Source organism: Engystomops pustulosus, chromosome 2 (genome assembly GCF_040894005.1).
Source record: "Engystomops pustulosus chromosome 2, aEngPut4.maternal, whole genome shotgun sequence".
Classification (NCBI taxonomy): domain Eukaryota; kingdom Metazoa; phylum Chordata; class Amphibia; order Anura; family Leptodactylidae; genus Engystomops; species Engystomops pustulosus.
In genome coordinates this window covers 132665721-132737143 of record NC_092412.1, presented here as the reverse complement: position 1 = coordinate 132737143, position 71423 = coordinate 132665721, and the positions used below count along the sequence as shown (strand labels likewise).

The window sequence follows — 71423 nt, the reverse complement described above, 5'->3', positions numbered from 1 at the left end:
CAAATTTGTAAGCTACGCAGCCTGTCCGGAAGATTCAGGAGCCTCCTGGAGTATCGGAGGTGCTGGAGGGGTGGGAAATTCATCATATGCCGGTAGTCGTGCTATCTTCATACATGTCCCCCAAGTGTTTAGCATTATTTCAATGCCAAACATGTGAAGATACATTTATCAACCTTTTTTCTTTTTTTATCTTTCTTTTTTTGCAACTGTTTAAACATTCATGTGACTTTTTAAACTTTTATGTAACACTTTCATGCCCCCATTGTTCTAGTGATGCACTTGTAAATGAACCGCTAGCGGTACGTATTACCGCATCCAAAAAAGAAAAAAAAAAAACATGAAAAAAAAGTGAGCATGAGTTTAGTAACAAGTACAAAGACATACACTCACCGGCCACTTTATTGGGTACACCTGTCCAACACTTAATTTCTAATCAGCCAATCACATGGCGGCAACTCAGTGCATTTAGGTATGTAGACATGGTCAAGACAATCACCTGCAGTTCAAACCGAGCATCAGTATGGGGAAGAAAGGTGATTTGAGTGCCTTTGAACGTGGCATGGTTGTTGGTGCCAGAAGGGCTGGTCTGAGTATTTCAGAAACTGCTGATCTACTGGGATTTTCACGCACAACCATCTCTAGGGTTTACAGAGAATGGTCCGAAAAAGAAAAAACATCCAGTGAGCGGCAGTTCTGTGGGCGGAAATGCCTTATTGATGCCAGAGGTCAGAGGAGAATGGGCAGACTGGTTCGAGCTGATAGAAAGGCAACAGTGACTCAAATCGCCACCCGTTACAACCAAGGTAGGCAGAAGAGCATCTCTGAACGCACAGTACGTCGAACTTTGAGGCAGATGGGCTACAGCAGCAGAAGACCACACCAGGTGCCACTCCTTTCAGCTAAGAACAGGAAACTGAGGCTACAATTTGCACAAGCTCATCGAAATTGGACAGTAGAAGATTGGAAAAACGTTGCCTGGTCTCGATTTCTGCTGCGACATTCGGATGGTAGGGTCAGAATTTGGCATCAACAACATGAAAGCATGGATCCATCCTGCCTTGTATCAACGGTTCAGGCTGGTGGTGGTGGTGGTGTCATGGTGTGGGGAATATTTTCTTGGCACTCTTTGGGCCCCTTGGTACCAATTGAGCATTGTTGCAACGCCACAGCCTACCTGAGTATTGTTGCTGACCATGTCCATCCCTTTATGACCACAATGTACCCAACATCTGATGGCTACTTTCAGCAGGATAATGCGCCATGTCATAAAGCTGGAATCATCTCAGACTGGTTTCTTGAACATGACAATGAGTTCACTGTACTCAAATGGCCTCCACAGTCACCAGATCTCAATCCAATAGAGCATCTTTGGGATGTGGTGGAACGGGAGATTCGCATCATGGATGTAAAGCCGACAAATCTGCGGCAACTGTGTGATGCCATCATGTCAATATGGACCAAAATCTCTGAGGAATGCTTCCAGCACCTTGTTGAATCTATGCCACAAAGAATTGCAGCCGTTCTGAAGGCAAAAGGGGGTCCAACCCTTTACTAGCATGGTGTACCTAATAAAGTGGCCTGTGAGTGTATATACTGATGGCGTTCACTGATATTATGTAGTCAGTGTGTACAGAGGCCATTTGGTCATTAGTATCACAAAGGTCTTTAGCAGGAAGAAGCCATCATGAACCAGGTGTGAGAATCTCTTTCTGTACACACTGGGGTCTAGGGGTGGAGTTATGGGGGTGGGAAAGGGCTACCCACAGGGATATTTAGGCTTTTGAAACCAGAATTCTTGCTCTCTGCTTCCTCAGCCTCTTGGAGAAGCACTTGCCCCAAGGAACCAGGTTATATTGTATGTGCTGACTGTATGTATATAACTTTGTAAGAGTAGTTATAATATAGTAGACTTTATAATTGTACCTATAGGTGTTATATGTTTTACCATATATACATAACTAAGTGTCTGCAGTATGTGTTTGTGTGTAACTTCATGTACAACCTGTAGCCATATTCCATTCACACGTGGATCTGTGTACTGCATGTGTATTGGAGGAGTAGATATATAGATACTAATGTGCATGAGTCTCTATATGCACATGTATATGGTCAGGTACTGGATGTGACTCCTGCTTCAGGATATATTAAGGAGTTACTGTATTGTTAGGATATATCGTATATACATACATATTACTGGGGATCCAGTATTTGTATTTTATGTAGTTACTGTCACAGGTGTTCCCAGGACCCAGGTCATGGGCACACCCGTGCCTTTCTCCGGTCCCCAGCTCCCTTCCCTGCTGCCTTAGCTATATGCGCTCTGGCTCCAGCAGCCTGGCTCATGCATCCTGGCCTGTTTGAAGATTTAAAGGGTTAGCACACCGCTGATTGGTGCTGGCCATTCCCAGGAAATTGGATAAGAACCGGTCTCTTCCAGCATTCTCTGCCGGAACTTTGTGCCTATTGCCTCTAAGAAAGCTGTTTCATGTGATTTGCTGATTTTCTGTTGTGACCCCGGTTCCGTTCCTAACATTGACTCCGTGCTGCCTGTCCTGACCACCTACTTTGTTCCTGAAGTTGATCCTGTGCTGCCTGTCTTGACCTCCTGCCTATCCCCGACCACTATTCTGCCTCATGGCTTGGCCACCACCACGGGCAATGTGGCGCCTGTGCAGTGACCTGGTGGTACCTTGCCGCAGCTAGTCCATCCTGCTTTGCAGCGGGCTCTGGTGCCACTTAGACTCTGCTCCCAGGTGTTGGCTTACGCCATCGCTCGCAGTGGTACAGGGGATCCACTATCTCAGATCCTGACCATAAGATCCGGCCATGGATACCGCCATGGTTCCGCTACCTGATCTGGCTGACCTTACCAACATCGTGGCTCAGCAGACCCAGCAAATTGCTGTGAAAGGTCAGCTCTGTGACCCAGTCCAGTATTGCTCCAAACCACTATGTCTGCAAGTTGGTGCCTTTCATAAAGAGAGATTGTCTTTCTATGTACTTCCATGTTCCACATTCTCCATTTTATTGGGACTTCTGTAATTACAGCAATACGCATCTGTCCTCGACTGGCAGACTGGGGAGGTTCTTTGCTGGAGTCTTGAATGCCAGGCTGCCAGAATGTCTCACTGCCTCATGGCTCTCTGTCCAGTGTCTGCCATGCCTTCTTTTGAATCTTCCTAGCCGCTGGTGGGTCTTCCCGCTGTTTATATGGACTTTGCTGATGTCTCCGCTTGTTGCTCTGAGAAGACGCTGCCGCCGCACATACCCTACAACTGTCCTAGAGAGCTGCTACCAGGCACATCTCCTCCACAAGGTCGGGTATACATACTCTCTGTACCCGAGGCAGCAGCAATGTCAGCCTATATCAAGGAGAATCTGCAGAAGGGGTTCGTCCACAAATCATCTTCTCCTTCTGGTGCTGGATTCTTCTTCGTGGCCGATAAGGTTGGCTCCCTCCGTTCGTGCATTAATTACCATGGCCTCAATAAAGTCACTGTGAAAAACTGCTACCCTCTGCCTCTGATCATAAAACTTTTTGACCGCCTGCGGGATATCTCATTTTGAGTATCTTGTCATGCCTTTTGGACTCTGCAATACTCCAGCAGTGTTCCAGGAATTTGTCAATGATATTTTCAGAGACTTGCTACACTTGTGTCGTTGTCTAGCTAGACGATATCCTGGTGTTCTCTACCAACCTGGAGTCTCATCGGGTCCAGGTACGTCAAGTCCTCAGACGCCTAAGGGCCAATCGCTTATATGCCAAACTCTAGAAATGCCAGTTCCATCAGAAGAGCCTTCAGTTTCTCAGATATATCATCTCCTACAGGGGCCTACAGATGGATCCAGCCAAGTTGTCTGCGGGCATTGCGTCCATTGTGGCATTGACCAAAAATTATGCTAATCTGAGGCTTTAGCCTCTGGTGGCCTTCTCCAAGCTAAAGTCTGCCTTTGCCTTTTTCCTCTGCTTCTGTCCTCTTCCGAACTGATACGGAGAAGCCGTTCCACTTGGAGGTCAATGCCTCCTCAGTATGTGCCGGAGCTGTTCTTCCCCAGAAAGGGCCCAAAGGCCGAACTCTCACTTTTTTCACAAAAATCTTTTCTGCTGCTGATCGGAATCATGAACTTCTGGGTATTAAACTTGCCCTGGAAGAGTGGTGCTCTGGAGATCAGAGGTAGCTCATCATCCGCTTTGCGTATATACAGACCACAGGAACCTCCTGCACCTCCAAACTGTTCAGCGCCTCAACCCACGACAGATTTGCTGGTCACTCTTTTTTTTTCATGTTTTAATTTCCACTTCCGTTCTGCTGAAAGAATGTCAAGGCTGATGCATTCTATTGTGCCTCCATTGTTATTGGGGAAGAACCAGCTCCACGGCATGTCATTCCTCCTAAAAGACTGGTTCCTGTTGCTCCCATGGATCTGCGACAGCTTCCTCCTGGCAAGACTTTTATGTCAGACTTGCCCTTTGGAAAAAGATACTTCCTAGGGGATATTGCTTCAGCCCTCATTTCCCGTTTCTATTGGTGGCCAGACCTGGTCAAAGATGTATGGGATTTTGTGGGTTCCTGCACCTCCTGTGCTCATAATAAGCCATCTCACCTCAAACCTGCTGGTCTCCTATTGCTGTTACCGATAAACAGCTACCCGTGTCCATGTAGCCATGGACTTTATCACAGATTTTCCATCTTCCTCTGGGAATACCGTCATCTGGGTGGTAACTGACTGGTTCTCCAAGATGTCCCATTTTGTCCCGCTGCCAGGTGTGCCGTCAGCTCCTCGCCTTGCCAGCCTGTTCTTTACCCACATCTTTCGGCTTCATGGACTTCCGCTGCAAATTGTCTCAGACCAAGGGGTCCAGTTTGTCTCCCACTTCTGGCAATCTCTATGTAATCAACTTCAAGTGAATTTGGACTTCTCCTCTGCGTACCATCCACAGTCAAGTGGACAGGTAGAGAAAGTTAACCAAACTCTGGGCTGTTACCTTCATCATTGTGTCTCTGCCCGTCAGTACAACTGGTCCTGTCTGTTACCGTGGGCAGAGTTTTCTTACAACTCTCTGGGTTCTGAGTTGGCTGGCTCTGCCCCTTTCTTTGTCTATGGACGAATTCCATGCCCACCTCTTCCGCTGTCCGTTACCTTGGATGCGGTAGAAGAGTTGGTGCAGGACCTCAAATCAGACACATCAGTCACTGCTTGGCCCGCGCCAAGGCCCAAGCTGATAAGTGCAGGTCTCCTCCAGTCTTCTTTCCAGGTGACAAGATGTGGTCCAGATACGTCCGGAGCTTCCCAGCTACAAGCTTGTTCCACGTTTTCTGGGGCCATTCGAGGTGGTACCATAAATCCTGTGACCTATTAACTCCATCTTCCTCCCACTATGAGCATCCCGAACTCCTTCCATGTCTGTCTCCTGAAGCCTGTCATCTTGAACCACTTCTCTTGGCAATCTCCTCCTCCTGCTCCTGAGGCTTACTCCACTAATGTCTTCATGGTAAAGAAGGTTTTGGACATGAAGACAGGGAGAGGTAAGTGGTTCGTTCTTGTTGACTTGAAGGGGTTCGGGCCTAAAGAGAGATCTTGGGAGCCCGAGGTCAACATCTTAAACCATGGTGTCCTGCAAAGGTTCTTCCAAACCAAGTAAGGGGGGGGGGGGAATACTGTCATGGGTGCTCCTGCGACCCATATCATGTACTGTATGTGACTCCTGCTTCAGGATATACCCAAGAGCTTCTGTAGTGTTGGGATACATCGTAAAAACTTCACATTACCGGGGAACCAGGAGGGGACAGGAAGGGAGGCCTCTCCGTGTAGTTGTGTTCTCTATGTATTTTGTATTGTATTTTACATAGTTACTGTCACAGGTGCTCCCGTGACCCACATCCTGGGTCACGGGCACACCCATGCCTCTCTTCGGTCCCCAGCTCCCCTCCCTGCTGCCTTACCTATCTGCGTTCCTGCTCCAGCAGCCCAACACACGCGTCCCCGCCTCCTAGGGCGTGCGAAGATTTAAAGTTCAGCGTACCGCTGATAGGCGCTGGCCATTCCCAGGAAATTGGATAAAAGCTGGCCTCTACCAGCATTTCCCACCGGATTTTTGTGCCTAGTGCCTCTGAGAAAGCGGTTTCCTGCGATTTGCTGTACTTCTGATTTTCTGTTGTGACCCCAGTTCCGTTCCTGACATTGACTATGTGCTGTCTGTCGTGACCTCCTGCTTTTGTTCCTGACCTTGATCCTGTGTTACCTGTCTCGACCTCCTGCCTGTCCTTGACCACGATTCTGCCTCAATTTAGTACCACGCCTTGGCCACCACTGTGGGCAAAGTCGCGCCTGTGGAGCCACCTAGTGGTACCTAGCAGTTGCTAGTCCATCCCGCTTTGCGGCGGGCTCTGGTGAAAACCGGGTGTCACTTAGACTCTGCTCCCAGGTGTTGACTTACGCTATTGCTCGCGGTGGTATAGAGGATCCACTACCTCAGTCACTTTGTCACATGTACAGTACGTTAGTAGTAAAGTATTTTTGTATCTGCGAGGGTTGTATGTAACTCCTGTGATGTATAAAGGACTGGAGTGGGTGCTTATGATAAATAGCACAGACTAAGGGGTTGGATTAGAACTAAGGGAACCCCTAGGAACTGAGGAAAGAAAACCCAATCAATGTATCTGAGTTAATGAAGTCCATCCAGTAATTGTTTGTTTAAAAAAAAAAAAATCTTTTTAAACTTGTCTGCTTCTTGTCCCTACAGGAGTCAAAGGGGCAACTTCCAGGGGGGCGTTGCGGGGGACGCATGGAAAACAAAAGAATAACTAAAGGATGCTTCAGAACTTCAAAGGAACACTTATCATCTTTAACACCACTACACAGCATGCTGAGAGTATGAAATATGAATTCTAGCATACCCACTCAAAAACATGGGGAGGGGAGATTTATAATGCTCTCATTTTCCCACTTTTGCCATCCTTATGACAAATTTTTGAGAAGTGGGAGTGCTAGTTTAGCTTTCATTTGGGTGCAGAGAGTAATTCCAGTGTGTCATGCTCCAGCGCAAGGAATATTAGGACTCCTTCATGATAAGCCAAGTCCTAATACATTCCCCATGGGATGTATCATTGTAGTTACATGTATCAAAATGTCACAAAATCTGCCTATGTGAAACAAATTTTTATAGAATTCAGCCAACCCACACCATTTTTTCATTTCAGGCAATTTTACTTCATAAATGTTTGTACTGCATCTGGATTCATATACGGTAATAAATCTGAAGAGTGTTTTTTCAAAAAGTGTCCTTTTTAACTAGGTTAAATATGAGCTTCACATCTTCTATCTTCTGCTGCTTCCATGATGACAGTTCAGTAGTCCTCCTACCGATCTGTATTTATTAGGCTATTGCTGTATAAACATAAAAGCTAATCACTGGCAACATCAGTGATATCTGTATGAATGGCATTTCACTGCTGTAGCTGGTGACTAGGTCATGTCATGTGTAGACCACCAAGTGTCACTGTGACCAAATTAAAATAACTAAAAAGATTATTATATTTTGATAGAATGGACATTTTGGGACGTGGCGATACATAACATGTTTTTTTTTACTGTTTATTTATATCATTTCTAGGGAAAATGGGGTGATTTCAATATATTTTTTTAAAATTCTTTTTATTATTTACTATTTTTCAGACCCCACTAAGGTACTTTAACCCTAGGATGTCTGATCCTATCATATACTGCCGTACTACAGTATGGCAGTATATGGGGATTTTGCACATCATCTATTACACTGTGGAAATCGCACAATGTAATAGCCTAAAACATAACAGCCTTGAGTCTTTGTGTGGCCCAAGGCTGTCATGGCAACAGATTGCTGCTCCCTGATGATGTCAAGGGGAGTGGCGATCCAAGCCAAGGCGGCTCATGATTGCCGTCGGCAGCTTTGCTGGTGCGATCGAAGGGTAAGGGGCGGTACAGGAGGTACAGGAATGTCCAAATGCGGTAAGGGGTTAAGTATATTTTTTTTAGTTTTTTAAACAGGACACAAATGGAGGAAAAATACAGGCAATGGATCCGTAAGATATGGACTGTGGTGTCACCACTGCTAAATTGGCTACAGTGGTGGCACAAGCAATATATTAGATACCGTTGGGGCACTGTGACTATATTAGCTATTGTTGGGGCACTGTTGCTATATTGGATACTGTGGGAGCAAAAGTACTATATTAGCTGCTGTCAGGACACGGTGACTATGTTGGCTATTGTATGGGCATAATAGCCATCTCTATGGATGGAAGCAGCAGAACAGTATTAAGCTTGTGTTTAAGAAGGTGGTAATTTATTTGCTGCTAAATCTACATATGGATTGTAGCTGGAAGAGGCTCACATTGCGGGCAGAAGAAAAGTAGTCCTCTGATCAACAGACCCTGTCACGAGATTTACAGTACAGTGTCACCAGATGTAGAAGTCTCTCTAATGGGGGAGGGTCTACATCATATTCCTCTTCAGTATCAGACACTTATAACTCTGGTTCAGTATGAGACGGTCTATCTCTCTGCTTGTTTCTGGTTCTGTGTCTATGTAGTAAGATTGGTACAGGCACAGTTTTTATGTAGTAGATAAGTTCCTAAAACCCAGGTTACTAAATACATGAACCAAACCTATGTAGTTATCTTTGTTCTTGTACTGTGTATCTATGTAGTAAATTCACTTCTGGTAATATATCTGCGTAGAAATCTTGGCTCTGGTATGATATTTACATCCCCATCTTGGTTCTGGACTCTTAGTAATCAGGGTTCTGTGAATATGTTTATACGGTAATCTTGGTTCCGGTAATGTTTTTATGTTGTAAGCTTGGTTCCTCTTCTTTATCTATGTAGTAAGATTGGTTTTGGTTCTGTCTCCATCTAATATGTTTAGTAATTGTTAGGATCAGAGGTAGTGAATCCTCTATACCACTGCGGACGATGACGTAAGCTGACACCTGGGACCGGAGTCCAAGTACTACATGGTTTTCACCAGAGCCCGCCACAAAGCAGGTTGGACTTGTTGTGCCGTGGTATCACCAGGTCATTCCACAGGCGCGACTTTGCCTTACGATTCTGCAATACGCCTTGGCCGCCCCCCGTGGACAAAGTCATGGTCAGGACAGGCAGCACAGGATCAGAGTCGGGAATAGAATCAAGGTCACAACGGGAAATCTGGATAATTGCAGAGGGCTTAGAATATAGCGTTCTTTTAGGCATGGAAGCACAAAGATCCGGCAGGGGTCACAAGAAAAGGTAGGATATTTTTTGGAGTCAGATGGCCAGTGCACCACCGGGTGCGCTTCCTAGGAGCCGGGGACGCGCGCACTGAAGCACAGACTACAATATAACAAGTCTCTGAAAACGTCGTTGCCAAATTCTTGAAAGAAAGCAGGCGTACTGCAGAGTCCAAAGGGCATGACCAGATCCGCGAAATGTGCCCATCTTGAGTGTTGAAGGCAGTCTTCCATTCATCCCCTTATGCAGATGGGATTATATGCCCCCCAAAGGTACAACTTTGTGAAGACCTTAGCTCCACGGAGGTGGTCAAAGAGTTCCGTGATCAAGGGTAGTGGGTAGCGGTTCTTCACAATTAACTTTTATTAAGCCCACGATAGTCTATGCAAGGACGGAGAGAGAAACATTTTTCTTGGCCACAAAAAAGAATCCAGCACCGCCAGGAGACGAAGACTTGTGGATGAACCCTTTCTGCAGATTCTCTTTAATATAGGCTGACATAGCCGCGGTCTTGGGTATGGACAGTGGGTATAGCCTACCACGTGGCGGAGACATGCCTGGCAGCAATTCTATAGGGCAATCATAAGGATGGTGTGAGGGGAGAGTGTCTGCTTGCTTCTCCGAGAAAACATTGGCAAAGTCTGTATAAACGGCAGGAAGACCCACCAGGGGCTTGGAGGATACCAAAGCAGACATGGTGGACACCAGGCGAAGAATCTCCCCGTCTGCTAGTAGAGCACTGGAGCATGTTGCTGTAACCACGGAAGACCCAACAGAATGGCAAAGGTAGATCGTGGAAGCACATAAAACGTCAGTCTCTCCTTGTGGATAGCCCCAATTTGCAGAGACAGAAGCTTGGTGAGGTAATATACTGGATCGCTGAGCACCTGTCTACTGACTGAGGAGATGGCCAGTGGCTTCTCTAGGTGGGAAGGTGATACTGGGAGACCAAGGCAGAATCTACAAAATTTCCCACAGAACCAGAATCCAAGAAGGATGTGGCCTGAAACGGAGTACCAGTTTCGGAGCTGAGTGAAACAGGCAAGTTAAGTCGTGGTGAAGCTTTGCTCTCAGCTCCTAGGGGCGCTCCTCCCAAGAACCCTAGCTATGTGCGTTTCCTGGACACTTGAGGAGGGACTGGACAAGACTCAAGAAAATGTTCCTGGCTGACACAATAGAGGCAAAGATTCTTTTGTCTTCGTCAAGAGCGTTCTTGTGGCGTCAGACAAGCTTTATCCACCTGCAAGGGTTCCTCAGCATCAGGACCGGAGGGCGGCAGAGGCGGACTTTAAAAGACCGGAGCCAAGCGAGGCAGACGACGGAGCTTGGGTTGCAGTTGTTCAAGACGGATGTCGATCTGAGTGGCCAGAGAGATGAGATTACTCGGATTACACAGCGGTCATGTGCGTCTTTAAGAAGGGGCTTTCAGGACAAATTAAAGGTTGCAACCAAGGTGGCTTCATTCCAAGCTAGCTCAGAAGCCAGGGTACAGGGTTTTTCCTGTCACAGAGGGGGGTAGCCCATGCCAGGGCCTTCCCAGAGAGAAGACTGATAATGAAAGCTACTTTAGACCATTCTGTGATGAACTGCGTATGCGTGAGTTGAATGTGCAGGGAGCACTGAGTGACGAAGCCCCTGCACAACTTAGTATCCCCATCATATTTAGATGGCATGGAGAGTCTCAGCTTGGGTTCTGCGCAGAGCGGGCAGACCTGAGTAGCAGAAGAAACCACAGGAACTTAACACTGATGCCGAGTAGCCATCAATTGCTGCAGCATGGCGGCGAGTTGTTCGAGTTGCTGACCTTGCCCAGCAATCTGCCAGGACTGCTGGGCCACTTCGTTGGTAAGATCAGCCAGAACAGATGGCGGAACCTCGGCGGGATCCATGGCTGGATCTCACTGTCAGGATCAGAGGTAGTAGATCTTCTGTACCACTGCGGACGATGACGTAAGCCGGTACCTGGGACCGGAGTGTAAGTGTTACCCGGTTTTTTACCAGAGCCTGCCGCAAAGCAGGTTGGAATTGATGTGGCGTGGTACCAACAGGTCGTTCCACAGGCGCAACTTTGTCTGTGGTGGCGGACAAGGCGTAGTGCAGAATCATAAGGCAAACTCCTGGTCAGGAACGGGCAGGAGGTCAAAACAGGCAGCACGGGATCAGAGTCGGGGACGTAGCAATAGGTCAGGATAGGCAGCAGGAGATTGGAATCAGGAAGGGAATCGAGGTCACAACGGGAAATCTGGATAATTGCAGAGGGCTTAGAATATAGCGTTCTCTCAGGCATGGAAGCACAAAGATCCAGCATTGGTCACAGGAATTTTATAGGAGTCAGATGGCCAGCGCCCAATTAGAGGTGCGCTGGCCCTTTAAATCTCAGGCGAACACCGGGCACACGCCCTAGAAGCCAGGGACATGCACACTGAAGCGAACAGATCGTCGCTGGAGCTCGGGAAGGCGAGCAAGACTGCCGGCGCGGGGGAGAGGGGGCAAACAGGTGCGCCTACGACCCATGAAAGTAATGTTATAATCTCTGAAACAAGTTGTGCTATGTTACCGTTTTGATAAACTATAGCTCACAATAAAAACTCTACACCATTGGGTGGTCACAATCCACAGGAACAGTCTTAAACTTGTACTAACACTACACCACGTCTTAAACATCAGATAGGAAACTAATTTGCCTGGGGAAGGGGGGACCCACAAAATTTGTCAGTCAAGGGCCCAGAAATTCCTAGTGGTGGCCCTGTATGCAGCCTTCGAAGGAGACTATGCCAGTTTTAGAATACATGTGCCCCAAAGAGTCCTAATTTTAAGATGTATCCTGCACAGTGTGAATGCATCTGTAGCACAGTCAGAATTGTAGTGAAATGTCAGCAGAAATTCTGATCTTCGGGAGCAGATTTTTAACCCCTTAAGGACGCAGGGTTTTTCGGCTGATTTCTCGCTCTCCAACTTCAAAAATCCATAACTTTTTCATTTTTACGTGTACAGACCTGTGTGAGGGCTTATTTTGTGCGTAACAAATTTTACTTTCCCGTGATGTTATTTATTTTAACATGCCGTGTACTGCGAAGCTGAAAAAAAATTCCAAATGTGGAAAAATTGAAAAAAAACCGCATGTGCGTCACGTTCTTGTGGGCTCAGTTTTTACAACTTTCACTCTTCGCTCCAAATAACATGCCTACTTTATTCTTTGGTTCGGTGCGATCGCGGTGATACCAAATTTATATAGGTTTTATTGTGTTTTAATACATTTTCAAAAATTAAACGAATGTGTACAAAAAAGAAAAAAAATTTTTTGCCATCTTCTGACGCTAATAACTTTTTCATACTTTGGCGCACGGAGATGTGTGAGGGGTCATTTTTTGCGAAATGAGGCGACGTTTTCATTGCTACCATTTTGAGGTCTGTGCGACATTTTGATCATTTTTTATTTCATTTTTTATGTTATGTAAAAAGGTGTAAAAGTCGCATTTCGGACATTTGGGCGCCATTTCCCGCCTCGGAGGTCACCGCCGGCCGTAACCGTTTTTATATTTTGATAGATCGGGCATTTTGGGACGCGGCGATACCTAATATGTCTGTGATTTTTACTGTTTGTTATGTTTTATATCCGTTCTAGGGAAAGGGGGGTGATTTGAACTTTTAATATTTTATTAATTTTTTTTCTTTTTTAAACTTTTTTTTTTCTTTTTTTTTTCACTATTTTTTAGACCATCTAGGGTACATTAACCCTAGATGGTCAGATCGCCCCTACCATATACTGCAATACTACAGTATTGCAATATATGGCGTTTTTGCAGGTCTTACATTACAATGAGCCACTGGCTCATTGTAACGAACCTGCATAAACCATGTAGCCTCGTGTCAAAAGAAGACCCGAGGCTACCATGGTAACCGATCGCCGCCCCCCGATGACGTTCGGGGGCGTGGCGATCGAAAAAAAGATGGCGGCGCCCGAGCGCCGCCGTCTTTTAAACGCCGCCCGCGACTTTGCGGGCGGCGTTTAGAGGGTTAATAGCCGTGATCGGTGCAAGCACCAACCGCGGTTATTAGCGGTGGGGGTTTTGTGCAAAATGCAAAAACCCCCACCTCTGTATGAAGAGGACTCAGCCCGTGAGCCCTCTTCATACAACCCTTATACCTCTGCGCCGTAGAGCTACGGCGCAGAGCGTTAAGGGGTTAATGCATTTAAAAATGCAACATAAACACACAAAGAACATACAATGTGACCATACCATTCACGTGGTGTTTAACACATGCATTTCAAAACGCACTGCAACAGGTGAAGAGTGATTTGCCTAATTAAAGTCTGTCTACATTTGCATTTACAAAATGCATCAGTTAACATTATGTCAACATATGTGTTAATGCTTGTATTTGTTAACTCCACATTGGTTAATGCCACCCGTAGAAAGAAATATGCATCCTTATAAAAAATTTTCTCCTCAATGCAGCTTTTCATGTCTTCAGGCAATTCAGAAACACAATTCAATCACAGCAGTGATGCGCTACTCTGGAACTCAGAAATATTAGGGTGATGCCACACGTTAGCGTTTTGACGCATTACTTTAATGCAAAACAGCGGCAGCTTAGTCCCGATTGCAGGCGTTTCCTTATAAACGCCAATGCGATCGGGCCGCAGCCCGCCCTGATGGGTGCGGTTACGTCTGCATTCGCAAACGCAGCCAAAACGTTGCGTGTGACAGCGCCCTTACAGAATGTTTCGAAGCAGCTGAATGCCTTAGGGCGCGTTCACACGTTGCGCTTTGGTTGTGTTTTCATTGCGTTTTAAAACTCATTACAACAGTTTAGATGAGGTGATTTGCCTAATTACATGTTAACGTTTCAGTTTATAAAACGCGATGCTAACGCATATGTTAACAATGCATTAACAAATGTAAACAGTAAAGTAATTAGGCAAATCATCTCTCCTCAGCTGTTGTAATGCGATTCAAACGCAATGAAAACGCAGGACAAAACGCAACGCATGAATGCGCTCTCACAGATCATGTTTCTTTCATGGCCCAGTGTTCAACTTTGAAGTAAGATGTAAACTGGTTGTGTAAAGTCAAGGAGGCAGAGATTTTAACACTGAAGTCAAGCTCTATCTTCCTCAGAAAGCCCCCTGCTCTGTAATTGATGGGTCTGCATCCAGAGATCTCACTAAGGGTGAAGACACACATGGCGTTTTTGGGTCGTTTTTGGGCCGTTTTTACTAAGTGCGTTTTCAGATCGTTAAAAACGCATGCGGTAAAAAATGCATCCGTTTTTTGAAAACGCATGCGTTTTTGTCCGTTTTTCCGAAATTGCGCAATGAAAAATGGACAAAAACGCATGCACCTAAAGGGGCGTGTTAGCACTTGATCTATGTTTGTGCCACATTTATTACTGATGTGGCACACTCTGCACACTCCATAGTGCAGTTTGCACTACTTTTGATAAATGTGGCCCAATGTGTGAACGAAGTCTGATGCAGTAAAATGTATAGCTTCAATCTTGTATATTGCTGTTTGACTGTTTAGGCCCGTTGCCTGCTACCTGTTGTTCAATAAAGAACTGTGAGTTCATTTGCACAACATTTCCTCTGTCTGATCCCTGGATACGGCTGTTTATCACCACGGGCTTCCCCATCCATTACCCAGGGACCTATCTTACAGACACTCAGGGGGCATTGGTTGTGTTTTCATTGCGTTTTAAAATGCATTACAAGAGCTGAGGAGAGGTGATTTGCCTAATTACATTACTATTTACATTTGTTTTTGTAAATGCAAACGTTAACAGTAATGTAATTAGGCAAATCACCTCATCTCAGCTGTTGTAATGCGTTTTAAAACACAATGAAAACGCAACCAAAGCGCAACGTGTGAATGCGCCCTCAGGGGTTGCCCCAGGAAGAATCAATACATCAGCCTCTCCCTCCATATTTCTTGCACACACCACCTGCTGGAGACCTGCCAGGCTATAGGACAGCCCTCCGCTCTCCATACCAAGCACTGTGACATCAGCGTGCCTAGGCCACACTAGCTAGCCACTCCGGTATTCTGGATAAAAGGCTAGGTCCCGGTGGGGGATATTGGCAGGGGTGTACCAAGCCTGTCTGCTGCCTGAGGCGAGCCATAGAGAGACGTCCCCCCCCCCCCCCGACCATATATGTAATATTTCAGGGAGTGCCAGGACCAGATCCATCATATTGGTTTGGTGTGAAAATAAAGCAATGCAAAATACATACAGAGTACCACCATGTAGTATAAAATGCATACAGCATATCGCCCTGTAGAATTTAATGCATACAGCATGCCGCCATGTAGTATAAAATGCATATGGTGTGCCGCCATGTAGTATTAAATGCATACAGCATGCAGCCATGTAGTATAAAATGCATACGGAATACATATATACACATACACATACATATACACATCACATACACATACACATCACATACATATACACATACACATCACATACATATACACATCACATACATATACACATACACATCACATACATATACACATATATATAGATTACATACACATATCACATACATATAAACAGATAAACTTACTTTATTTTCTTTTATTTTCCAGGAAGGTTCTCCAGGAGCGCAGGAGGGGGGGGGGGCGGACAAGGGGGGAGGGGAGCGGAGGAGGGCGGGAGCGGAGCAGAGCATAGCGGAGGAAGCGGAGATGAAAGGGACAGAGGGAGCGGAGCGGAGCGGAGTGGAGGAGAGGGGGGGCCGAGTGGAGGAGGGGGAGAGCGGAGATGAACGGGACAGAGGGAGTGGAGCGGAGTGGAAGAGAGGGGGGAGCAGAACAGAGGAGGGGGAGAGCGGAGATGAAAGGGACAGAGGGAGTGGAGCAGACAGGTGCTCAGGAAGATGTGGCGGCCAGCGGGTAAAAGGATGTGCCGGCTGGCGGGAAAGAGGATGTGCCAGCCGGCATGCAGGGGGGTGTGTCAGCCTGGGAGAGCGGTCAGGTGGACTGCACGACAGGCCGGGGGGCGGCAGCACGGGTGGGGGTTCCAGCGGCAGCATAGGCAGACTGGCGGGTGGCAGCATGGACGGCCGGGCGCATAATGCCGCCCCCTCGTCCAGCAGGTGGCGCGCCGCCTGAGGCGAGATTCTCAACTCGCCTCATGGCAGGTGCGCCCCTGAATATTGGAAATTTATAAAAATGCAGTCATCTTGTTCTCCAAGCTGTTTGTGTGAGTAATTGCATGCATTTCAAAACGCAGACCACAAATGCATGGGTTTTTGAAAAAGCATCCGCTTTGAAAAGTGCAGACAAAAAAAGCAGGGGAGAAAACGCCAAGTTTAGACACTTAAGGCCGCGGTCACACATACCGCTTGGCGTCCGTTCATAACGCGACGCTAGCGCACAGGTCCTCGGTCCTCGGCCCGAACGCACATGCGATCGGCTTATCCCTTATCCCTGGAAACGCATGTGTGTTCGGGCCGAGGACCTCCCCCTGTGCGCTAGTGTCACGTTATGACGGACGCCTAGCGGTACGCGTGACTGCGGCCTTAGGCCGGCTGCACACGTGGCATTTTGAACACGTTTTTTTGGCCATTTTTAAGCAGTCCATTAAAAAAAGCATGCGTTTTGTCAAACTTGAAAAAGTAAATATACAAATAAGAGTTTTTCAAGGATGTAGAAACGCAATGAAAAAAAACTCAACAAAAATGCCACGTGTCACCAGCCTAAAACTGTCCCTGTATCACAGACAGACTATCGACCAGTGTGAAGGCAGCCCTAAGATTTTACATTTTTTGGGTTATAAGCAATATGTCAACACATATGATTGTGGACTTTGGTTTTTACATAATATTGGGAAAACGAGCTGCATTTCCAGTAACTCTCCTTCACACACATCTTGTTTTTGCAGTTTTTTGATGTCTAAACAAAGAGTGGAGTGATGAAGCAGAGCGCCTATTAATATGTACGCATTCATTATGATCCACATCTGATTTTGACATCAAAAACGGAATCTAAAAAACTGAATGCACCCTCCTTTACATAGCACATGCGTCCTATGGGAACTGACGCATGCGCACAGCTGTGTGATTTTTTTTTTTTTATACAGGCGGTCCCCTACTTAAGGACACCCGACTTACAGACAACCCATAGTTAGAGACGGACCCCTCTGCCCACTGTGACCTCTGGTGAAGCTCTCTGGATGCTTTACTATAGTCCCAGACTGCAATGATCAGCTATAAGGTGTCTGTAATTAAGCTTTATTGATAATTCTTGGTCCAATTACACCAAAAATTTTGAAACTCCAATTGTCACTGGGGCAAAAGAAAAAAATTGTCTAGAACTTCTATTATAAAATATACAGTTTCGACTTACATACAAATTCAACTTAAGAACAAACCTCCAGACCCTATCTTGTATGTAACCCGGGGACTGCCTGTAGAGGAAAACCCATTTTCATTCGCAGCGCGCCACTAGCAATATGGCGCTTACCTCACCTGTAATTTGCTATGGCGCACACCAGAGGCCGCTGTGACTTAAAGGCTAGGCCGGCATCACGTGACCTGGATATAAAAGCCGTGCTTCCACCTATAACCGCCCTCTCTTGTACTCACTGCCGAGCAGGGTGTCGGCCACAAGGTGCTTTCCCGAGGGCGACCGGGGCGCTAAGCTCTAAAGACGTAAAAATAGAAGGGGTAACTACAAGACACACACTGCTCGGTACACGAGTCATTCGTAAGACTGTAACCCCCCGGTCTCTCCACGGAACATCAGGCTTTTAACTGCTCCTTGCCGGCCACGTTGCATCTAGTAAAAGCACCATATACCTAGCTGCTGCCCATAAACCTATGTGACTGCTGTAAGGCGCTGCCCCTGATCTGCTGTCCACCGCAGTGAAGCCTGGCATCTGCCCGCGATCCCCGCCTACACACAGCCCGATCACTATTACCTGTTGCTGCCGCTTGTCCGGACATCTTTGTATAAACTCTTTGCTCTCCGCTTATTTCTCCTGTGGAGATCCAGCGACTCCCTCTAGTTCGGGACACACTCGGGGTGGGTGATGCACACGGCTACCAGCAGTTACCCTATGGCCTCCCTCTATGTGGGTGACCTCCACCCTGATGTCACAGAAGCCATGCTCTATGAGAAGTTTAGTCCTGCTGGGCCAGTGCTGTCTATACGGGTCTGTCGGGACATGATCACAAGAAGATCCCTCGGTTATGCCTATGTAAACTTCCAGCAGCCTGCAGATGGTAAGTAGATGGCCTGGACATAGATCAGTGATGTACAGGGTTAGAGATTGCTTCAGGTCATTTCTAATGCAGGGTCAGATTTTAGCTCTGCATAAATGGATTAGTCATATTAATACCTTGGACCACACAATGCAATTTATTGCAGCTTTTGGACCCCCTTGTTTGTTAAGCAAAGAACTATAAAGGTGGTCTCACTAAAGGTAAAAGAATAACAAAAAAAGTTATCATCTAAGGTTGTTCTCGCACACATTCCAAAAGCGCTGCTGAAAGAAAACCGCAACCCAAAAAGTCGCCATAACGGAGACCCACATGTCCCAATAACTTTATTCAGTGTGTGTGAAAAGCTGAATTACACTTGATAAAAATGGCTTCAAAGGTTTAGTTGTGCTTTGCAGTTTAATAGTTAGCTAATGTTTCTAAAAATTGTTTAGGTTTAAGACCTTAATTATCTCACGTTCTACAGATGAAGCACCTCAATTGTAAAGTGCCCTTTGTATGTGTGTTGGAGAAAGTTGTGAATGGACACAATGCTGCTGTGTTTTATTCCACCAATAAAGTAGGTAATCTTGTGCCATCCCAAATGTGACTTGTGTTCAGAATAGAGCTGCTCTCTTCCACTCTCTCCAGGAGTCTATTGATGTGTTCATTATTTTAGTTTTGTGTGGCTGTAATCTACATGTAAATCTGCTGTCCTATAAATAAACTCCTCTACATTCCAGCTGCTATGCCTTCTGAGAGCTTGCTGTCTGACCCCGTGCACATGTCCCAGTTACTGCGGGGGCAACTTTATAGGTACTAAGGCAGTTAACAGATTTTTTATTTTCTTTTTCTCGCTTCCAATTTAATAGCAGGAAATAGATGTCAAATGGGCTGGTGGCTACCGTTTATTCATTAAATGGATTATGTGTTTTTTTAGAGTGCTGGTTCCAGTGTAGAATATTAAAATCACACACTACTGGAAAAAAATAACCTACCGCTGCAACGCATTTAGGCTTCCTGCACATGAACGTGTTCAGTTGCAGGCCTCCGACACGTGTGTCATTGGTGTATGAGATTCTCATTCTCTCATCGCTGATTACAATAGAAATGCTGAGCTGTAAAGTGGGCAGAATTTGACCTGGGCAAACTGTAGAAACCATAGCCATATGCATAGGGAGTGGGAGGGCTTGAGCTAAGCTAGCCATTCAAACAGCTGGCGCGCAAACATTTGTGTATGCTGTTTTGTGCAGTAGAATGACTTCTTTATTGTGTAATGGCAATCTATGTACAGGAGGGATTGAAAGATACTTGAGGGGTCAGGGATGTAGGGAATGTTGTAGATCCAAGCCGGCAGCAGGGCTAGGCAGCTGTCCAAATACCATATATATCTGCACCTACACAGAAAATGACACCTGCAGAAGCAGTGGAGTGACATTGGGGGACATTTACTATGGCGTTTCCGCCAGTTTTGTGGCGCTCTCACCACATGTTCTGCTCTCCTACCTATTAGCTGTCGGGGACAGAAAAAATGACTTTTTCCGTCTGCTCCGACTCTTCTCCGAAAAGGGGCGTGGCTTTGGCGGAGTGGAAACTCAGACACAATTAATATGTGTCACAGCCATTTTTGGGCGCTGTAAACTGGCGGAAAGTAGACCAAAAGAAAACTGGTCTAGCAGGGACTGTTGGACACATTTCTGGTTCTCGGGACAGATTTTGGTCCCAGGGACAGAAAATGGTCTCGGGGAAAGAAAATGGTCTCGGGGACAGAAACGTCTCTGCACAGCTCTACAATATTAAATGTGTGTCTTCTTTCCGAGAGCAGGTCGGTAACAAAGCCAATGCAGACACCGACACTTTAAGTAAATGTCCCCCATTGAGTTTACATAACACCATATTTACATTGATTTTTATATAAATGCAACCTTCTTGTGTGATTGCAGCCTTCAGTTTTCCAATTAAGGTTGAGAATGCCTGTCCTGATTAGTGGCCCTTTCAGTGGCTTGTATAAGTGATCATAGTATTCTGTTTACGTCTCCTTGACGTAATAATACGTAAATAAAGGTAAATAGATTTTAAAAATAAAAGAATGGCGACCTTGGCTAAGCCGATACTATTTTGCTTTACATGTACTATGATTGGCATAAAAAATAAACTTTTAAAAAATTAACTTTTGTTGCTTCTGATCTCCCAAAGAACTGTAATAGTGATCAAAAAGTCAGGTCTACCCCAAAATAGTACAAATCTAACCGTTTATCTTCTCCCGCATTAATCAAGCCCTCCTTTTTATTTAAGAATTAAAGAGAAACTGTTAAGATACTTGAAAAAAATTGTTTTATTACAACTATCTGAATTGGGCATGACTTCCTGGTTTTGACATCAGCTAAGGGCGCTGAGAGCTTTCGCATGAATGTGTACAAACAGCTCAACCAATCCGCACATAATCAGTGTTACTGCTTGTACAGTGATCTACTACAGAGCACTGGGTCTCTACATTATAGTAAGAAGGGCTGTGGAGTCAGAACGCCAAACCTTCCACTTTGATCCCTCGATTTCCCTGAGGGCGCTGTCACACGGGACGTTTATGGCTGCATTTGCAAACGCAGACCAAGCCGCACCCATCGGGGAGGGCCAATCGCATCAGCGTTTCTATGGAAACGCCTGCGATTCGGAACCGAGCTGCCGGTGTTTTGCATTAAAGTAATGCAAAACACTGGCGGCTTGGCCCCGATGGGTGCGGCTTAGTCTGCGTTTGCAAACGCAGCCATAAACGTCCCGTGTAACAGCGCCAAAATTCCGACTTCTACTCCAGCTCCACCAAAATTGTTCAGACTCTAGCAGTACTTGAGAGAAATGCAGCCCACTGCTGCCTTCCTCTAATCTATAGCAGAGGAGCTTCAATCCTATGTACGTACATAAAGTGCAGCCACGTTCATCTCTAGTTGAAGAGGATTTATTTTTGTCTGCACTGGGGATGTCCAGTATTAGTTTTATGCTTTAGGATTTCCAGTCGGATTGTCTGCTCTGAATGTAGTGTTTAATACCTAATTACTAATGCTGATTACTAATGCAGACCCTTAAAGTTGAGCCCTATGATACCATGGTTCCTGGACCAATAAATGTTGTTCACCACTGGCCTAAATCCTTACATCGGGAATAGAATAGGACATTTCCAATTGTATTAATTCCCTGTTTGACAACCCTGAGTAAGAATGATTATACAGTAATTTACTACTCCACAAAGGTTACAATAATACATTATATGGAGTCCTATCCCCGGCACGTGAAATGTGGTCACTATAGTCTGGGATTCAGACTAATTGCTACGGACTTGGTGCTGGCTAGGTGGTGAAAGTACAAGGGATTTTAATGTTTTTTGTTAAATCTGTTTGCAGCTGAGCGTGCCCTGGACACCATGAACTTTGATGTGATCAAAGGAAAACCTATCCGTATTATGTGGTCTCAGCGTGACCCATCTCTAAGGAAATCTGGAGTGGGCAACGTTTTCATAAAGAATCTCGACAAATCAATTGACAACAAAGCACTTTATGACACTTTTTCTGCTTTTGGCAACATTCTTTCTTGTAAGGTAAGTGTTGTAGTTGCTTGTATAAACATTTTTGTTTGATATTTGTTACCCATCAGAGACTTATTCCAGCCTCTCTCATACAGGTGGTTTGTGATGAGAATGGCTCCAAGGGATATGCTTTTGTGCACTTTGAGACACAAGATGCTGCGGACAGAGCCATAGAGAAGATGAATGGCATGCTGCTCAACGATCGCAAAGTGTGAGGCTTGGTGTGGTATATAGACTGTGTTAGAAAAGGCATTATATTTTGTACTGTTGCAGTTGTGCCAATGAGCTTGGGGTTGTTTCACATATGGCCATTCCCCTTACACCTAGACACCCCATACGCTAGCTGTTTTGTATGCTTATTTGGGCACTGTGTGTGGGTTCTGCAATGAGGTTCCTGCTCTTATTAGGCATAGCTGTTTATATGTGAACATTATAGCGCTTGTCTTTTAGTCAAGCCATCCAATTCTCCATGGAGTTTCACTGGTGAGAAATGGACAGTGTATTGTATGTTTTTTCACTGCTCTTGGATGTCATTTGACTATGAAAGTTAGCCATGTGGTGGTTTCTAAATGACAGAACCAAACTATCATCTTTGCTGTGCAGATTTGTTGGGCGTTTTAAGTGCCGAAGGGAAAGGGAAGCAGAACTTGGAGCCAAAGCCAAGGAATTCACAAACGTTTACATCAAGAATTTTGGGGAGGATATGGATGATGAACGACTGAAGGAGACTTTCTGCAAATACGGTAACTAAGTGAAATCATGATAACACCAAGTGACCACTTGCTTCTGGCTTCGTTTGTGCGGTGGATAACTGTGAGCTCCTTGGCTCTGCCCATGCATGTGGGCTTCTGGTTCCACGCGTATGCCGTGGTTAACCTAATGAAATCGGACTCTGCTCCCGCATGTGGGCGCCTGGTTTCAAGCGTGTGCCGTGCACCTGCATGCTGTGACCCTGTGACCTTGGTGGTTAACTGGTGTCTCTTGGCTGCAGGGAAGACTCTGAGCGTTAAGGTGATGACTGACCCGAGTGGGAAGTCCAAAGGGTTTGGCTTTGTCAGCTTTGAAAAACATGAAGATGCAAATAAGGTAAGAGCTCCCTGGAGGACCAGGCAGACAAAGTATGTCTGCAGAGGAGAGCCAGGTACTGGGGAGCTCTGCAGTAGTCAACGCATTTAATTGTAGGGAATATATAACTGTAATGTTTTTAAGGGGTTTATTTTATTTTATTTTTTTTTTCTAGGCTGTAGATGATATGAATGGGAGGGACGTCAATGGCAAAGTGATGTTTGTTGGCAGAGCACAAAAAAAGGTTGAACGCCAAGCAGAGCTAAAAAGACGATTTGAACAGTTAAAGCAGGAAAGGATAAGTCGTTATCAGGTATGCTTTTCATTTATTGAAACAAATTGGTTCATTTTTTTTCCTCAGTGGTTGTCATAAATGAAAGTTATCCCTTATCCTGTAGATGGGAGATAAATTTGAGATTGTCCAACAGTCGAGACTCCATTATTAGGCAGAACAGGAGATGGCATGTTCCTCATATTTGATTTACTGGTTTTTGTCTGTCCTGGTAACTGGCTGATGGTACTATGGAAATCATTTGAGGGCAGGGAACTTTATCCTGCACTCCATAACTTTTAAGGTTTTTGGCTGCACATACTTTTCTGAAATGACCTAGAAGTCACTGTGCTTTGGTACATATAATGAGAACTTGTGATCCCCTATTCTTCCTAGCACCTAACAGCCAAGACCCCCCACCCCATGATCTAATATTTATCACTTATTCACAGGTGGTAGGACCCTCCTATTTCTAACATGTCCTGTGAATGGCATACATTTTTCTATACAGGCAAACCCATTTAAGAAAAAACATTTGTACTATTTAAACCTTGCATTCACTATTGAGGCAGACCAAAAAACATCTGTTTACACTATTTATCTCTGCAAAATATAAAAGTAGACATGCCTTTATTATTTCACATATGATGATCCTTAAACACCCCTGTTGTACCCCACATCTGATGGAACTCATGCTCATAAATGAAAACACAAATTGAAATGTGCACAATTTGAGCATTACAATCAAATATTAATGAGACGTGTGCATACATAATATTTATTCTTTATTATAAACAATACATCTCATACACAATAAATTTACAAAATGGGCAACAGGGAAGGGGGGAGAAACTGGTATAAAAATCAATTAAAAAGCTTAAACAAAGCTACATATCGCTGTGGGGGTTCCTGTTGGGATGCCACCCACACACCTTCCTGTTGCTTTTGGCCTTAGTTCACCCACCAGAAGGGAACATTTGTGCAAAGGCCCTTATCTAAGTGGACTAGGGGGTCCCCCCAACTTGTGGTATTATATTGATAGTATAATTAATCCGTTGGGGGGAAGCAGACCAATGAACATCAATAGCCATCCCTGCTCAGGAAGGGGCCTACAATGCACTAACATACCTTAATTGGAGGGGGAGCCTTATGCCACATGCTCATGAAATTTAAAATGGTCTACTTGACCCCTAATAAATGTACCATTTCCTTACAGGGTGTAAATTTGTATATTAAAAACCTGGATGATACGATTGACGATGAAAAACTGAGGAAAGAGTTTTCTCCATTTGGATCAATCACAAGCGCCAAGGTATGAAAGGGCAGGGCTTATATACTTTCCTTTATAATTTCCTTAAAATAAGCTACCCAGTCCCCAAAGCCCTCCCTCCTCATTGCACTGTAAACTCATCCTGTCCCTGCTGTACTATGCAGGGAGAGGCAATTCAGTGCTAGATAAATGCAGAGAAAATCCAGACTGAGCATAGTTTGCATTGTGCTCGGTCTCTACACCTCTTCCACATACAGACTTTTACACATTTGAAATTGTTGTTACCATATAGCATCCATCTCAATTCATAATGTCTCTTCCAGGTAATGCTTGAAGATGGTCGTAGCAAAGGATTTGGATTTGTTTGCTTTTCTTCCCCAGAAGAAGCCACTAAAGCAGTCACTGAGATGAATGGAAGAATTGTAGGGTCTAAACCACTCTATGTAGCATTGGCTCAAAGAAAAGAGGAACGTAAAGCTCATCTTACAAATCAGTATATGCAGCGTATAGCTGGAATGAGGGCTCTTCCTGCCAATACCCTCATCAACCAATTTCAGCCTGCCCCTGGAGGGTACTTCGTACCTGCAGTTCCACAGGTGGGAGTGATGGAAACTTACTGTAAGATGCTCTTTAACGTGTATAATTTTACAATGTTGATATATATTTTTCTAGGCTCAAAACAGACCTACATACTATGCACCCAATCATATGACCCAAGTACGCCCAGGCCCTAGGTGGCAACAAGCAGGACGTCCTCAAGGTAAGGGTTTTTTTTTTTTTTATAGATGGCTAAATATGAACTCTATATACTCGAGTATAAGACGAGTTATTCAGCACAATGTGCTGAAAAACCCTAACTCAGCTTATACTCGAGTCAAGAAAAAAAAAACTGTGTACTCTCCCTCCAACGCCCCCTGGCAGGTTCTCTTCTATCCATCGCGGCATCAGCTTCCTGTCCCTGTGTGGTTCCGTCGCAGGCATCCTGCCATCAGCCGCATGCTGACTCTGTTTGTGCTCGCAGCAAGTGACTGACTTCATGGTGCCTGTGACTGACCGCATGGGTACAGGGAGCCAAAGCCGGAGCCGCGATGGATAGAAGAGGTGAGTACACTTTTTGTTTTTTCTACATGCATTCTATTGGGGGTACATGGTGCAGGCTATATACTGGGGGGCAGGAAGCTGGCAGGCTATATACTGTGGGGGCTGTGACCAATGCATTTCCCACCTTCGGCTTATACTCAAATCAATAGGTTTTTGTTTTTTTAATTGGGCATCTTAGCTTATACTCGGTCTGTTTATACTCGATTATATGTGGTAATTAAGACTTTCTGGGAATACCCCATAATCTGCATTTTGCGTACCACCACTTATTCTTTTTTTCCTTTAGGCTTTCAACCGATGCCGAACACGCTGCGCCAAAGTGGTCCACGTCAGTCCTTACGCCATATACCACCGCCAAGTACTCAGGGTACCCGTGGAATCCCCAATGTAGCCCAGAGAGTTGGTGAGAGAACTTTATTGAATTTTAGCCAAAATGATTGTAACGTGCCTTCACACATAAACAGACCCTCTTTTAACGATCATTACAAATTTCTTTATAAGCAAATAAGAATATTATACAAAGCAAAGTTTTATTTTTCTTTATAAATATTGGGAAAAGGGAGATCTTTGGAAAAAGTTAACACCCACTCAAGCCATTAGCTTGAAGAGATACCTAGTAGTCAGGCCTCAAAGTAAGAGTGCTTAATGTTTTTTCAGTGTACATCCCAAACCATCTTGCAAAAGTCTGATGGTCACCTAGGCTTTATCCAATAAAATCACTTTTGTATATAACTATAAGTTTTGCATGATGAAACAAAAAGTAATGCACATAATTAAGTTTGCCATAAAGGGAGTGTCCCAATTGATCGATTGGCAGGTTTAGCATGCATCCTTATGGTCCATGTAGTTATATGGGAGCATCAGACATTTTAGAGCATAGTGCTTGGCTATCTTCAGCACTCGGAGAATATGTAGTGACAGGGGAAGCATGCATCCATCAGTGAGATTGTAGATGGGGATAAATATCTTGGTACACCACCTTCAATTGCACTAGAATTAGTTCTGTCTAAAATGGCTCCACAAATTAGACTCAAGTGACGTGTGAGCTGGCTTTTATTGTCCTTATTGCATATTAATTATTTAGATTTAATTCCACGTTGAATGTTTTTTTTTTGTTTTTTTTAATGGACCAAGTTTCTTATGTTACATTGTCCTGTGGTATTTTAGCTAGAACATGGCTATAATGTATAATTCTGCAATGGATTAATGCACTATGACCTTATGTTTCTACCGCATAGTGCTGTATGAAATGTCAATATGTGCTTAAAAAAAACAGCAAAGAGAATCCAGACAAAGCATGCTTGACCTTGTGTTTTGTCTCTACAACTTTGCCACATTTGTTACTTTGTATACATCTTTACATATACTGTACATACACTATAACTGAAAAGTTGTAGTGAATTTTTGGTATCCTGTAAGAAAGCACACAGTAGTACAGTCTAGCATAGGGTTGTCATTTATTTTCACTCTGGCTATATTGGCCTTGTGGTTGCCAAAAGCTACTCCTTAAAGGGGTTGGCCGCTCATTTACATAAGTTGGCCGTGTGCCTTTTTTCATGTCTTAATATTCCCTGAATGTTCATAAAGTGATTCAGCACCCCTTCTACTTCTGTGTTCTATACAGACCCACCCTAATTATTTACATGTCTGAACACTGATGAATAGGAGGCGCTGTGGCAGCAGGGGTTATGATTCATTCCTCTCCACACTCCTTCCCCTCTTCCTGTGTCAGTGAGGAAGGACAGAGGGAGACGTCATGAGGATAGACTAATATATATATTTATTAGTGTGTGGCCAACCCCCTTTAACAGGTGCTCCCGAATAACAATCGGGCTTGCCTTGTGGCCTGATGATTTGATGTGGCAAATGCTGTTGTATGGCACGGTGCGCTCTATGTAGCTCTCCTGACATGCGTGTCTCTAAGATAGCATAGCACTGGGGCATGGAGCAGGAGTCGGGCTGGATAACACAAGGTGGGCAGATAATTGCAGAATTTCTGTAAAGAAACTGAACTCTCTAGTCTATATTATAATGTATACAGGCAGTCCCCGTGTTATGTACAAGATAGATTTCATAGGTTTGTTCTTAAGTTGAATTTGTATGTAAGTAGAAATTGTATATTTTATAATTGTCGATCCAAACAAATTTTTTTTTTTGCCCCAGTGACTTTTGAAGTTTCAAAATTTTTCTGCTGTAATTGGACTAAGGATTATCAATAAAGACTCCTTACAGCTGATCATTTCAGTCTGGGACTATAGTAAAGCATTCAGAGAATTTCACCAGAGGCAATGGGGTCCGTCTTTAACTAGAGGTTGTCTGTAAGTCGGGTGTCCTTATGTAGGGGGATCTCCTGTATATATTTTTATTATACCTTCTGGCTTGGTACTGTAAGCTACTGCAGTGTTTTGTTTTTAAGTATATTAGTGTCATCTTTATATGGCCATCTAGTAATTTAACATTTTGTGTGCAGGGGTATCTTCTGCTACTCAGACCTTAGGTCCTAGACAACCAGTCTCTGCTCCTCCCCCTCGAGCTGTACCTCCATACAAGTACACACGCTGTCCACTCCCTGGAGTTCAGCCTCTGCAGGTACTTGCTGTCTGTTGCTTATTTGCTAATATAGTGCAGTGACTAAAACTGATAGTATGACAGCCAGTGCAGAACAGTGGTAGTAAATGGTCCTCTTTAATGGCTGAAAGTGCATTGATTTAATGGCTTGGAAAACCGTTTTATAATTTATCTGCAACCAGTCAAGATGTAGGTATATGTTCTGTACAAAGAAATGTGTAGCCATAAAAAATATCTATCCATGCCCCTTTCTATTTTAAAATCATGGCCGAATTAGAATGAGTTTGCAGCACTCTTTAGCTGCTCTTGACCAGGTGGCTGCTGAAAAGCATATTGCTTACTATCTGTTACCACAGCAGAGCAGAAGCTTGGGCAATTTGGAAATACATTGAAACCATTTTTTATTTATTACAACCAGATAACCCCATTTTTTTTCTAATCTGTCTAAGAATATGTTCTGCAGAAAGATACCTCTCCCTAAGATTGTGGGAAAATCGTACTGTATATCCTTGAATATTTACATCAAATAATCATCATTTATTTACTGCTACATAATTTTGAACACTTGTATAAGCTCAGTTTTGAAGTAATATAATTTTCCATCAGAATCCCCAGCCTGCTGTCCATGTACAAGGACAGGAGCCACTCACAGCTTCCATGCTGGCTGCTGCCCCTCCTCAAGAACAGAAACAAATGTTGGGTGAGTCGGCTGTCTTATATTTTGTATGGGTTGTTTTAATTTTTCTTTGTGCGTGACAGATATTTAGGAAATGAGTATTAATCCTTTGTTTCTTTATAGGAGAGCGTCTCTTCCCTCTTATCCAAGCCATGCACCCTTCATTGGCGGGTAAAATAACAGGAATGCTGCTAGAAATTGATAACTCAGAACTACTACACATGTTGGAATCCCCAGAGTCGCTGCGTTCCAAGGTAAAGATAAATGTTTCCGATAATACAGAAAGTTGTCACCATGTATCGGTTATTAAATGTGTTTAAAAACTAAAACGGCTTCAAACAGTTTGTGGCTGAATTTAGCACAGCATATGAGGGCGGTTCAATAAGTACCCGGGTTAGAAATGAAGACACCATTTTTTTTGTTGTTTGATAGATGGCAGAACACGATGATGAAACCAACTTCCGTCAGGAACGCCCTCTGTCGTCAAACACAGCTACTTAATGAACCACCCTTGTAATTTAAATTGGTGACAGATCTGCCTAACTTTTGTATAGTTTAGGTTAAATTCACAGCTGGGATCATCAGCTTCTGCTTTAAAAGTGAGGGGATGCATAGCACCCCATGTTAGCTGTGCCCTTACCACCTCCATTTTTGGAAGCAGGCACAATGTTTCCCTTCCTTCCCTCATGGAACCTTTATGGAGAACCGAAGGCCTTCCACATTTTGTTTCCATTACTGTTCTATAACGAAGAGTGTTACTGAAACTTTGATGCGGATGTGTACTGGGTCCAACTGTAGAGAGAAATGTGGCAATATATCAGAACGACTAACATATCTCTGAAAATTGCTTTCCTTCAGGTAGAAGAGGCTGTGGCTGTTTTACAAGCTCACCAGGCTAAGAAAGATGCTGCCCAGAAAGTGGGGCTTGTTGCTGCTACCTCCTGAACCAGGGTATCCTGTAAGTCCTCATTTTCTTTCTACATTGGGTATTTTTAGCTGTAGGCTTCTTGGATTGTTATCCATAAGGTATAGGTTTTATGCATGTTCCGGTATTACATGAAATAAAAGCTCACAAAATGAAAAATTTTAACCCCTTCCCTGGTAAGGACATGTTTCCCTTCTGTGCAGGGAGCTACTCTAGAGTAGCCAAGGATGTATGAGGTATGTTCTGTTGATAACACTTCTATTTTGGACTATATAGCCAATATAACCCACTATCCACTTTTAAAGTTGAGAATCTCTTCCCTTGCCCATACCTTTAGGATCTTCAGCTCTTGGCAGCACAATTTTTTTTTTTTGTGCCTTTTAAAAGCTATAGATTATATGAGCACCACCAATAATGGATTCATAGCTGGGAAGAGCTGTTCATGGAGTTTTGCAGTGGTTATTAAAGGCAATTTTTGTAAATTGAAGTGTGCAACTTTCAGAAGCTCCCCAATGAGCCATGTCCCTTTGTACTTCATTTGTATATGCAAAGTTTGTATTAATCTCCCACTTTCTGTTAACTTTATTTTGCAGGAAGTAATGAAGCCAAATAATCCCAGAATGTGTGAGTTTAGAAAGTGGCTGCCAAGAATCAAGTTTCATCCACATGCTGCTTATCTTGAGATGTCATCTGTTTGTAAAACAGGGGGTCTATGCACTATGTCGCTTTATTGCTCTTGGGATGAGAAGTTGCATTTTGAGTGAACATCTCCCGGATTCTTCTGCAGAACTTTCTCCTTCTAATTGCAAATGATTTTTATTTTTTGCAGTTTTAGTTTAAAGATATCTAAATGAGATCTAAACTCTTTTCTCAATGAAATTAATAAAATGTTTTAAGTCCAATTATTTTGTTTTCGACTTGTGTGGGTGCTATATCTTTCTGTCATTCAGGGACTAATGCTGAGAACATTGCTAAATGGCCTTCTGTAATGGTTTTGTGAAAGTAATACAAGTACTTGTATTTACTTCTGTGTTAGCTTGTAAAGCTTTGTAACTGGTATCATTTTAACTATAGCCCAAAGCCTTAGTTAACCATGTAAAAGTAAGAAATTTTTTAACAATGTTTAAAATTTATTTTAAAGGGACTTTACTTCATTGATCCCTTCACAAATGCTATACCTCCGATATAACATATATGCGCCATCTGTTGTCCTTCAGCATGAGATGACCACAAACCACACTCTGTGCAGTGAAGGATCCATGGGCCTTTTAAATGTTCAGATTACTCAGTATTAGAAATATTTCAAGACACTTATGGCTGACTTTGGAGATGCCCACAAATTGTAAATTGTGACCATTAGACGGGACTTTTGCCTAATGTAAGATTGAGTAGAACACTTAGAGCGGATGTTAACTGGCTAAATACTTCGTAACATACACTCACCGGCCACTTTATTAGGTACACCATGCTAGTAACGGGTTGGACCCCCTTTTGCCTTCAGAACTGCCTCAATTCTTCGTGGCATAGATTCAACAAGGTGCTGGAAGCATTCCTCAGAGATTTTGGTCCATATTGACATGATGGCATCACACAGTTGCCGCAGATTTGTCGGCTGCACATCCATGATGCGAATCTCCCGTTCCACCACATCCCAAAGATGCTCTATTGGATTGAGATCTGGTGACTGTGGAGGCCATTTGAGTACAGTGAACTCCTTGTCATGTTCAAGAAACCAGTCTGAGATGATTCCAGCTTTATGACATGGCGCATTATCCTGCTGAAAGTAGCCATCAGATGTTGGGTACATTGTGGTCATAAAGGGATGGACATGGTCAGCAACAATACTCAGGTAGGCTGTGGCGTTGCAACGATGCTCAATTGGTACCAAGGGGCCCAAAGAGTGCCAAGAAAATATTCCCCACACCATGACACCACCACCACCAGCCTGAACCGTTTATACAAGGCAGGATGGATCCATGATTTCATGTTGTTGACGCCAAATTCTGACCCTACAATCCGAATGCCGCAGCAGAAATCGAGACTCATCAGACCAGGCACGTTTTTCCAATCTTCTACTGTCCAATTTCGATGAGCTTTTGCAAATTGTAGCCTCAGTTTCCTGTTCTTAGCTGAAAGGAGTGGCACCCGGTGTGGTCTTCTGCTGCTGTAGCCCATCTGCCTTGAAGTTCGACGTACTGTGCGTTCAGAGATGCTCTTCTGCCTACCTTGGTTGTAACGGGTGGTGATTTGAGTCACTGTTGCCTTTCTATCAGCTTGAACCTGTCTGCCCATTCTCCTCTGACCTCTGGCATCAACAAGGCATTTCCGCCCACAGAACTGCCGCTCACTGGATGTTTTTTCTTTTTCGGACCATTCTCTGTAAACCCTAGAGATGGTTGTGTATGAAAATCCCAGTAGATCAGCAGTTTCTGAAATACTCAGACCAGCCCTTCTGGCACCAACAACCATGCCACGTTCAAAGGCACTCAAATCACCTTTCTTCCCCATACTGATGCTCGGTTTGAACTGCAGGAGATTGTCTTGACCATGTCTACATGCCTAAATGCACTGAGTTGCCTCCATGTGATTGCCTGATTAGAAATTAAGTGTTAACAAGCAGTTGGACAGGTGTACCTAATAAAGTGGCCGGTGAGTGTATACTAATGTGTCTACCCAAGCAATGGTGTTGGGAGACATGCAATACCTGGATAATGGGGGTCAACGCAATAACTTGTGTATTAGAGTCCATCCTGAACCTGACTAAATGTGAGGCATATATAGGAAAAGCTTTTTTTAATGCCATTCTGGCAGAATTCCTCACTCACGCACACGCATTGTCGTCGTCCCCCCCAGCCTAAAGTTCACTCTGCCAAACATATTTGCTACACTCTGAAAGGGACTTTTGTTAGTGAAAGCTAAAAAAATCTCCTGGGCATTGGCAAATTCAATATGATTTTGTCCTGTATGACCCTCAAAAATTTAAGACACATCTCCACCAGCTTCTAGGAATAGGTTCACATTCCTTTTAAGACTCGGAGCAGTGTCCATCCTAGAAACTCTTGGATAATCCTAGATATGATCAATTGAGAGCGATGTCCCTCCCTGCTCTATTGCATATCTGGCAGTCAGCACGGAGATGGAAGACAAGGTGCCTCAGTGGGTATAAGTACTGAGTATTATTTGCTCTCACAGTTTTGTTTTTGTTATATATACAGGCAGTCCCTGGGTTGCATACAGGATAGGTTCTTTAGGTTTGTTAAGTTGAATTTGTATGTAAGTCAGAACTGTGTGTTTTATAATTGTAACCCCAGTGAAAAAATTTTTGGGTCTGACAATTGGATTTTAAAAATGTGGGATTGTCATAAGAATTAGACACATTTAATAACTTTTACAGCTGATCATTGTAGTGAAGGGCTAAAGTACAGTAAATTGCCAACATCCAGAGGTCCGTTTGTAACTAGGGCTAGTCTGTAAGTTGGGTGTTCTTAAGTAGGCGACCGCCTGTAACTGGTTGTTAAAGCCTTTTTTTAATTTATTTTCCGTTTTAACATGTAAACATGCAAGAAAATTTTATTATTGAAGTGCAGTGGAGGAACGTATTTAATGGGGTATTCCCACAGAAAAGATTCTTAAATATACTCAAAATAACATTCTATGATTTACTGTTAAAATATATATTATATAAATATATACCTGTCTCCAATCAGTCCTGGTGTATACAATTTTGGTTGCCCCGGGGCCAATCTTCTATGGTTGGGCATGGCAGATTCTTCTCTTGAATAGCTTCTCCTCCCTGCCCCTCCGTTACAAGACAAGCTCACACAAAGACACATCCTGCTGCCAAGCAGCAGTGGGCAGACTTGCTCTACAAGCTACAGGTAAGATAAGGCCTTTATCCAGGGGACGGGGGATCTCTGTGTGTTATAGCTCAGATGTACCTGAGTTTACGAAACGCATGCGTTAAACGCAATGTTTCCTGCCGCTTAAATTTTCAAGTTAACTATACAGTAATTAGATAGCATCTGCCGGCCAGGAACCCGAAGAGGACGCCGAGAGTCAGCGCAGGAGTGTGGGTACTTTTTTTTTAATGGGGGCACTTTGCTGAACACTATACTAATAGGTACATTTTGCTGGACATTATAGTTATTGCTGTGGACATTTCATTCAAGAGGGGAAACTACTGGACATTTTATTGCAGTAGCAGCTGAATTTCCCACCCTAGGCTTATACTGGAGTCAATACGTTTCCAGTTTTTTTGTGTTAAAATTAGGTGCCTCTGCTTATACTCAAGTATATAGGGTATATAATTTTTTTTATATAATTTTCAAGAAATTTTTTAACACACATGGCTAGTGAATTGCCAAAACATATGAATACCTAAACCAATGGGAAGAGGGGAGGGGTAACAGTTGGCCTCTAGTCAAAAGGAGTATTGGATTTCTATATAATGCAGGGACTCCTGTCCTCTGCTCTGTGCCACCACATGGCACTTATACATGGGCTGCACACCTATGTGTGAAACAGCCCTTAGAGTTACAGCAGATTGCTCCTGTTTTATGTTGTCTTCCATTGTTTATGGTGCCCACCTGAACCAAATTGTTTTACCTTTGCTGTGGAGGTTGTGATAATGGAGCTTCTTTTTGGCCCCTACACATATTTCCTCAATTTCTTTAATTTTATTGGCCTTTTGTCCGATGCGAAACGCTGCCTGGCTTTGTCTGCGCTGACCTCATCTAAGGTGAATGTATTTTTTTTTCCAGGAGACCCATTACGATCCAGTTACAAGATAGGGTACATGTAGTCTTCATCCTGTGGTTCTATAGCAAGATGTTTCTCAGACTTATGACCATATGGTTGTAGGAAGCAATTTTTACATTTTGATATGTACAAATAACAGCATAAAGAATTATACTAAACCACAACAAACCATACATTTTCTGAAAGCAGACGCTTGCCTAAAGAGTTTATAGGCATAGGCACCTTCATGCACTTCTAATTCAAAGTGTAAAAGTCTATTTAAAAAAATGCATAAAATTTACTTTGATGGCAAAAAATGTGCCCCAAACAAAAAATATTTAGCTTCACACCTCCTAAATGTAGTAGATGAACATGCATAGATTTCACAGATACATTCACTTGTTCACATGAATAAATATGAATTATATCACTGGTAAAAAAAAATAAGAAAATGGCCGTAAGCAGCTGTCTGTCCTTTAATTACAATCACCTTTAGTCATAGCTGTCCATAAACTGCCCTTTTTGTAGTGTAAATGAGTCCTCCTTTACAGGAGAGGGTTAAGGGCTTAGTTTGCATCTATCTCCCTAATTTCAAGAGCCTAGCTGGGTGGAAACCTGGTCAAATCACAAAACACCCCTGATTTCAAGCCTAGCCACCCAAAGTTTGGTATGGGATGAGAGGTAGCTAGGTACCCCAATGATTTAAAGCGACATCACAGTCGTGGTGGGGGGTCAAAAAACCAACTGGATTTAAATTAGTAGCCAGGCGGGCATCCAAGACGCATGCTTCAGAGGAGGAGGGGTGAGCTCTGTGCCCCCCTTCCTTCTACAATGGGATCCACGGCCATACACACGGGGAAAAATACAGGTACATTGTGGTACAGTGCCACTGTAGTACTGCTGGGAGCCTATTGCCCTCTAGGGGGACGTACATACTTCCCCATGAAAGTCATGTGAATGTAGCATAACACAGTGATTTTCAACCTGTGTGCCGCGGCACACTAGTGTGCCGCGACACATGGTTGAGTGTGCCGCGGGGAAAGTTGCCCGAACCATGGTGCCCCTGTGTAGCGCTGCCGCTGCGCCCCGGTGTTTCTGCGCCCATATTTACCTACAAGCCCCGCGTCGGCGATCCGCCCATCTTCTGTAGCTCCTGCACCGCGCAGCCCATGTCACGTGACTGACGCGACCTGACGTCAGGTTGCGTAAGTCACGTGACCAGAGGCACGCGGTGCAGGAGCTACAGAAGGTGGGCGGATCGCCATTAGGAGTAAAGGTACGCGGAAGAAGACATCAAGGGTAAGTATATAAGGTTATTATTTGTATAGGGAAGGCAGCTAGGGTCTTTTTTTAATTAGTAAAGGGAGGCTGGGGCTTTTTATTAGTTAAGGGAGGCCTCTAGGGCCTTTTAATTAGTAAAGGGGGGCCTCTAGGGCCTTTTAATTAGTTAAGGGAGGCATCTAGGGCCTTTTAATTAGTAAAGGGGGGCCTCTAGGGCCTTTTAATTAGTAAAGGGGGGCCTCTAGGGCTTTTTAATTAGTAAAGGGGGGCCTCTAGGGCCTTTTAATTAGTAAAGGGGGGCCTCTAGGGCCTTTTAATTAGTAAAGAGGGGCCTCTAGGGCCTTTTAATTAGTAAAGGGGGGGCCTCTAGGGGCTTTTAATTAGTAAAGGGAGGCTGCTAGGGCCTTTTAATTAGTAAAAGGAGGCCTCTAGGGCCTTTTAATTAGTAAAGGGGGGCCGCTAGGGGCTCTTAATTAGTAAAGGGAGGCCGCTAGGGGCTCTTAATTAGTAAAGGGAGGCCGCTAGAGGTTTTTATTAGTAAAGGGAGGCCTTTTATGACTGTTTTAGTGTCATTTTGTGCTATTTCAGTTGGTGGTGTGCCCCAGGCATTTCTAAGTATAAAAAGTGTGCCGCGGCTCAAAAAAGGTTGAAAATCACTGGCATAACACATATATCAGTGACCCAGCATCCTATATTGACGGATCTGCTTAGTCCATTGTGTGACACAATTTATCTATTAGAGTGTGTATAGACTTGGCATTTGCATTGCATCTACAAACACAATGCAAACACCCAGGGCTTAGCCGGATCGCATGGAAATGCATATGTGATCAGGGTGAACCGTGCCAACGGCATTTGCATGGCATTCTTAACACAATGCAGAAGCCAGGTTGGCATTTTGGCCAAACCTGCTCCCACTTGCGTTTTGGATGTTTTTAAAAACGTGACAAAAACGCCACATGGGAATCCGTTCTGTGGACCGTGAAATTTTTACATTCACATTTTAATTATCCCTTTAATACTATTGTAGTTTTAAGCCTTCTATTTTATGCTTATTACAATTTAACATACTAAAATGAATGATTTCTAAAAGCAAGGGAAATGCAGCACACACACCTACATATATATGATATGTGTTAATCCCTCTATAATCTGCAAATTAAACCAGTAAATTTCCTATCCAGAGAGGCTCGCAAAATTCAGTATAATCCTATATACATGTAATATTTTTTGTTTCAACCATAATCTACACAAAAATGTTAATTCCCTCTCTAGGATGCTTTAATAAATCTGTGCACAGCTGTATACATGGAATATATGTTCATTGTACTATACTAGACACATACAAACTGTTCTAGAAAGCTCCTGCAATTCATTATTCCTCTTTTATTTTGTTAATTCGTTATATTATTACTTTAGTCCCTGACTATGAAGCCTGGCGTCCAGGGCAGTGGGCAATACGATGGGGTGTTAATGCTTAGCTGCCTGCATGTACAGACGTCGAGGAACCCCTTATATGACACCGTACAGAATACATACGTTGCAACTAGGTAGATCTCTACAAGCATTCCTCCTCACCCGATTATGTGATAAGAGCAGCTGCTGTGTAATCACCAGAAGGGGGCGCTCCTCTTAGTACATTTTTGCCTCTAGTGGTTACCAGGCGTCGTGCAATAATGACGTGAGAGGGTAAAGGTGAATAAGATTCAAGGCAACATGGCGGCCACCAAGCGGGTGTTGTACGTGGGTTAGTAAGTTAGATACAGTTTATAGCGGCAGGTTAATACGGGAAGTAGTGAGCGCCTTACATTCGCGCTGTTCTCTATGTTACAGGCGGCCTTGCGGAGGAGGTAGATGAGAAGATCCTGCACGCAGCTTTTATCCCCTTTGGAGACATCACAGACATTCAGATACCGCTGGACTATGAGACGGGTGGGTGCTCCGCTAGTGATGGCTCATAAAGGGTATATGGTGGTCACATCTCCCGCCTACTGGGAAGCCGTGTCCTCGGTTCTTATTGTTTAGAGTGAATTTAGCTGGTACTGATGATGAGTGTTCTGCAACCACCACACCTAATGGAGGTAAAAGGGCTCAAGTTCCAGGTTATTATGTTTATTACTATGTCAGATTTATTGCTGGGTAGTAAATCAGTATATGGCTCAGTTCACACTGGAGGTTTTCTGATATGGGTTAAGCACACAAAGGAAAATTAGAGGTGAGCAGAAAAAAAAAACTTATCATTTGTATGGCAATAAAGAAGCTGTGATACCCTAGCAGTTCTGGCAGTGCCTCTACCCCTCCCCCTCTTTCTGTAACACCCTAGTTAGTTCAGCTTTTTGGTTGCATTGTCTTCTGCGTTTTTCTAGCCACCGGACGCTTTCAGAGAGCAATTCACCTGTAATTTTATGTAGAGCTGAAGGAAGCCCACCTATTATCATCGTGATTTGGTTCTGTGCTAAGATGACCACTATACTGTGCATGTGTGGGCTTTGTTAGCGCTGAATGTATTTTAGGACTTTCCCCGAGATAGTAAGATAGGATGTCCATTTTTACATATGAAGAGAAGATGGTTTGTAACCTGAGCTAAATGGTGCTGCACAGGGAGAAAGAGGGAGAGGTATAGACAAAGCTCTGGTAGCTACAGAAATGTCCCAGGTTCACCAGCTTCTTCATTAGCATACAGATTATGCCGAAGATCTCAGTGCTTCAAAAAATGTGTGATTATTCTGGCGACTACACTACCTTTATGTCATGTGGGCATGATGGGGTGCAGCTGCTGGCGAAATGGGCAGGCATGAGGAGTTTCTGCACGCTTGACGCCTCCGGCACTCCGTATGGAGAGGTAAATCAAAATGTGTTTAAACCGCGATATAGCGGTTTAAAACACTCGCTAAGGTAAGCTCCGGCACCAGCTCACCCTGAGCTGGTGCCCGGTGTTTACATCTCCTAGCTACCATCAGAAGTGGTAGGTTTCCTTTAAAAATTGTAAACCTTCACTGCTGAATGATCACAGATTTTTACTAAAAAGGATGCCAGGTCGGACCTGGGGTAGTTTTGTCCACCAGCCAATACCTCATGATGTATTTTCTGGTGGAGGAATATTTATTATAGTCCAGGGTACTCTGTTCATAACCCTAAGAGGGGAACTGCTTCTGCTTTGCCTTTTCTCTACAGTGCTGTACACTACAGTACATCTGGAACTAAAAAATATGTCTAAAATAAAAAATGCTGGTGTAAAAGTTATCCAGACATAACCTGTAGAGAGTACTACAGGTATAGTCCTGGTATCTTTGCCCTCATAAAACATTAGTGTACATGTTGTACACCTTACTTCCATACTTTACCCAGTTGCTGGGAAGTTTGAATGTAACGATCCCTTTGAATTAGATCTTGTACACCCAATTACTTGTCTATTGTGAATGGGTGTATGCCCATGAAAAAAAATGTTCTCAAATTTTGATCCCCTAGTGATGTTTACACAATTAAACTTTTGACCCCTTACTTTACAGTTTTACTCAGTTCTATTGCTGTTTTATAATTCGGTGATGGTCAGCGTCTAAGCATGATTCCTCTGTGCTATGAGATGCTGTGTGCTGACATTGTGCTTAGGTTATCAGGGTGCAGGTTTAGCTACACTTTTATTGACTAGAATCTGACACATAGAAAAAGAGATGAGACAGATCAGAGATGGTGAGATCCTTGAGATGGATATAAAACACAATGACACTCTCAGCTCTGCTCCCTTACCTAATCAATAACACACAGTTAGCTCTGCTATAAAGACCTCATGTGTTTATAGCCTGTAGAGTCTGCATGATGCTTGCTAGCAGCGAGTTCCTGTGTCTGAGCTCATCTTGTAATGTAGCGGAGGAGAGGCAGGGGGAGAGGGCACTGCATTGTGCAGACAAGAGAAGCCATTCATGTGAAGAATCTGACCCTAGTCAAAAGATTTACAGTTGTATCCAGGGACAACCAAAATTGTAAACACCAGAACTGATAGAGATAGGTTGGAATTATATATGTGAAATGCTGTATTTTTGTTAACAGTAAATGTGTTATTTTATCCTGAGTATATTTAAAGGGAACCTACCACCACGAATCTACCTATAAAGGTAGATCGGGTGGTAGGTGGATGTATGGGACGTGAGGATAGCCCTTTTTAGAGCTAATCCTCACGTCCCCGCTAGCCTAGCATAAACTTTATTGACCGAATATGTTAATTTAATTAAGCGGCTACCGGGGCGTGGAGTAGCCGGACACGAGGCTACACGGCGCGGCTACTCCACGCCCCAGTAGCTGCTTTCCCCCGCCTACCCTGTGATCTTCGGCGCGCAGCTCCTGGCAGCTGCGCGCCCTCGTCCGAGAAGCCGGAGTTCTGCGCATGCGCAGTAACTCCGGCCTCGTTCCCGAGATCGCGCATCTTGGCCGGAGTTACTGCGCATGCGCAGAACTCCGGCTTCTCGGAGATCACAGGGTAGGCGGGGGAAAGCAGCTACTGGGGCGTGGAGTAGCCGCGCCATGTAGCCTCGTGTCCGGCTACTCCACGCCCCGGTAGCCGCTTAATTAAATTAACATATTCGGTCAATAAAGTTTATGCTAGGCTAGCGGGGACGTGAGGATTAGCTCTAAAAAGGGCTATCCTCACGTCCCATACATCCACCTACCACCCGATCTACCTTTATAGGTAGATTCGTGGTGGTAGGTGCCCTTTAAGAATCTGGTTTTTGTGGGGGATACCCCTTTAATTGCTCTTTCTGATTTTTTTTGTATTAACAGAAAAACACAGAGGATTTGCGTTTGTTGAGTTTGAGCTTCCAGAGGTAAGTTGAAGCATTTCTCTGGATCTGTATGTATGAACTATTCCATGGATGTTTAACCAATTTAAAGGACACCTGTCATCAGGTCTCTGTCACTATTTCTGTCACTACTACCTGTTGGAGCAGCTCAAAAGGATCCATCACAGTCTTTATCTAGTCAATTCATACATTATATCATTGTAAAATGATCCTTTTTATTATGTAAATGAGGCTGGTCACATGGTCAGAGGCAGTGATGTCACCCTTGTTACCCCTCCCCTCTCCTCCCCCTGCTCATGTCTGTGTGTAATGTATAGTAAAGCGTGGCTGGTGGCTGTGCTTTACCTGCTGACCTATACACATGTGAGAGACACAGACATCATCTACACAAGTACCTGACATGTTCTGCTATAACATGGCTGCCTGGAGCTGTTGTATCTCTTCTATACACACACACAGGCTGCAGGGTGTGTGGCCACCAGCAAGCACATGTAGCAGCCATCACAGCATTACACAGGCTGTCAGACAAGCACCGGGGGTGTGGCTGTACCGCCCACTCATGAATAAGCTGGACAGCTTGAATATGCTAATGCTTCATTGGACATTTCACAGGTCATTTGGCATACAGCTTTAGGACCTCATTGCTTAGGTTTACAGGCATGTAGAGGGACAATGAAGGGATAGAGGCAATGCTCTCTAATGGCAGTTTATGAAAATATACTTAGTTTAGGGGGTTATTTTGCCTGACGGGTTCTCTTTTAATGTTTATTTTTATTTTCTTTTTTGTCTTTGTTTTTCAGGATGCAGCTGCAGCTATTGATAACATGGTATGGGCTGTTTCTGTTTCTTTGCTTAAATGTGCTGTATTTCATTCAGTTTCTGTTTCAGTCCAATATATTGTGTAATTGTTTAGATCCTTCGGTGCAGAACTGGATGCTAATGAGAGGAGACGAAGGGCGCCTACTTTTTTAACTGTGAATTGAATATTAGTAAACCCAGCTGAAACCCTTCATGACTGCCATATAGCTATATATGCAGAATTTTCACATAACCCGTGCAGATAGCACGTTTTATAAATGTCATGACAGTGGACTTGTTCATACGGCTATATCTCCTGAACCCTGGCAGCTATAAACTCAAAACTAGTCATATCTCCTCTTTAATATAATATGAGGATTGTTTGCTTGACAGAACCAGATATTTCCACTGTAAAACTATCAGTACAAAATGTGATTATTATATATAGCTATATTTCCGAACTGTAACTTTAACGCCTCGTCGAAAAACGACCTACATGTACGTCGGTCCATTGCCACATGCCGATGTACATGTATGTCTCAGCGATCGCCCAGGTACAGAAGCAGAGCCCGTGTGATCACTGCGGGAGCGTGGCTGTATGTGACAGCTGGGCTCCCGCACTGACAGCTGGGATCACGATATTCGCGATCCCAGTTGTTTAACCCCATAGACACCACAGTGATGGTGACCATGGAGTCTATGGACCAGTAACAGGTACTCACCTGGTAGGATGGCATCCTCATCCTCCCTTCCGACCGCTTCCCTGGCAATCCTGAGGTCCCCAGGGCTGCTGGCAGTAAACACCTGCTAGATTCTGGTTATGACACGATCTAACAGTGCTTATGTCAGCCTATGTAGAATGCTGCAGTATATTGCAATGAACAAGTGATCATTTGATCTGGGATAAAGTAAACAGTTAAAAAAAAAAAAAAAAAAAATGAATAAAGATCCCCTGATGCCCCATCAGATAAAAAAAAAAAAAAAACTAATTTCACCACAATACGCTATATATTGGGGATCGCTGTAAAGACTCGTACATTTTAAACCAAAAATGTAAAATTGTAAATTCCACCTCTATTTTGTTTTAAGCCATGTAAAACACCTAAAGGGTTAACAAACTTATTAGTGTGTTGATCATACATTGAACGGTGCAGTTTCTATAGTTATAATTTATGGTGTTTTTACCCTCTCAAAGTCGCTTAACTACATGGCAGGTGCCTGTTATTATAATAGGTTTTGGTGATATATTTCCCCAAACATATATATAAATAGCCCCATAACATCCTAGAAAAATAGAGTATGTATAAAGAAAAACATGCGAACATAGAGCAAACATTGGGGAAATGTTAGTTATGATGTTTTTGAGTGCTATGACTATCTGTCTAGCTCCCTGAAAAGCAAAAAATTTAGAACATTGAAAAATTTTTTTACATTTTTGCCAAATTTCCATTTTTTTTTTTTATAGTTAAAGACAAAAGATATAATCCAAATTTTCCCACTAATTTCAAGTACAGTGTGTGACAAGAAAACAAAATTACCTGGATATGTTAAAGCATTTGAAGGTTCTAACCACATGTAGTGACACAGGGCAGATTTAAAAAAAAATCTTAAGTGGCTTGGTCCTTGGATATCTCTTTCTGGGAAGCATCCAAACAGAGTCTTGATATTAAATTAAAGGTGGGATTCTCGTGTTTAATATGACACAGCAATTGTGTCATAACATATTTTTATTAACAAAACTTCAATTGTAAAAATTAGTTATGTTCAGTGATCATTTTAAGAAACAACTCTCAGTAATTCTGTACATATTCATTGTCATTTCTACACTTGGCACAAAAATCAGTGTAGGGTTCTTGGCACTCAATCCCAGAATAGCCTCTAGGTGGTGCTGTGTAGACATGTAAAATAGCTGTGCTGAAGAGATTCGGACATGAAATAATATGCTCATAATGACATGAGTTTTTCACAAGTTTTCTCAATTGACTATTCAGTCATAAATGCCATTATATACTAAAATATTGATCAATAGTTTTCAAGTGCTTCAATGGTAGTTCTGTGATGTTTCTGAACTATGATGGCAAAAGATCAAAAGCTATGCCACATGTTTTATTACCACAATTATTTAGTAATCCTTGTAAAAACCTGCAGAGTTATAAGCAAGCCTCATACTCTTCTGACAACAGGGATCAGCAACAAGAGACAGTCAAGCTATTATTAACTACAACTCCTTCTGTAGCTGCCAGGGTATGATGGGAGTTGTCAAAACAACTGGAGTGCTGATAGTTTCTTACTCAAGCTATAGGAGCCCTATACACCTGATCAAACTGATAATCTGCTGTGAATCTCTGCAAGTAATTCTCCATAGATTTTTCTTTTTTTTTTTTTTGTGCTGATTACTTAACAATTGAAAAATGGTTAAATCTGATGTGCATCCACAGTGTAATAATGTACATGCTGCCAGTGATGTACCATTCCTGGGTAGATTCTGCCTCGTATAAGTGTATAGAAAAAAAAATTATGGCACATGGGTTGTGGCCAGCTGGCAACACATGCTACATCAGCGAGGCCCTCTTGCACAGCTGGCGTGGCAATAGACCATTGAGATAACTAGTATTGGTTTTAAATCAAGTGAGATTCCTACAAGTAAATCCACTGAACACTGCATATTGGACATACAAGATGTATATAGTGACTAGCCTGGCAGCTTTCATCACATGCAAGAGCATGGAGAATTTTAGAAAATGGTAGAAACAAGCAGTGAAATGGGTTCTTAAAGTTTATAATCTGTGAGCACTAAGGGTTAACTTCTCTTGTGCAGAAAGTATCATGAGAGCATATGGTAGGGGAGAAAGTTCTGTAGAATCAGACTGGGATGGAGAGACAGATTGGAACAGGGGAGACATTTTACCTCACTATTCTGTGTGGGAGACTTCTGCATCCACAGATCTTGGCACACTCAGCTCACAGCTACACACAGAGGAAAGCGGCTGCTGCTCACTCTAACTCTGTAGAGTTGTTTACAAGCAGGTTTCACAGAGCTTGTCAGCGCAGCCAGCGGAAGCTACACAGAGGATAGCAATGAAACTGATGGATATAGGTAATAAAAATAATCGACAAAATTGTTCAAAATCCCAATAGCTATTGATTGGAGAAAAAATGAATGTGTGGAGCTTGCGGAGACGGGCTTCATGCTGGCCCAATCCCATGGCCCTGAAGGATATTGATTGGTTTAAAAGAGATATTAGAACTGTAGAGAATTGTCTTATTTACCAGACTTTATGTACATTATTTTAAATTGTGCACACTATATTCTCATGCTTCTCTTTTGTAGTAATAATATTAATATTTCAAATCTCTAGAATGAATCTGAATTGTTTGGTAGAACCATACGTGTAAATCTTGCAAAACCTATGAGACTAAAGGAGGGCTCTTCAAAGGCAGGTGGGTTCTTTTAATGTACAGTAAGTTTTTATTTACTGTTTTTACAATGTAGCATGTGTACACTAAATATATATATTTTTTATGAATACAATAGTTTGGTCTGATGATGACTGGCTCAAAAAATTTTCTGGCAAAACTCTGGAGGAAACTGAGCAGGCGGAAGGGATAGAAGCTCCTAAAGCTTCAGCACAAGAGGTAATGATCTCATAGCAATCAAAGCTCCAAGGCTAACATACATAATAATACAAAAATATATAATTTATATAACTTATTTCTTGGGTAAAGTTTTATTGATTTATTTTTGCTTGCAGGGAGAACCACCTGCTAAGAAGGTACGAGCTAACCCCCAGGTGTACATGGATATCAAGATTGGAAACAAACCTGCTGGACGTATTCGCTTTTTGTTACGAGCAGATGTTGTTCCCATGACGGTAGGTGAGTATCTAGCATCTCATTTATGATTTATGGTCGCAGTATCGATATAAATAATTTAAAAAAAAATGTATATTGGCTTAAAAAAAGAGAGCTTAACTGCAAAATATAATAAATACAAATAAGACATATAAATTATTTCTAATAATAAGTATTGTATATATTATAATAATGTTTATTTGATAAAGTATCCAAATAATTAATAAGGTTCATATAGGATAGTTCATTTCCCCAATTTTTCATGTCTCCTTAATGATTTCATTTACAGTATACTACTTTACAATAAGGCTTAAAAGGCTTTTAAAGGTATGCAAAAGAGCCTAAGGGGCTTTGGGGGTGGCATGCTGATACGCAAATACATGCGCAGGAGTTTCCGAGAACTAGGTGATGTCACCGGATGTCTTGCTATTAAATGGAGACGGGCAGCAAGCCAGAAAGGAGGTGTGCATGATTAATAGACAATGCCCGCTAGGTCCGCCAGGCTCATTTGCATAACTTTTTAAACTTTTATTTTTGTATGAAAACTAGGGCACAAGGAGACAAAAGAGCAGATGTCCCGGTGGTAGATTTTTAAAGGGAAAAATGTTCTTTTACTCAACTCACAGGTGATTTAATGATCCATTCGCTGTGAGAAGTAGTTTGTACTTGAACATGCATGGCTTAATCTTTTGTATAATAGTAAGTTATAGTGAGTGTTATTTTTGTCTACAAAAATAACTTTGTTCAACATTTTATAATGCAGTGCTGCTATTTTGACCATGTATTAGGGAGTGTGTCTTTCCTTCCTCTCCTCTGTGTTCTGTGTATGAGAGATGTGTTGGTGCCCTCCTACTTGCCTTGAGGTAAGAGGGAAAACTGATTAAAAGGGAGAATACATGTTACATATTGGGTATAAGGATCCACAGCAATTTTTCCACATATAATTAGGATAGCTATGCTTAGGATAGCTTTGTAATCAGCGGGATTTCAGTCACTGCGCACATGATATGGAAATTAATTTGATCTTTTCTATGGGAGTGGAGAAACCTTCTGAAAATTCTAAGCCACATTTGGACCAAAGTCTCCGGTAAATCAAAGGATTCACTTTCATTTTTTTGCCTAGAATTACAGTATTTGACACATATAGACAGACCTAATACACAATGACAGTTCTCAAATATTGCTGTCATTTGAGGAGACGAGATGTACAACTCCTTTTTATTAGAATGACAAACGAAACATTCCCTTTCTGCTTAAGGTACTTCCTGATTCCGTAACAGGGGAGATAACAAGAATAAAAGAACCTCTATCTACGTCTGGGATCACTTGAGAGTATACATGGGGAGAACCTGACTAATTTTAATAACTTGTGTCACCTGCAGCGTTCCCCCTTTGGTATTCGTTACACATCTACAAGATCGGGAAATAAAACTTTTTGTGCTTTCCCCTATTAAACTTAGAAAACGCATTCTTTTAATATTTTAAACTATCAAAATAATTTTGGAATTTAGCATGACAAAAGATTGTTTTAGCATTTATAGTCTAACCATGGTAAATTTTTACATTTTTGAAGAAACCCTATTTAGAATTAAATTGTGGTCCTCACAATGCTATACTTCTTTGGCTGGGGGATTGTTTTGTGTAGGGGGCATTTTGGGATGCGGCGATACCTAGCATGTTTATTATGTTTTATATCAGTTCTAGGGAAAGGGGGTGATTTTGAATTTTTAATATTTTATTAATTTTTTTCATTTTTTCTTTTTTTTCACTATTTCTTAGACCATCTAGAGTAGATTAACCCTAGATAGTCAGATCATTCCTACCATATACTGCAATACTACTGCGCTGTCATCTTTTAAGGCAGCTTGGCGGCAGCTTGGCCGTCGGCATCAGAAGGGTTAATAGCCACGATCGGTGCAAGCACCGACCTCGGTTATTAGCGGTGGGTATTTGCTGCAATATGCAACAACTCCCACCCTTGTATGAAGAGCACTCGGCCTGTGAGCCGTAGAGCTACGGCACAGAGCGTTAAGGGGTTAAAGAGGTTTTCCAATCACCACAAGTTATCCCATATCCAGAGAGTAAAAAACCAAAACATTAGAAAGTCCAGCAGCACCAAAGCAATAGCCAAAAAACTGTGTGGGTGCTAACCCCAAAACTGGTCTTGGCAGACCAGGCAAATGTACTCTAAAAAAAATGAGACTGCACTCCAAATTCAATGTGAAAAAAAATGGATGGGAGCTTTATTTACCCAAGTGCAACGTTTCAGACCCTATTCAGGATCCTTTTTCAAGCCTCCTTGGCTGAAACATTGCACTTGGGTAAATAAAGCAGCCATCCATTTTTTTTCATGTTGAATTTGGAGTGCAATGTGAATAAAGGGATGGGTGCTTTATTTACCCAATTGCAATGTTTCAGCCAAGGAAACTTACCGTATTTTCTGGACTATAAGACGCACTTTTTTTCCCCAGAAAATGGGGAAAAAACTGTGGTGCGTCTTATAGTCCGGATGTAGCCTTTGCAGGAGGGAATGGAGGGCACCTGGCTGCGCTCTGCCAGCCGATGCTGGCAGTAAGCGCAGCCCTTCACAGTGAAGTGCAGCGGCTGTACTCAGTGCCGCTGCGCTCCTCTCCTCTTCTCAGCCCTCCACTGCTGGAGGGAATGGATAGCAGCACCCCTGCGCTCTGCCGTCCTCAGGGCACCGATATAAATGATCATTATGGCAGCAGTGGAGAGAGAGAGGGGGGAGGAGAAAATCACTGACTCTGTCTGGCCAATCCCCACTCGGCTTGTGAGTAGCCCGGGAGGCTCAGAGTGAAAACAGAAGATGAAGGCTGCCGCACTGTGTGAAGAGGAGCCAGCCTGTACAGCGCTGCAGTGTCTGACCTGTAACTTCTCTCCCAGCACAGGATCAGATAAGTGATTAGTGCACCCTTCCCCCGGTCTCTGCTCTCACAGTCTTAACCACTTGTTGCCTGGTATGTAGTGGCTGCTGTCCCCCTGGTAGATTGTAAGCTCTTGTGAGCATTGTACAAGCACTGTCATCTCCTGTGTCCTCCTCCTCATAGATTGTAAGCTCTTGTGGCCATTGTACAAGCACTGTCATCTCCTGTGCCCCCCTCCTCATAGATTGTAAGCTCTGGGGACCATTGTACAAGCACTGTCATCTCCTGTGTCCTCCTCCTCATAGATTGTCAGCTCTTGTGACCATTGTACAAGTCCTGTGTCCTCTCATCCCCCTCATAGATTGTAAGCTCTTGTGGCCATTGTACAAGCACTGTCATCCCCTGTGGCCTCCTCCTCCTCATAGATTGTAAGCTCTTGTGGCCATTGTACAAGCACTGTCATCCCTGTGGCCTCCTCCTCATAGATTGTAAGCTCTGGGGACCATTGTACAAGCACTGTCATCTCCTGTGTCCTCCTCCTCATAGATTGTCAGCTCTTGTGACCATTGTACAAGTCCTGTGTCCTCTCATCCCCCTCATAGATTGTAAGCTCTTGTGGCCATTGTACAAGCACTGTCATCCCCTGTGGCCTCCTCCTCCTCATAGATTGTAAGCTCTTGTGGCCATTGTACAAGCACTGTCATCCCTGTGGCCTCCTCCTCCTCATAGATTGTAAGCTCTTGTGGCCATTGTACAAGCACTGTCATCTCCTGTGTCCTCTTCCTCCTCATAGATTGTAAGCTCTTGTGGCCATTGTACAAGCATTGTCACCGCCAGTGCCCATCCTCCTCAGATTGTAAGCTCCTGTGTCCATTGTACAAGCACTGTCACCTCCTGTGTCCGCTCCTCCTCATAGATTGTAAGCTCTTGTGGCCATTGTGCAAGCACTGTCATCTCCTGTGTCCTCTTCCTCATTGATTGTAAGCTCTTGTGACCAGTGTCACATATACTCATACCTATACAGCCCTGGTAACTCTTGAGACCCCCTGACTACATGCCAGCATAATTCTATCTAGATAGGCTGCTCGCCCCTGCCCCTCTCCAAAGAGAAACTAGGCTGCACTGCACCGCCCAGTTACTTTACTGTCACTTTATAAAATATTTTAGCATACTATTTTGGGAAAAAACATTTTTCTTATTTTTCCTCCTCTAAAACCTAGGTGCGTCTTATGGTCCAGTGCGTCTTATAGTCCGAAAAATACGGTATAACAGATCAGCTCAGGATCCTTTTTCATTTGTGGTGATTAGAAAATGTTTTTTTGTTTAACTCTTGGACAATAAAAACTGTTCTAGAAATAATATAGTACAATGTGGTCAATGGAGGACATTTATTAGTGATTCTATGGCAGTTTTCTGGCGAGAAATAATTTAAATTTTTTGAGTAATGCATGAAATCGTGATTATTCTTTAGACTATGCCACCTTCATGCCATGTAGTGGGCCAGAGTGGTACATTTCTGAGCCTGGGATGGTTTGCCTGGGAGGTCTAAGCCTCCCCCAATGTATGTAGCTTACGTTTTTTGTTTGATAATATGCAGTTTTCAGTAGGATTATTTTGGGGGTCTTCTTGATCATCTAGGAGTCTGCAGCTACATCTCTGCACCCACACTAGACACGGGAGCAGACCCTAGGGAGAAGGAAGAAGCTGTTTATTACTGCTTCTCCTTTCTCCATTCCTCACTGCATTGTGCTGAAGTAGCGTGACTATCTGGTCTAAAGGGGTTAATCGGAGCTGCTGGGTCTGATCAACTTCAGCCCTCACAGGGGATGATGAATGGGGTTCTTAGATGCTCCATAGATGCTCCATTTACAGGGGAAAACTTCAAAAAAGTTAAAAAAAAAAAAAAACTGAAAATGCCCAGGGGTCCTTTATTGCCTCATGGGGGGCATATAAAGTTAAAAAAAACACAAAATACAAAATTTCCTACTATAATAATAATTTTTTTTTTAAAATTCCCGCTAGACTACAAAAAACATTGCCATGGTTGGCCCTTTAGCCTGAAACTATACAATGAAAACTAAATCTGGAATTCATTAATACTGTTCATTTTTGAGTTTGAAAATTAAAAAAAAAAAAGAAAAAAAAAAATATATGTGTATGTATATATATATCTCACATATACTATAAATTACAAAAAAAAAGCCTTTACCGCTTTTAACCTCAAATAAAACTAAAAATGTGTGATTATTAAAGGAAACCTACCACTTGAAGGGGCAGGTATAAGGGGGAACTACCGAGCACCAGCTCAGGGTGAGCTGGTGCCGGAGCTTAGTTTTGTTAGTGTTTTAAACCGCAGTATCGCGGTTTAAAACACTTTTTAAACTTTATGGCCGAAGCTGTTTCAGCGCACCATGCGCGCGACCGTGCCCGCGGCTCTCATTCACTTCCTATGTAGCCGCGGGCATGGTGCGCCGAGCGCGTACCTCCCTGCGCCGAAGCAGCTTCGGCCATAAAGTTTAAAAAGTGTTTTAAACCGCGATACAGCGGTTTAAAACACTAACAAAACTAAGCTCCGGCACCAGCTCAGCCTGAGCTGGTGCTCGGTAGTTCCCCCTTATACCTGCCACTTCAAGTTTCCTTTAAGGCGTTAACAGCTTCTGTGCCCATACCTTCTCTACCATCACACCATTGTCTGTTCACTTATCTTTGTGAAATAAAATGTCAAAATGTGACATGACTCGATGGCTTTTCATTTTAGCAACAAAGTTTACATTTTTCTCAGATTACGTCAGACTGTACTAAAATATCTTTATTTCATATATACAGAAAACTTTCGCTGTCTCTGCACTCACGAGAAAGGCTTTGGCTACAAGGGAAGCAGCTTTCATAGAATTATCCCACAGTTCATGTGTCAAGGAGGGGACTTCACCAACCATAATGGCACTGGCGGGAAATCCATTTATGGGCGGAAATTTGATGATGAAAACTTCATTTTAAAGCATACCGCTGCAGGTTTGTATGAATGAAATTAAGTGCTTTGCCTATAGTTGGACAAGGTTAAAATTGAATGTTTTGCTCCATTGTTGTCTTTGCACAGGTTTACTCTCTATGGCAAATTCCGGTCCGAATACCAATGGTTCTCAGTTCTTTATCACATGTGACAAGACAGATTGGCTTGATGGGAAACATGTTGTTTTTGGAGAGGTGATGGAAGGAATGGATGTTGTACGTCAGATGGAGGTCAGCATTAACCTATTGGTTTATTTCTCCTAAATATATATATTTTTTTTTAAATTGGTGGCTGAATTTAACTGATCATGTATTTGCAAGAAAAGGTTCTTCTTCCTTTGAAGTAAAAAATAGATGATTCCAAGATGATAAGAGTGATAAGCCTGGGTTCACATCAAGTTTTGTGTCACACGTTGTAAGGACACGTCAGGAGGATTCCGACGTATGCCTATACAGTGGAATACATTGCCGGGGGGAAGGTGTTCACTCAGCGATGTAGGGAGAGATGCAATCTTCTGCATTCACTCCCCATGGCTGTCTATTGCCTCTGATAAATAGCTCAGGCAGAGGCTGCAGGATGAAAAGGCGTAGCTTGCTACATCTTTCTATCCTGCTTTTTTGGTGGTCAGAATGTTTAGTGGTCAGACGGAGACAACAACTCTGCCTCTGTCTGCCATTATTTGTTAATGTATACGCTAAAAACGTGATGTGAACCCAGTACAATTTGTTACCAAGGTACGCTATCTCAAAGAGGACCTTTCACCTGTATATTGGCTCTAGAAGCTGTTTACTAAAGTAAGCAGCTCCCTAGCCCTATACAAGTAATATCAATGTTAAACTGCTAGCTTTATCGGAACATACCTACAAAGCTAGCGAACAATGCACTTTATAGCGTTTAGAACACCAAGCTTACAGTGGTCCGGCGTATTTGAGGGGGCATTCCCCTCTCCTTAACTTCTCCCTTAGATTGCCCCTCCCATATCATAGACCGGCGGTGACTGCCAGTCTTCATGCGGCAGTCACCAACTCCTTAGACCTCCACCTCATCAATACGCCGGACCGCCTTATGCTTGGTGTTCTGAACGCTTTGTATGCAGTGTTTAATACTCTTATCACTGGGGTGGAGCTAGGGAGCTGCTTATTTTAGTAAGCAGCTCCTAGAGCCAATATTATGTGCCTGTGCCATTTTTACTTTGATGTGTCCCCGCCCCCGAAGAGTTTTGTAAATAACATTTTTATTTTATTTATTTTTTTTGTCAAAGGCTCAAGGGAGCAAGGATGGAAAATCAAAACAGAAAATAATTATCTCAGATTGTGGTGAATACGTATGACGCTACATCTTCAGTAATGAGATGATGACCGACAAATGTTACAAGAAGACTTTATATTCTCCATACAAATATTTTGTAAATTATTCATTTGTTAAAAATAAATTTTTGGTTTTCTAGCGGTTTGTCCACTCTTTGATTTATAAAATTCACTTCATGGCAATGTCTTGGTATTGCTGGAATATAAAAATATGGCAGCTTTGCTGGCTGTCATGCTGCTAGCTGTCATATATTTAAATGGAACTGTTGGGAATGGGTTAAAGGAACACGCAAAGAAAACTATTAACTGGCTATTTCTATCAGTTTTTTGCTTTGTGTTCCTTTATTATAGCTTAGGGCTGGGGCCCCAGCAACACTTAACTTCAAACTTGATGGTGTGTAGCTCACTGCAGTGCTTATAATGGGTGCTATTAACATTCTCATCTAAAACCTGCATTGCAAAGTAACCTCTACTGTTGGTTTGGAACTAAATATTGCCTGATTTCAGACACATTTTGCTGCAGTGGTGGTTTCCATACTGGTAAGGTTCTGTGCATCTATACTACTAGCACAGCCCCACCAAAATAGCAGCGTAGTGTGGCGCATGCGCAGACAAATGCAGGGACATTGCGGTGGGCACTGCTTCATCTGCGCATGTCCGTGCGCACAGTACGAGCCATGCTGACCGCTCAGGTCATGCCTGGCGGTCAGTGTGAATTCAGGCCAGTGGGCGGGATCTGGGTAGGTAACGAGCCAGGGGGTGTAAGAATGAAGGAGAAGGGCAAGTGAGGGGTGGGAGTATACTTTTGATCTCACACGTAAGAGCGGTTTCCCAAGAGTGGGGGGGAAACTACTCCTCTTCTGCTCTGCCCAGGGGGTGACTAGACTAGTCACACAGTACATGTAATTCAAAGGATATAAGATATCTTTTGTTCTGTAAAACCTGATTTTTCATACAAAAATGTTTAGCAGTGTATGAACAATGCTCTATGGGGACAGGGGGGTTTGCTAAAAACGGGTCTCCTGTTCACAGGTTCCCTTTTATTTATCCTTATGATGGGCATCAGTGGGGATTTTGGGTGTTGTAAATAATCAATATAATATTGATGACTTCGTGTGATGGGATGAACACTTTACATTCACAATTTTCTGACACAAAGTCTTTTATTAAAATGATTAACTGGCCCAGTACGCCGATCAGAGATCTTTTATTCTAGCTCCATACAGCTAAACGGTGGGGTCCATTCACTAAGATAGGAATGCTAAATTGTAAATTTTAAGTATTAAACATACTGTATATACTCGAGTATAAGCTGACGCGAGTATAAGCCAAGACCCCCTAATTTTACCACCAAAAACTGGAAAAACCTATTGACTCGAGTATAAGCCAAGGGTGGGAAATGCATTGGTCAAAGACCCAGCCAAATACATAGCCAGCCAGCCCCCTATAATATACAGCTTTCCCCTAGTATACAGCCACCTCAGCCTGCCCCCCAGTAGTATACAGCCACCTCAGCCTGCCCCCCAGTAGTATACAGCCACCTCAGCCTGCCCCCCAGTAGTATACAGCCACCTCAGCCTGCCCCCCAGTAGTATACCGCCACCTCAGCCTGCCCCCCAGTAGTATACAGCCACCCCAGCCTGCCCCCCAGTAGTATACAGCCTGCCCCCCAGTAGTATACAGCCAGCCCAGAATTTAAAAAAAAAAAAAAAAAAAACTTATTTACTCACCCTCCGGTGGCCCTGATAGGCAGCGCTGCTCCCCCGATGTCATCGCGGCTCCTCTTCTGGCTTCCCGGCTCCCCTTCTTGCTTCTGTGCCGTCTTCTGTCTTCTTTTAACATCGTGTTGGGCGCCGCAACTGTTCTCTCCCGTGCGGCGCCTGGTATGACACGCCGCTGCCGACGTCATACTAGCACCGCACGGGAGAAGAACAATGGCGGCACCAAACGCGATGTTAAAGAAGACAGAAGACGCCGCGGAAGCAAGAAGAGGAGCCGCGATGACATCGGGGGAGCAGCGCTGCGCATTGGGGCCACCGGAGGGTGAGTGAATATGTGTTTGGCCATTTTTAATTATTTTTTTACAGTATTGACTCGTGTATAAGCCGAGGGGAAGTTTTTCAGCACATTTTTTGTGCTGAAAAACTCGGCTTATACACGAGTATATACTGTAAAAAAAATAATTAAAAATGGCCAAAAAAAAAGTATAATTTGTAGAATAAAATTTTCATTATTAAAAAGAACAAAAATGTGTATGCATGTAACCCCAGATATAAAGTAGCACCCGACAGTATATATGATCAGTAGTGGACAGAGGTGATTGGGTATTTTTCTGTACACACTTTTATTGTGTTTGAAGTAACATTGATACATGAAATGACAGTTGACTATGGATTTTGTAGATACACTGGCCTCAACTATCTTTAGCCCTGATTTTGTTGCCTCTTAACTTCTATTGCATATTCTTCTATATAGTGGCAAATATGTCAGCTACATGTGCTATGTTCATAGGTCATAATGTACTGACCCTGATTTTAAAAAATGACCCCAATATTTACTTGGTTACAAATGTAGGCACCCTCTTTAGTCACTGACCCTGATAGCTCTGACTCTACGTGGTTTTGCGTTCATCAGGGGTCTGATAATGCTCAAGTATAATTACCGTATATACTAGAGTATAAGCCAAAGCTTTTATTTTAACAGAAAATATAGGTAAAACCTATTGACTCGAGTAAAAGACTAGGATGGGATATGCATTGGTCACAGCCTCCACCCAGTATATGGCTGGCCAGCAGCCCATGCCCCCTAGTATATGGCCAGCAGCCCTCTGCCCAGCCTATATGGGAAAAAAAAAATCCTCTTCTGAAGCTCGGTCTTCACTATGATGTTGGTACGTGGCTGACGTCGTGGTGTGTGCGGCGCAACGTGTAGCAAGCTGGAGCTTCATAAAACAGGAGAGGACCTGTGTGGGGGTGTTGGAAAGGTGGGTACAGAGTTGTTGTGTGTGTTGTTGTTTTTACAGAATCGAGTATCAGCTGAGTTGGCACCTTTTTTGTGCTGAAAAACTCTGCCCTGTATTATTTCTAGTCCAGATAATTAAAATTCAGTTATTTCTTGTCTCCATAAATTGCTAACTGACTAGATCTAAAGGGGTTGTCCACTTTCGGCAAATAAATGATATTGTTTATGAAATGAAAAGTTGTATAATTTTCCAGTATATTTTCTGTATCAATTCCTCATGGCTTACTAGATCTCCGCTTGCTGTCATGCTATAGAAAAGCTTCTATGTTTACTTCCAATGGATAGAAATGTGTCCATGGTCATGTGATGTACATGCAGGTGAATGGCTCGTTATACCACATGGCTCTGTTTACTGTTTGTGCACTTGCTTGTCCTTAACCCCTTAGCGCTCTGCGCCGTAGCTGTACTGCGCTGAGTCTCGCAAATAGCGCTCAGCGCAGTACAGCTACTGCGCAGAGACGATGCCGGTTCAGCGCTGCACAGCAGCCGAACCGGCATCGTTAGCCGCGGGATTTCAGCGGTAATTTACCGCTGACATCCCCGGCTAACACCCGCGGTCGGAGTGGGCTCCGATCGCGGGTGTTTAACCCGTTAAATGCCTTCTGGGGGTCTTACCCCCGATCGCCCCCCCCCCCCGCACCGTTTTCGGGGGGGGGGGGGGCTGATCGCTGTTTTGGCACCTCTGGGGTCCGATCGGGACCCCAGAGAAGCCTGGAGGGATTGCCTTTAAGATGGCGTCTGTGACGTCATCTTAAAGGCAAAGTGTCAGCCTATGTATCTGCATAGTAATGCAGAGTATTATCAAGAACAAGCAATCAGATGATTGCTTGTTCATATCCCATGGTGGATCATGACGGCGATGCAAAAATGATAGATTTTTCCCCACATTAGGGTTTTATTTGGCAAATTTAGTAAAACATAAGAAAAAATATTCATGTCTGGTATCCCCGTAATCGTATCGACCCATAAAAGATAACATGATTATTAGGCTATACGGTGAACACGAAAAAAAAAAAAGTAAAAAATCCAGTACAGAATTGATGCTTTTCTACTCATGACCTCAAAAAAAGTTCCTAAATTTTCAACAATAGGTGATACCAACCCCAAAAGGGTAACACTGGAAAAAAGCATCTCGTCCCGCAAAAAAAAAATGCTGCCACATGGCCCAAATAACGGAAAAGCGAAAATTTTATAGCCTTCAAAAGGGGGCAACGAGAAAACTAAAATCCTGGCAGCTGCAGGGTGCTCCTTCCCTTCTGTTCCTCGCTGTGCCCCCATAACACAAGTAACGGCCACGTGTGGGGGGTCGCTGCACTCAGGAGAAATTGTAGAACAAATTTTATGGTGAGTTTTCTCTTTTTATCTTTTGATAATGTGTACATTTTAGGGCTAAATGAACGTATAACCGACAAAATTTGACCATTCTAAATGTCACCGCCATTTTGATTCAATTACTATGAAGATCTCAAGGGGTTAACAATCTTTGTAAATGCTGTTTCTGATAGTTTGAGGGGTGCAGATTTGAAAATGGGTTGGTTACATAGGGGGTTTTTGTTGCTAAATATGTAAAATTTGATTTCAAACAGTATTTATCCCCAAAATAGTCAATTCTGAAAATACGGAAAATCGCTATTTGATTTGTAGGCCGCGTGACGTCAAAATAAATTATCCAAACATTTCAAAAATTATGAAAATGTAAAGTAGACAAATGGGAAATGTTATTCTGCAAGTTATTTAGGTGGTAAATCGATCTGCCTGAAAACGCAGTGATTTTGAATTTCGAAAATGGCAAATTTTTCTAAAAATTCATCATTTTTTTTTTCTTTTTTTTGTAAATAAACGCAAAACTTATCAGCCAAAATTTACCACTAAAGTGAAGTACAACATGTTGGGAAAAAACAATCTCAGAATCGCTTTGATAAGTAACAGTGTTCAAAAGTTATAACCATATAAAGAGACGCAGGTCAGAATCTAAAAAATGGGACTGAGCCTTAAGCTGTAAAATGGCTGCGTCCTTAAGGGGTTAAAGAGACCATGGGCAGCTTTCTTTCCACTGTAAGTAAACATAATACAGCAAGCAGAGATCTAGAAAACCATGAGGAATTGATACAGAAGCTATATTGGAAAATTGTAAAACTTTCATTACACTTACAATATCAATTCTTTTTCTGAATGTGGACAATCCCTTTAAAGTTTTTGACCTTTAACTAAGAGTATGACACTGATTATTCTCTGCAGATTCCTGCCTAACTCAACTATTAAAATCTAACATAGCAATGCTCTAACATTGTGTTTAAAGCCACGCGGACAGACTTTGTGCCCACCATTTATTCCATGATGGCCCCTCACAATTTCCAGGTGGAAGGGGTGGATCCCGGTCTATGTTTGAGCCAGTTTATGGTCCTGCCCAGCCAGAGTGCCACCCAACTGATTAGCTGGGACCTACTTCCCAGCTTTTTTTTTTTTTCCTAAATTTTCAACAATAGGTGATACCAACCCCAAAAGGGTAACACTGGAAAAAAGCATCTCGTCCCGCAAAAAAAAAATGCTGCCACATGGCCCAAATAACGGAAAAGCGAAAATTTTATAGCCTTCAAAAGGGGGCAACGAGAAAACTAAAATCCTGGCAGCTGCAGGGTGCTCCTTCCCTTCTGTTCCTCGCTGTGCCCCCATAACACAAGTAACGGCCACGTGTGGGGGGTCGCTGCACTCAGGAGAAATTGTAGAACAAATTTTATGGTGAGTTTTCTCTTTTTATCTTTTGATAATGTGTACATTTTAGGGCTAAATGAACGTATAACCGACAAAATTTGACCATTCTAAATGTCACCGCCATTTTGATTCAATTACTATGAAGATCTCAAGGGGTTAACAATCTTTGTAAATGCTGTTTCTGATAGTTTGAGGGGTGCAGATTTGAAAATGGGTTGGTTACATAGGGGGTTTTTGTTGCTAAATATGTAAAATTTGATTTCAAACAGTATTTATCCCCAAAATAGTCAATTCTGAAAATACGGAAAATCGCTATTTGATTTGTAGGCCGCGTGACGTCAAAATAAATTATCCAAACATTTCAAAAATTATGAAAATGTAAAGTAGACAAATGGGAAATGTTATTCTGCAAGTTATTTAGGTGGTAAATCGATCTGCCTGAAAACGCAGTGATTTTGAATTTCGAAAATGGCAAATTTTTCTAAAAATTCATCATTTTTTTTTTCTTTTTTTTGTAAATAAACGCAAAACTTATCAGCCAAAATTTACCACTAAAGTGAAGTACAACATGTGGGGAAAAAACAATCTCAGAATCGCTTTGATAAGTAACAGTGTTCAAAAGTTATAACCATATAAAGAGACGCAGGTCAGAATCTAAAAAATGGGACTGAGCCTTAAGCTGTAAAATGGCTGCGTCCTTAAGGGGTTAAAGAGACCATGGGCAGCTTTCTTTCCACTGTAAGTAAACATAATACAGCAAGCAGAGATCTAGAAAACCATGAGGAATTGATACAGAAGCTATATTGGAAAATTGTAAAACTTTCATTACACTTACAATATCAATTCTTTTTCTGAATGTGGACAATCCCTTTAAAGTTTTTGACCTTTAACTAAGAGTATGACACTGATTATTCTCTGCAGATTCCTGCCTAACTCAACTATTAAAATCTAACATAGCAATGCTCTAACATTGTGTTTAAAGCCACGCGGACAGACTTTGTGCCCACCATTTATTCCATGATGGCCCCTCACAATTTCCAGGTGGAAGGGGTGGATCCCGGTCTATGTTTGAGCCAGTTTATGGTCCTGCCCAGCCAGAGTGCCACCCAACTGATTAGCTGGGACCTACTTCCCAGCTTTTTTTTTTTTTTTAGGGAGTACCCTACACATTTTAAAGATGCATCTAATTTATTATTTCGTTTTTATAAACTTGTAACAAAGAATTCAACAATAATAACAATAAAATACCAAACCTTTAATTGGGATGCAAATTGTATGTGCACGGCATTTCTTTTTTCCTTCCAGCCTTGGAAAACTTGGTAAACAATTTTATTTGCTACTTTCTGGCTGAAGAAATGACCAAGCTAATTAATTGCTGACCTTAGGCCAAGAGCATATTGAAACCAGCAGCATTTACTAAGCGGGTCTCCCCTACTTCTTGTATAAAATGGGACAGCATTTCTCCTTCCTGGCTGACCTTTTCCTGCAGTAGAACAATTGGGACTGCATGTAAAAAGATGTATAGATAGCAGTCTTATGACTAGATTCTACTTGCTTTCTTTTCCCAATGATGACAGCTGAATGCAGAAGCCGTTGAATCACAGGATATGACTTTTAGTAGGTTGTCAATGTTTTATATTTGGAACATTGGTATAAGAAACAAACTGTGTGCTCAATAAAACCGTAATGTCAACCATGCAGGGGCGTAACTACAGGGATAGCAGCCACTATGGGGCCCCGGCATCTGGGGCATTGGGTGTGTTGTGGTAGTGTGGTGTATGACTGTATATGGTGTTGTATTTGCTGTATGTGTTTGAATATGATGTGTGTATATATACTCTTTGTGCATATGAGGTGTATGCTGCATGGGTGTAAATGGTACTTTATGTATGTGTGTGTATATGCTGTATGTATGTATGTATGTATGTAAATACATGTGTTTCTGTGTATATCAGTATATAAATGTGTTTGAATGTAATGGACATGTGTGAGTATATAAATATGTATATTTCTTTAAGGGGGGCCCTTTTCACAAGTTTGCTATGGGGCCCGCCTCTTGTAGATACAGTATGCCTCTGCAACCAACCAATATTTTAAAAAGTGTCCAACTCTGTATGACTTGATGTGCACTGTATTGATAATGCTAGCACATCTTGTATGGGCTTATCAAAGTCTGACAATAATTAAACATAGGTCACGGATGTGGAAAGGGTGTATAGGCACTGTATCGAGTAGGACCCACATGATAGTCCTCTATTACGCAAGGAGTCGATGCTTCCCCCGTGGGTCTACTGTGCCGTACTAATAACCTGATTACAGTAGTCCCATGGGGAGCTTGGCACTCCTAGCATGGTAGATCATTATGAATCTGTGGGGCCTCCTCCTTGCATGGTGTTCACATATTTCAACATACACACTTTTCACATCAATTAAGATTTGGGTCTGCTGGAGACGGGTATATGGGCCTTGGATGTCACCTTCAGTGCGAGCCCAGGCGACGATTGAGCCGAGGCTAAGCGGTTCTGGTGGTCTCCTTCGGTGAGAGCGGAGGAGGACCCTGCTCCAGGTTGGAGATGGCAACGAATGCAGCGGCTGGCTCTCCGTCTTGTGTGAGAAGACTGCCGAACGGGCAGCAGCGGTCGAGCTGGGAATCATCCGGTGTCCGGGACCCTTAGCAGACAGCTATAACCCGGCCTGAAATGGCCATAGCCAAAGAGTTATGGTGAAACCAGTCTGATTCTTTGAATACAGGAATAAGCAACACATCCTGAGAATAAGCTCTGTGGATCCTCCTGTGTTTAAAGCTAATGCATATCTGGGGTGTTGAGGAGAAGAGCGAGGGCGGTTCCAACTTTGTGATAATCTTCTGTCTAGATAATTTTTGCAATATTATCAAGCATATCTCTTATCAGGATCAGTTGGTTTATTAGGACCTGCTGCACCAGAATTTGGATGAATCGAATATACAAAATGATAGCTAATCACTTGTGTAATAATGTCTAAGGGAATTGGTTGATCCAAAACTGTTCTATCACGACCTGTATAGGTCAAAGACTGTATGTTAACTTTCAGGTTGGAACTGTATGTAAGGCGCTTGTGGTAACAACTCTCTTTTTATTCCTGATGCTGCTTCATCCCCTTATGTTGAGGGGGGATCTTCCCACAGAAACAGTCAATGCTAGCAGACCCCTACTAACCAAGTGGTTATTAAAACTCAATCCAAGCCGCCTACTTTTTAAGAGACTAAAACCTGCAATAAGAAAATGAAGATTGGAGACAAGTGGTGTAGACTCAAGACTTTGGACTGAGAAAGTCTATTACAACATTGTCTGTCTGAACCCTGCAATATAACTAGTGTACTTAATTTTGTGTATTATAACCTTATAGACTTGCAATTTATAAAAATCTGTTGGGAAGAGCTTGTTTGGCCTTGGAATTGTAAATGTATTGCTTTGCAGTTGTTGTTGTATTAGTGGCAGATAACACCGGGTACGAACCTGGGAAACGGAGGCTCCAGGGTTTGTGTTGGAGATATTAGGAAAGGGTAATCCGTAAGGGGTTGGAGGACCGAGGGCACAGTAAAATTCTTGCTACTTATACAGAGTTGGGAGAGCTGGGGTTTCTAGGAGGATAGCAGTGTTTGTAAATGAAGGAATGGCGCCAAAAAATGCAGGAAGTCTACAGGTCTAGACAAGATGTGGAAATCTTCCCCAGTTTGGTCCTGACAGACAGCAAAAGATAAGGACAAAGAGGAAGGGGGGGGGGGGCAGGAGAAGTAGAACAGAATGGATCCAGATTCTTGGTTCTGCCGAATAAAGATCCCACGTTAGGGAATTCTTCAATCCTGTCAGAAATTTTAGAAAGAGTCCGAGAAACTAAAGCTGCAATGGAGTCGCTGAACACCCAGACGGGTGGAGGGAGAGCAGACATCACAATTATCAGTGATGAAGTGAACATGTTGAAACGGGATTGTAAAGAGACCAAGGCCACGGTAAATCAGGTGGTGAAAGAAATCAAAGAAGTAAGGCAGGAGTTTACAGAAATAAGATAAATTGAATGACTTAAAAAACATCCAGAAGGTCTAACATCAGGGTTGAAGGCTATCCTGAAAGTGGGGAAAGCAAGGATATTTCAGAATTAATCCAAAAGTGGCTGTTGGAAGTTTTTGGCCCGGAAGGTTTTACAGCATTTTTTGGGGTCCAGCAGGACCATAGGATCCCTTTTAAAAAAACTTCACAGGGAGCCAGATCTAGAGCCATTCTAGTAAAATTGCTCAGTTCAATGGACAGGGACTTTATTCTGCGGAACTGCAATGAAAAGGACCCAATCCTGATAAATGGGCAAAAAGTTTTCATTTTCCCTGACTTCTCATGAGACACACAAAAAGCAAGAATGAGTTTTATAGGAGTGAAAAGGAGGCTTCTGGAAGCAAATATGCAATGTTCACTGCCTTTTCCTGCGAGATTATGAGCCATTCATCAAAACAAAACATGTTTTTTGATAGCCCAGGAGAGGCCTCAGAATGGCTTCTAAATGGAATGGCTTTCAAACCCTGTGGAAGCGCAAGGTGTGCTGAAATTGGTTGTGTTTCAATGTCTAAATCTAGGTAGGGGGAGCTGGGGCTGCAGAGGGATGGTGTAGGTGGAAGCTAGACATCTACATAGTATGGCTACTGTAGATCAAGGTGTGGGGGGAGGTGTACCAACGTTTTCCTTTTTTTTTTTTTTAATGAAGAACTCGGCTTAGTTGATGTATGGCGCACAAAATATGGTACAAATAAAGCTTTTTCTTACCTGAGTAAAACACATAACATACTAACTCGTATTGATCATTGTTTGTTAAGTCAACCCTTAATGCCTAATATTTACAATATGCAATATGAGTCCATTATGGTATCAGACCATGGACTGATGGTGGTAGTAATAGGGCCAGAGGGGAGAAAAATTTTAAGCTAAATCCATACTGGCTCTCAATATTGGGTGACTCTTTAGATGTGAAGAGATTGATTAAAGAGTTCTGGGATGCTAATCATAGATCGGCAGATAGGCTGAGTACCTGGGATACACTTAAAGGGGTATTCTGGGAATATGAACGTCTGACACAAAAACCCTTGATGATATAAATAAATGAATACAACAATACTCAATGTCATTAGTCACAAAATGGAGCTAAAAATAATATGATTTTATGATTTACAAAATTTATGGCCTCTCTGAAGTAGGTGGAGTTATCACTAAGATGGCCGCCACTGGAAACTACAAGTTCCATGATCCTTTAGTTCTCATTAACTCCTCCTACCACTTATGCTCTGCTAACAGTGATGATGTAACAGGTTTTCTTGCTCTGTTACCATAGTAATGATGTGTAACTGCCATCACCACAACACTGACCATAATGGATGCACTGCAACCAACCGACTACAGGCAAACATAGTGATGATCACATGACCCTGCCCGGACAGGTACAGGACATGTGATGTGGACATGTGACCAGCGGCCATCTTCTTTTCTGCGACAGACCGCGCAGATGAAATTAACGGACTGCTTAAAGGGCCGGTAGCATTTTAATTCTTCATTACAGTCTATGTCACCAGCATTTTCTGCTAAGGGGAGCAAAATTTTAAATAACAGTTAATTACATATTGGCTTATATTTTGAGTGCCCACTTGTATATGAATTATGCTGATTCCTGCAATACCCCTTTAAGGCCTATTTGGGGGGTTGTGTTTAAAAAAGGAATAGCAGAATCTAAGAGGAAATTTAATTATGAGGAACAACAGCTCAAACAGAAGTATAAAGAGGCTGAAAGAACAGTGAAGAGTACTGTTGCAAGCAAAAGCAAATTAGGAGGATTTTTTGGCAGGGAAGGCAGAACACAGATTGTTCTTCAGGAGGCAAAGATAATTCTCAGAGGGAGGTAAATCAGGGAAAATACCGTATATACTCGTGTATAAGCCGAGTTTTTCAGCACAAAAAATGTGCTGAAAAACGTCCCCTTGGCTTATACACAAGTCAATACGAGTAAAAAATAATAAAAAATGGACTTAAAAAAATATTAACTTATATACTCACCCTCCGGTGGCCCCGATGCGCAGCGCTGCTTCCCCGATGTCATCACGGCTCCTTTTCTGGCATCCCAGCTCCTCTTCTTGCTTTAGCGCCCGTCTTCTGTCTTCTTTAACATCATGCTGGGCGCCGCCATGTTTTTCTCCCTGGCAGCGCCTAGTATGACGTCAGCAGCGACGAGTCATACCAGGCACCGCCCCGGGAGAGATTAATGGCGGCGCCCAGCACGATGTTAAAGAAGACAGAAGACGGGCGCTGAAGCAAGAAGAGGAGCCAGGAAGCCAGAAGAGGAGCAGCGATGACATCGGGGGAGCAGCGCTGCGCATCGGGGCCACCGGAGGGTGAGTATATAAGTTTTTTTTAAATTCTGGACTGACTGTATACTACTGGGGGCACGCTGTATACTCCTGGGAGCAGGCTGGGGTGACTGTATACTACTGGGGACAGGCTGGGCTGACTGTATACTACTGGGGGCACGCTGTATATTACTGGGGGCATGCTGTATACTACTGGGGGCAGGTTGGGTTGGCTGTATACTACTGGGGGGCAGGCTGGGGTGGCTGTATACTATTTGGGACACGCTGTATACTACTGGGGGCTCGCTCTATACTACTGGGGGCAGGCTGGGGTGGTTGTATACTACTGGGGGCAGGCTGGGGTGGCTGTATACTACTGGGGGCAGGCTGTATACTACTAGGTGCAGGCTGGGCTGGCTGTATACTACTGGGGGCAGGCTGGGCTGGCTGTATACTACTGGGGGCAAGCTGGGCAGGCTGTATACTGCAGGGGGCTGGCTGGCTATATACTGGGGGGGTCTGACACCAATGCATTTCCCACCCTTGGCTTATACTAGAGTCAGTAGGTTTTCCCAGTTTTTGGTGGTAAAATTAGGGGTCTCGGCTTATACTCGGGTTGGCTTATACTCAAGTATATACGGTATTGGCCCATATGATTAAACCACCCAATACAAATAGCGATACTGCCAGCTCACCCTCGTGGTTGATCCTGCAGTCCTCTTGGTGCACGGAAGTTTTCAGCGTGCAAGCCCTCCACGCAACAGCAAGACGAACATCCAGACTCATAGGCTTGCCATGTGCAATGGTTTATAATAGCCAACAGAGGGTAGGCTATTAAAAATCATTGTAAAATAGCTATATACTGCAATACAATAGTATTGCATGCTTATTAGTAGTAAAGCATGCTTATTCTTGGACACGCATAATCATGTTACATCCTTTGTTAATAATAAGAAACATAAGATAACATTGTACATTAATTGCAATACTTCAAATGTGGTGTATGTTATATCCTGCAACATATGCAGATTACAGTATGTGGGATGCACCACATATCCTCTTAAAACTCGCATCAGACATCATTTATTAGATATCTCCAGTGCAGCAACTAACATTTCAGCGGCTTCTAAACATTTTCGGGATATACATATGAAAGATACATCTTCGTTTTCTTGGAATGGTATAGAAAAGGTATCGCGACCAATTAGAGGAGGAGATCATAAGAGGAAGCTCCTCTATAGGGAGACGTTTTGGATTTTTATGTTAGATAGTAGACATCCTACAGGGATGAATCTTAGAAGGGATGTGATTATGGTACAGCTAAAACAGTCCATTTTGAAACTCTTATTCTTTTCTCTTTTCTTATGAATTGTTAAATTGATGTGAAGATAATAGTAAAATTATTAGCAAAATGGATTTATACCAGGATGTAAAATGAATGATTGTATTCACAGACTATATCCGGCGATAGAGATGGGGGAGGGAAGCCTCTGCTTCATACAGTCTTTGGATGCCATTAAGGCGTTCGACAGGGTGGAGTGGAGCTTTCTTTGGTCAGTACTGGAAAATTTGAATTTGGTCCAGTCTTTATTAGATTCGAAGTTTATATAACGCCCCAGTGGAATCCAGTCTGATCAGTTCCCATTTTCTAGAGGAACAAGACAGGGGTCTCCCCTTTTTCCTTTACTTTATGGTGTCTACATTGAACCCCTGGCCATCTTATTGAGACAGGACGGACAGATAGTTGGAGGTGGAAGTGGAGGATTTTCAGACAAACTCTGTCTATATGCAGACGATTTGATTTTGTACCTTCAAGAGACCACAGAAACCGTTCCAAGGGTAGTTGCTGTTATTGAAGAATTTGGGAAGTGATCGGGGTTACTAATGAACTGGGAGAAATCACAGATGCTGGATGAAGAAGTTAGGGAGGAAATGCTTGATCAAGAAATCTACTTTTGTGACAGCGGTTTGAGGTATCTCGGTATTAAGGTCTTAAAGGAGATAGATAAATTTGTGGGGTTGAATTTAATCCCCTTATTGAGAGCCATTAGGGATAAAATACACTGTTGGGATAGATTACCACTCTCAAGGTCTGATAGAATAGGTCTTATTAAAAGGATTTTGTTGCCTCAAATCTTATTTGTAGTATCTGCAAGTCCAGTATGGATAGAAGTTTATAGAAGCGATGCTGAATGACCTAATGCAGAGGTTCTCAACCTTTCTAATGCTGTGACCCCGCAATACAGTTCCTCATGTTGCGATGACCCCAAACCATGTACAAGAATATTGTATTTGTGCCAAAAAATGCTATAAAATCGTGGCTCCGATAGCTTTAGGTGACCCCTGTGTTTTGATTGTTCGACCCCCGCCGGGGTCGCGACCCACAGGTTGAGAACCACTGACCTAATGGGTACGTCAAAAAGTCTGTATAAAGGTAAGCTACCTATATCGCCTACTAGATGATGGTGGGCTGGGGATACCTTTTTTTGGTTACTTTATAGCTGCAGACATGACTAGATTGGTTAAATGGAAAGATAACCCAGTATTTTTTAAGTTGACTCAAGCCACAAAGGACTCAATGAGTTCAATTTTTGTGATTCTGGAGAGCGGGATTTTGAACACTAGCAGTTTAAAGCAATGGGAAATTTCCAAGCTCCTATGGAAAGATTGGGCGTCCTTTAAAAAAATGCTGGGGGTCATGGCTTTCTTGACAGGACACCGTTATGGAGTAATTATCAGATAACAGAATTGATAGAGTTGTCAGACTCAAAGTTCTAGGAAAAAAGGGGGATTAAGTATGTATCACAATTTATTGAAGGAGGAAAGTTTAAATCATTTGATATCACCTGGTATATCACTTTGAAAAGGGGGATTTTCTGATATACGGCCAAGTAGTACACACACTAGAGGATTGTAGAAAAAGAAAAGGGTATGGTTTAAGAGTGGTATCACAAGATTGCATTGAGGTGGTAAAAAATGGAAATAACACAAGGAAGTTGATCTCTAAGATTTATAAGCACATTGTGAGGGGTATGGCACTAAGTATGAGACATAAAGCACAAGACAGATGGGATAAAATAACCGCAGTAGAAGGGGACGATCCCATAGTATGGAACAGTACTTTTCACCTTCACATTTATATAAAATAAAGGTGAAAGAGGATGATAGATGTGGAGGGGAAGAGGCAAATTTCTGCCATGTCATCTGGTTCTGCCCAATAATTGGAGTGTTTTGGCAGGAGATTTGAACCTAATAGGAACAACAATCTCTCCAACTATACAAGTGGTCATTTTGGGGGACATAGAGGAAGTTGGACTGGATTGTTGGACACAGAAATTGGTACATAGAGTCATGCATTTGGGACGGGTATGTGTCGCTGGAAAATGGGGGAAGGCAGAAGTTATCTCTAAAGTTGGCTGGATCAAAATGGTTAATAAGATTAAGCAATATGAAAGGGCTTGGTTCATAAAGCAGGGAGGGGAAGGTAAGAGAAAATGGGGGCAAATGGAAATCTGAACCTAACATAGGAGGATCCATAAATCTAGAATAAGTAAAATAAGTAAAAATGAAAGCAATATAATGTTTTTTTGTTTTTTTTCTTTTTACCGTCGGTATGTGGGGAGCTGGGTGATAGGGTTTTGGTGGGACAAGGGATATAAGAGTATCAATGTCATGTGAATGAAAAAGGAAGGGAGGAAAGGTGTGGTCCAATTAATGTATCATATGGTATGTTTTTATTTTTTTATTGTTGTTATTGATGTTAATAAAGAGTGATTTAAAAAAAAAGATGCAAGATAAGCAACTTTATGACCTACATCCTCTCATACTTTCTTACTTAACAAAGTCGTCAAAGCATAAGCTAGATTCAACAAAACCATGCACATTTTGTGACATATTTATATAATGCTTGGATGCTTTTAACTCTTTTCACGACCCGTAACGTAATAGCACTGCGGGTGCATGAAGAGGGCTCACCATTCTCTTTTTTTTTTTTTTGAGAAAGAAAAAAAATCACTGTGGAAGAAAGGCATTCATTTTGGTGCAAATATATAACTGGTGTGCTGGCCATATTTGTGGGCTTCTGTGTGTACAAAGTTTTGGAGGCTTCTAAACAAAGCAAAAGCCGGTAAAATATATACTAAGAAATTAATAAATACAGTATTTAGAATACAGAAAAGCAAAATGGTGTTAAAGGGTGGACTAACTCTTGTAAAAACAAATGCTTTCCACATGTTCTTCTCTTCTCCTTCTATCAAAGACATGCTACAGAATGACTGTGTTTCCTGCCTTTCCTGCATTGCGTTCCAGTTTGTTGTAGTAACTGTGGATGCATGGGATTTAGTGCACAGTAAATGTGTTCATGCTGCTTTTCATTTTTTTGTTACCATTTTCCTAACTAGCTGTGTTCTATATCGATTTCACATCATGCTTCAAGTTGTGTTTACCCAGCGACTGTATGAATGGCTGTTTTCAGTGACTGAACAGGGTGACCTGCTGAACCAGGTTCTACTAAATGAAAGCATACAGAAACAGGTAAAAAAAAAAAACACTAGGCGTTTGAATTTCCACTTGGCAGCGCTTTAAGGTTGGCTCCTGTTATTCTGGCCCACTTAAACAGCAAACCTTCAAGGATTCAGTTCACAAACCGACAAACACTGGCTCAGGTCTTTAGGATGAGAAGGAATGACCTGATGACTTTAGGCAAAGAAAATCCCCACACACAGAAAATATACACTCACACAAACACTCTTCCAGCCAATGATTCGTTTCATGACTCCTTCCATTCCAAACAATAACTGTAAAGCAGACCTGATTACGAGCTGAGAAAGCATTTGGTTTGTCCATAATTGAAAGATGTGGAGTTCTCAAAAGTTCTCTAGAATGGCACCAATGTCCACAGACACAGAAGTGTATAAGACAAAGAATTTTAAGAGTGTCGTTTTGTCATAATTCTTGCTTCATAGTTTAATATATTATATGAAATAACGAGTATAATTTGAGCTCCTCTATGTTATGTGACACTGAATTTTGGCAAGGGACTTAAATGCAAAAAGTAGCCTTTATAATCAAAATGTACTTGTCTATTTCCATTTACACAATGCTTTTGTAGTTATGCTTTGTGACCGAATAGCAACCCGAGAAGTTTATTTGACCTCAATTGTGTTGTATTTCACCCCAAAAAAAGTTGAGGAATTTAGCAGCCAGCTGTATAAATGATAGGGGAGCTATTCTTCCATATGCTTGCTGTGTCCCCTTCATAATGTTTTGCAAACTGCAAATAGGACTTCTTATGGCGTGCTTTCAAAAAAAGTCTCCTCCTTCCACACATGCCATACTTGTGACAGGTAGGGACTACAAAAATGTGTATGAGTCAACAGAGTAATTGCAACGTGTGCTAGCTGTTGAGAACAGAGGTAAGACTGGATTGTGGCATTTTAGAATTGTTCCCTCTACTGTATATCCCTTACACCATAGTCTGATATTTCCTTTGATATAAAAAGACCCCAAAGGAGTTGTCCACTTTCAGCAGAAAGTTTATATGGTTTGTGTAAGGAAAAGTTATACAATTTTCCAATATGCTTTCTGTATCAATTCCTTGTGGTTTTCTAAGTCTCTGCTTGCTGTCATTCTATAAAATGCTTCTATGTTTACTTCCAGTGGATAGAAATCTGCCTATGGTCATGTGATGGACACTCAGGTTCACAAGCCATTATTATCACATAGAGTAATCAGAGTCGTGTGATACTAACAGTTCACCCACCTGTGTGTCCAGGTCACTCAACCTGTAGGCTGCATCTGACCTGCTCTGTTCTCACTAGTGCTGCCCTAGACAAAACAGCTGCAGGTGAGTGCAGCCCGGAAAGATGGAGGAGCGTGTGGCAGAACAGCCAGAGTGCACCGCAGCAGCTCTGAGTACAGATAAGTCATAAGAGAGGTCACTTAGTAGGAGGGAGAAACTCAGGTCTGTGTGTTGACACATTGCAATAATTACATGAAATTTGATTTACAGTTTAGGCACTTGGTCTCTAAAAGGTTCACCATCACTGGTCTAGTGCATGATGTCAGTAGATTGACAACCTAAGGCATAGAGTGCTTGACTTCAGCTCGGAGCCTCCATGACTTTATAAAAGCAATTTACATCACACTTCAATGTTGATTTTTCTGGTTGATGCCACTACACTAGGTCATGGAGGAACCTGGAAGATGTTAAAGAGTAACTGTAAAGACAAAAATTGTTTTAGCACAGCTGGAGGGAGCCTTTGACAACAATACCTATATCATGTGGCTGGTTTCTTCCTAGCCTGAGATATTTCTGGTATATTTAACATAATGGGGGTCATTTACTAAGGGCCTGATTCGCGGTTTCCCGGAGTGTTACACAAATATTTCCGCTTTGCGCCGATTTCCCCTGAATTGCCCCGGGTTTTGGGCGCACACGATCGGATTGTGGTGCATCGGCGCTGGCATGCACACAGCGGAAATCAGGGGCGTGGCCGAACGAAAACCTGACGGATTTGGAACAACCGCCGCATTTAAAAAAAAATTGTGTCACTTACCTTCACCGGTGGAAGGTAGGCCGGTAGGCCGGTGAATTTCAGGGCATTCCAGCGGGCCTCGGGGAAATTCAGTGCAGCAGCGACATCTGATGGACGGCGGAGGAACTACCTTAGTGAATCCCGGCCGGACCCGAATCCACCACAGAGAACGCGCCGCTGGATCGCGAATGGACCGGGTAAGTAAATCTGCC

At 42.8% G+C, this 71423-nt stretch overlaps 2 protein-coding genes and 2 non-coding genes across 6 annotated transcripts; all 4 read left to right on the top strand.

Moving 5' to 3' along the window:
- The first annotated feature begins 17824 nt into the window (after positions 1 to 17824).
- Positions 17825 to 30817, top strand: PABPC4 (poly(A) binding protein cytoplasmic 4). Of its 2 annotated transcripts, XM_072136486.1 has the most exons (15): positions 17826 to 18486; positions 21858 to 22051; positions 22135 to 22250; positions 22643 to 22782; positions 23031 to 23125; positions 23280 to 23417; positions 24592 to 24687; positions 24969 to 25241; positions 25318 to 25405; positions 26033 to 26149; positions 28217 to 28335; positions 28921 to 29014; positions 29114 to 29244; positions 29849 to 29948; positions 30509 to 30817. In XM_072136486.1, exons 1-14 carry the CDS (start codon positions 18294 to 18296, stop codon positions 29933 to 29935), a joined length of 1881 nt encoding a protein of 626 aa, XP_071992587.1. In that variant the 5' UTR covers positions 17826 to 18293; the 3' UTR covers positions 29936 to 29948; positions 30509 to 30817. The 2 variants fall into 2 exon arrangements, with proteins under 2 accessions (XP_071992588.1, XP_071992587.1); XM_072136487.1 differs by lacking the exons at positions 23031 to 23125; positions 24592 to 24687; positions 24969 to 25241; ... (5 more) ...; positions 29849 to 29948; positions 30509 to 30817 and having other exon boundaries at positions 17825 to 18486; positions 23280 to 23418.
- LOC140120092 (small nucleolar RNA SNORA55) lies at positions 24772 to 24900 on the top strand. Its single transcript, XR_011853522.1, has one exon. It is a non-coding gene; the product is annotated as a small nucleolar RNA SNORA55 (small nucleolar RNA).
- LOC140120093 (small nucleolar RNA SNORA55) lies at positions 26955 to 27085 on the top strand. The gene has a single exon (XR_011853523.1). It is a non-coding gene; the product is annotated as a small nucleolar RNA SNORA55 (small nucleolar RNA).
- Positions 30818 to 37539: 6722 nt separating the features above from the next.
- Positions 37540 to 52720, top strand: PPIE (peptidylprolyl isomerase E). Of its 2 annotated transcripts, XM_072136483.1 has the most exons (10): positions 37540 to 37680; positions 37767 to 37865; positions 40710 to 40753; positions 41530 to 41556; positions 44887 to 44968; positions 45063 to 45163; positions 45280 to 45403; positions 51091 to 51276; positions 51362 to 51504; positions 52536 to 52720. In XM_072136483.1, exons 1-10 carry the CDS (start codon positions 37650 to 37652, stop codon positions 52602 to 52604), a joined length of 906 nt encoding a protein of 301 aa, XP_071992584.1. In that variant the 5' UTR covers positions 37540 to 37649; the 3' UTR covers positions 52605 to 52720. The 2 variants fall into 2 exon arrangements, with proteins under 2 accessions (XP_071992584.1, XP_071992586.1); XM_072136485.1 differs by lacking the exons at positions 37540 to 37680; positions 37767 to 37865; positions 40710 to 40753; ... (1 more) ...; positions 44887 to 44968; positions 45063 to 45163 and having other exon boundaries at positions 45281 to 45399.
- The last annotated feature ends 18703 nt before the right edge of the window (positions 52721 to 71423 follow it).

Bases quoted from the DNA above. Each gene is read 5' to 3' on its own strand.
- PABPC4 (XM_072136486.1), top strand. From the start codon at position 18,294: ATGCACACGGCTACCAGCAGTTACCCTATGGCCTCCCTCTATGTGGGT. The intron at 22,052-22,134 runs GTAAGTGTTGTA...TCTCTCATACAG, and splicing joins GCAACATTCTTTCTTGTAAG to GTGGTTTGTGATGAGAATGG. The intron at 24,688-24,968 runs GTATGAAAGGGC...TGTCTCTTCCAG, and splicing joins GATCAATCACAAGCGCCAAG to GTAATGCTTGAAGATGGTCG.
- PPIE (XM_072136483.1), top strand. From the start codon at position 37,650: ATGGCGGCCACCAAGCGGGTGTTGTACGTGG. The intron at 45,404-51,090 runs GTGAGTATCTAG...TCATATATACAG, and splicing joins TGTTGTTCCCATGACGGTAG to AAAACTTTCGCTGTCTCTGC. The intron at 51,277-51,361 runs GTTTGTATGAAT...GTCTTTGCACAG, and splicing joins TTTAAAGCATACCGCTGCAG to GTTTACTCTCTATGGCAAAT.